Source organism: Helianthus annuus, chromosome 17, assembly GCF_002127325.2.
Source record: "Helianthus annuus cultivar XRQ/B chromosome 17, HanXRQr2.0-SUNRISE, whole genome shotgun sequence".
Lineage (NCBI taxonomy): Eukaryota > Viridiplantae > Streptophyta > Magnoliopsida > Asterales > Asteraceae > Helianthus > Helianthus annuus.
In genome coordinates this window covers 99,692,637-99,764,725 of record NC_035449.2, presented here as the reverse complement: position 1 = coordinate 99,764,725, position 72,089 = coordinate 99,692,637, and the positions used below count along the sequence as shown (strand labels likewise).

The window sequence follows — 72,089 nt, the reverse complement described above, 5'->3', positions numbered from 1 at the left end:
TATGTAACTACAACCAACAAGTTCGTTCACTTTTTGAAATCATCGTTTAAACTTTGAAAACATTTCATACATATGAATCACCCCAAAACATTTAAAAACAGTAAAATAGGGGAACTATGTACTCACATGAAGTGCAAAGTATCTTTAATCAATAGAACATCCAACAATCTCAAGCAAATCAAAGGAATCAAGTAGCACCTAGTAATCGAACCACTAGTCAAACAATAGACGCCTAAATCGGACGATCGGACAGGATGAGGTCTTGTAAACCAAATGAGTGTTGGAACTCATGTGATGTGGTTTAACAAAGCCTACATCCTAAATTGAAACCTAACCTAAGTGCTTTCGACCCATCGCGACCCATTAAGGTAGCTTACGCTACTTTAACGCGTCGTGCGCGCAAATGCGCGTTCGAGACGTCTAACTAGTCCTATGACAAGTATTATATGCCAAAACATGTTTTAAATATGTTACAAAATTAGTTATCTGACAAAAGTTTAGGTTACATATGTTTAATTACCAATTACGCATGAAAAGGGTATTTTGGTAATTTACTTAAGGCATATAAACTACTTATCATACAACTATTTAAGCTAGGCGACCATAAGGTATAACCTCGGAAGGTTATTCCCTATGCTATTATGGTCACAAAACATGTTTGGTCGTATCCTAATGATCGACCAAACGGGTCGTGTTCGGAAGTCTAAGCGGGTGTTTAGTCCGCTTGACTGACGACTCTACACAAGCACGAAACTAAAAAGTGACGAGCTAAACATGTCGAAACATGTTTAGTTAAGTTAGAAATCAGGTTTGGTATCAAAACAAACGGTTTTGATACCTAAAAGTAGCTTGGTTACAAAATACGCGAGAAAACGCATTCTGGCCGAAGCTACGACTCGTCACTAAGCCTAGATAACGTGGTAATCAGTAGGTATAGTTACTAGGGACTATAACCATCGTGATTACGCTCACGTTATGAAGTTCAAACGAACTTCGCGTTGACCATAAACTGGTCAAAGCAGAAAGTCAAACACAGTTTGACTTTAACGATAGAAATGAACGAAAAGAACGAAAGAATACTTACAGAAGGTCCCCGCAAGCTCTTGATCCGATTTACTCTCAGGTATGAAGCATAAACTTCAACTTAGAGAGCCAAAATCAGATTCAAGTGTGCTTTGGGAGTGAAATGGGTTTGGGTATTTATAGGAATTCAAGAACCGTTAAGATCGTTCGTCGAAAAACGTGCTTTGATCTAGACCTTACATGTGGGCACATGGTTTTCAAAACCATGGAATACATAAAACCATCAAATGGTATTGAAAAACAAGGATCAAAACCATCCATGTGTGGCACATTGTTTTAAAATACCATGGGTGCCTAAAAAATGGACCAAGTTCAATGTATCTGCCAGAAATTTCAAGAATGGTCCCTGCACTTGTAAAACTTGATTTTTTTGGCACTTTTAAACCCCTTTAACCTCATTTCAAGGCTCTAAAATGATGTTAAAGTATAGGGAACTTAAAATATGCTCAAAGACATCATGGATGTCGGTTTGTTTGGCCGTATGGTTGCGTTATTCGGTTAATTACGACGAAAGTCGTAACGAACGCAAAAACGATCCAACTTACGCGTCGAATGGAATTTTATCATGCCAATCACTAAAATAAAATATTTTAATGATTTCATAAATTTTTTTTGGAAGTCCGGATATATTCAGAACGAAAGATATGCGCTAAAATGCAAATTTGTGCACTTTTTGACGCTTTTAGTCCCTATTGATCAATAAAGTTTATTTTAGCATACCGAACCCCTCAAAGCCTATTTCTAAGCCATGTAAAGGTTATTTAGGGTATGTTTAACTTATGATCAAGTTCCGGAACGTTCGTTACTATACAAATCGGTATAGTTTCGCAGTTTGACACAATAGTTCCTGCGATCGAACAAACTTGATTTCAACACACCAAACCATCCCGAACTTATTTCTAAGTTATGTGGAGGTTATTTAAGGTATGTTAAGCCTATGTCACTATTCCGGAGTGTTTGTTGCATTAAACTGGTTATATTTACGCATCAGCGTGCGTATAACCTTCCAGAAAGCGATTTAGAGCTTGAAATCGGAATCGAATTGAATTAAAAAAAATCACCAAACACAAATACACACATAATAACACAAAAATACATATAATAACACCAAAGCACATTGTTTTATTAATAATCATCATTGTTTTACATTGAACCACGACCATAGAACACAGTTGTCTAAGTGGCTAAGGCACCTTATAGACTTGCCCCGTCTGAGATGCAAGAACTGTCGACACAACTTCAAGAGTTGTTAGACAAGGGATTTATCCGACCAAGCTTCTCGCCTTGGGGAGCTCCGGTCTTGTTTGTCAAGAAGAAGGACGGTAGTTTCCGAATGTGTATTGACTACCGGGAGTTGAACAAGCTGACGATCAAGAATAGATACCCTCTGCCAAGGATCGATGATTTATTCGACCAACTGCAAGGTTCAAGCTTTTACTCTAAGATCGATCTTCGATCTGGATACCATCAGTTAAGGATACAAGAGGAGAGTATCCCGAAGACAGCCTTCAGAACTCGTTATGGACACTACGAGTTCCTAGTTATGCCGTTTGGGTTGACAAACGCACCTGCAGTGTTCATGGATTTGATGAATCGAGTTTGCAAGCCATACTTAGATAAGTTCGTGATTGTGTTTATCGACGATATCTTGATTTATTCAAAGACGAAGGCTGAGCACGAACAGCATTTAAGAGCCATTTTGGAATTGCTGAAGAAGGAACAGCTGTATGCCAAGTTCTCTAAGTGCGAGTTTTGGCTACGTGAAGTCCAGTTCCTTGGACACGTGGTGAATGGAGATGGAATCCATGTGGATCCAACCAAGATCGAAGCGATTAAGAATTGGGAAACGCCAAAGACGCCAATCGAGATCCGACAATTCTTGGGTTTGGCTGGCTATTATCGAAGGTTCATTGAGGATTTTTCAAAAATCGCTCAACCACTGACGCTCCTCACGCAGAAAGATAAGAAGTTTGATTGGGGAATCAAACAGGAAGAAGCGTTCCAGATATTGAAGGATAAGCTCTGCAATGCGCCAATCTTCGCACTACCGGAAGGTACAGATGATTTGTGGTATACTGCGACGCTTCGCGTCAAGGATTGGGTTGCGTGTTGATGCAACGCCAAAAGGTTATTGCTTACGCATCGCGTCAATTGAAAGTGCACGAAAAGAACTATACCACACATGATTTGGAACTTGGCGCAGTGGTTTTTGCATTAAAGATCTGGAGACACTACCTTTATGGTACGAAATGTACGATCTTCACAAATCATAAGAGCCTACAACACATATTCAATCAGAAGGAGTTGAATATGAGGCAAAGACGATGGGTTGAGTTGCTGAATGATTACGACTGCGAAATAAAGCATCATCCAGGGAAGGCGAATGTGGTCGCCGATGCCCTAAGTCGAAAAGAAAGGATCAAGCCATAAGGGTTAGGGCTTTAGAAATGATTATTCAAACCGATCTTTCCTTGCGCATTCGTGCCGCGCAGAGAGAAACTCTCAAGGAAGGGAACCTTGAAGAAGAATATCTCCGTGGAATAGAGAAGCTATTGGTACCAAACGAGGAAGGAACGTTATGTTTTGAGAAAAGGATTTGGGTTCCTCTGTTTGGAGGTTTAAGGAAAGTTATTTTTGATGAAGCTCACAAATCGCGGTACTCTATCCATCCAGGAGCGGATAAGATGTACCAAGATCTCAAGGATTACTATTGGTGGCCTAGGATGAAAGACGATGTCGCTGTTTATGTGAGCAAATATTTAACGTGCGCTAAAGTGAAAGCGGAATACCAGAAGCCTTCAGGACTTCTGCAACAACCAGAGATTCCCAAGTGGAAATGGGAACAAATCTCCATGGACTTTATTACAAAGTTGCCAAGAACACCAAGAGGCCATGACACTATTTGGGTAATAGTGGACCGATTAACGAAATCTGCACATTTCTTACCTATCAGGGAGAAGGATAATACGAGCAAATTGGCTGAAATTTACATGAGAGAAATTGTTACACGCCATGGAGTACCTTCCAAGAAGCTTTTGGCTCACAACTGAATTTGAGCACCGCATTTCACCCGCAGACCGACGGGCAAAGCGAACGGACTATTCAGACTTTGGAAGATATGCTGAGAGCATGTGTTATGGATTTGGGCGGTAGCTGGGATAAGCATTTGCCATTGGTCGAATTTTCATACAACAACAGTTACCACACCAGTATTGGTGCCGCGCCATTCGAAGCTCTATATGGCCGCAAGTGCAGATCACCGCTTTGTTGGTCTGACGCAGGTGGTAGACAATTGGTTGGTCCTGATATGGTCCAGGAAACCACAGATAAGATCGCACAAATCCGAGATCGCATCAAGGCGGCTCGTGATCGTCAAAAGTGTTATGCGGATCGAAGAGAAAACCTCTAGAGTTTGAGGTAGGTGATATGGTTTTGCTGAAGGTATCACCCTGGAAGGGTGTGGCACGCTTCGGGAAGCGTGGAAAGTTGAATCCGCGGTATATAGGTCCGTTCAGAATTTTGGAAAGAATTGGGCTAGTAGCATACAAACTGGACTTACCTGCTGAACTAAATAGAGTTCACGATACATTTCATGTATCCAATTTGAAGAAAAGTCCAACCCAAGATACCGTTGTCATTCCTACCGACGAAATTCATGTTGACGACACGCTCCACTTCGTTGAAGAACCTGTTGAGGTTACGGATTGGAAAGTGAACAAAACCCGCCGGAGCAGTGTCAAACTCGTCAAAGTCAGATGGAATGCCAGACATGGTCCTGAATACACCTGGGAGCGTGAGGACAGGATGAAAGAAAAGTACCCCCACTTATTTCCCAAGAACCCTGCTTCTAGAAGCAGAACTTAAAATTTCGGCACAAAATTTTTCTAACGGGGGGAGAATGTGACAACCCTCACTAAACCAGGTATCCGTACGACTTAATTAATAATTAGTTACTACTTAATTACTGTGCGTACTTGAACTTATGGATAAACTGCTACTTGTATGTTGATACATGTACATACTTGCATCATACTCTATTTATTGTCACTACATTATTTACATGCTGAACCTTAGTGACAAACATGATGCACAAAAGCACAGTAGCACAATGAACGGATAACCTATTGAACGTGCTGTCATAACTAGCACCAGGCAAATACTGCCTCTAAGGCCTGTATGAGCCCGAGATAGTTTACTACACTAATAGTGAGTGTGGAGATACAAGGGTTGTAGAACTGCGTCTCTAGGAATAACTTACAGTGACAGGATGTGCCAAAAACGTACTCTAAGTACAAAACTCAGCACTTTAACTAAAAAATCAGCTTCTAGCTAACTAATAAAGTGCCAAAACATGAGAAAAATATTACTAGACACTTTCCAAAGTGTCGGGAATAAGTTGTGTCACTAAAATTGATAATAACGACACTTTAAAGCCTTGTTAAACGCTTTAACGGATTACTATCCAACCGAACAACCGGACTATACCCGGAACATGAAAATATTGCCATTTACATTGTTTATCTTTTTTCTAAGCCAGTTAGGGTCCCTGAATACCCTAACACCCACTGTAAAGCATAACACACTAGTAACCGGGTTAATCCCTAAGCTAACTTAACTTAACTAACTATATCTTAATGTTTAGTTGGGAATGAACTAGGTAACCCCCCCCCCTCCAACGATTTCGGTCACAATGTGACCCCCAAGGTACATAACTTGATTATTTTAATCCTTCTTGTCCCATATCAAGAAAGCATTGCATCCATTGGATAATTGTCATTCTAGTTGCCTATAAGTTCTAACCTAAGCACACTAATCACTTCACTTAACATTTTACCACACACACACACCCTCTCCTCTCTCTTTGGCTCTCGGCCGAACCACCACACAACCATCCATCCATCTTTCGGCTTTGATCACCTCATTTCAAGACCATACAAGTGTTAAGGATCACCTACAAGGAAGCTTGGTGCATTCGGAACTCGAAGGACCTCATCTCATTGCTTTTATCCACTCATTTTGCGTCTAGAATCTTCCCTAGCCTCGAGCTAGTAGTAAGTTACTATAATCACACTCTCGAATTATTTTAAGGTGGTTAAAATGAAATGTAACGGTTAAAACTCGTAAACATGCAAGATGATACATAAAAGTCTACTAAAAATACTAAAAGTGATGGTTAAAAGCTAGATTGTTGTGTAAATCTTGTAGTATTTGATTTGTGTAGTTATTTAGGCCCGATCTATGTTGTGGTAGCTCGGATCATCGTTTAACCCGGATTGGTCATGATCACGGATCATGACATAGAGCTTGTTTAAGTGTAACAAGGGTTAAGTGATGAAACTCTACCACACACGAAACTTGAACTTGTGTAAAAACGACTTTACTTATGAAATAGTGTTTAAAACTAGTAGATCTACGGATCTACAAGCGGTATTTTCAAAGGACCAAGTGTCCAAGAAATCATATTTTTCTAAAGCCGGATCTTACATGATCAAGAATGATTTTTAAACACACAAGTGTGTAAACACTTGTGTAACACTAAGTTTCGACAAAGAACTAGTTTTGTCAATTTTTACAAGAAGTTGTAAAGATGAAATTTCTTTAAAAGCGAGGCTTTTACGAAACCGGAATGATTTATATAAAGATCCACTCAAAGTGATGAGATTTACTTCATATTTTTGGATAAACTACAAGTTCATGTGATTTATGCGATTTACATATTTAGTGACTAGTTTGTTGCTTTGAACATTGTTTTGGTTGAATAACAATATTGTTGAATTGATTTTTAAAAGAAAATGATACGCTTGAAAGCGTGGCCACCTCCAGTTACAGGGGAAACTCTGGCGAAATTTTTCCGAAAACCTAACACTTAGAAATATTTTCACTACAAGTGTTAGAAATACATTTTGACTTGTTTTCATACTATAGATTTCGCCACGACTTTATTTACAAAATATCGGAGGTGGGATTTCACAAAATAAAACTTGGTAAATATATATTTAGTATATATTTTCATAACGACACTTGTGTGAATTTTTATGATTATTTTGTGAAATATACAAATATTATTTTTAGGGTAAAAATAATATTATCATTTTTACGACTCAAAAATAATACGAACGCCTTCGCAATAATTATTTAAGTTACACCGGTAATTATTATTACCACTCGATCTTTAAAACGTAACTTACGCATTTTCGGAAAAATATTTATGAACGCGTATTTTTGCCAAGGTATTATTTTAGGAAGGGCTTTTTACATGAAAATCACATGTATTAAAATATAATATTTTTGGGAAGAATATTTATATTTTGGAGTAAGAAGTAAGATATATATTAAGTGAGACTTAATAATATATTCCGAAGTATACGAACGCACATGTATTAAATCCCCCATCCTTGGGAAGGAAAAATAATTACCAAGTATATACAGAATGTAAACACGAAATAGTTGTCTAACTATTTCCTAAAAACTTAAACCATAAAGCTAAGGCACGGCCGTCCGTCTAATAGAGTTAGTACGTGTAGGTCGTCGCAAAGCTACTTGATCAGGAGGTATACTTGGTAGAGACGCACCACTGTGAGTTCATGTCCCCCTTTTCTTTTAACTGTTTTCAGTTTTCTAAACTGCGGGGGTGAAATACATGTTACTATATTTATGAGAACTTTATACATGGTATGGTTAGCGTAAGGAGGTTTACTACTTAGATCATGTGAGTGGGTAGGCGGAAACTTGAGGCCATTAATCCTCAGGGTAGGACCGAGGGACAGGAGCGGTAGATCTACTTGGGTGTAGCGAGCCCAGCCCCAGGCCCAACAGTACGGACCTCGGGGTGACATTGTGCCCAACGCATAAATCCGCTAGGTTTGAGTCTCCCTACTTGCACTTCACACATATCAATGGCCTTGCAAACCATTGGTGATCTCTTTTTCCTTATTTGCTACATACCAGGATTTTATACTTACAAAGGTTTTACTACTCACTTACACATGAACTCGCTCAACATTATTGTTGATTTTTCAACTTACATGTATTTCAGGGAATTAAAGATCTGGCGCGGTATGTCATGTTTTCCCGCTGCAAGGTGTTACGAGGTCATCCGAGTTTAAGGGATGTGACTTTTTCCTGGACGAGTCACAGTTCTTAAACTGTGTATATTTCTTGTTGGTGTTGTGTCTTTTGAACACTGTTTATGTTGTTAGGATGTAATTTCCGTTAAGACAATGTTGTGGTTCTTTACTTTTCAAACTTAATTAAATGGATGATCTTGCATGGTTTTTATTTCATATAGCTTTGTTATGATTAAGCTATGGTATTAAGAAGTCACACCAAAATTAACCACGCTTCTGCAAAGCCAGGGTGTGACAGTATGGACGAAAGTGCCGATCACCTCTCTGTTGGGCAGAAGTTGGTGACAGCCAAATCACTGGCCCAGAACTTGTAGAAGATATGACCGAGAGAATTGCTCAGATACGACAACGAATGGCGGGAGCTCGTGACCGCCAGAAGAGCTATGCTGATAAGCGAAGAAAGCCACTCGAGTTCCAGGTTGGGGATCGGGTGCTACTCAAAGTCTCACCTTGGAAAGGTGTAGTTCGTTTTGGCAAACGAGGCAAGCTCAATCCGCGTTATGTCGGACCATTCGAAATCATTGAGAAAATTGGCAAGGTCGCTTACATGCTGAATCTACCTGAGGAACTCAGCGGAGTTCGAAATTTTTTCCATGTGTCGAATCTGAAGAAGTGTCTGTCAGATGAGACCCTCATAGTTCCCTTAAAGGAGCTCACTATCGACGACCAGATGCGATTCGTCGAGGAACCAGTAGAGATTACTGATCGAGATGTTAAGATTCTCAAGCGCACCAGAATACCTCTCGTCCGAGTTCGTTGGAATTCCCGTCGTGGCCCAGAGTACACCTGGGAACGAGAAGACCAAATGAAACTCAAGTACCCCCAGCTGTTTAAGAAAAACACAACCACTACTAAGGCTGAAGCTACTGCAGAATTTCGGGACGAAATTCCAAATCAACGGGGGGATGATGTGACACCAGGAAAACCAGGAAACCACGCAACTTAACTAGCTTCCTCAGTAACCACGTGCTAAATTTCAGGACGAAATTTTCTTAACAGGGGGAGAATGTGACAACTCTCAAAATTCCATGTATCCGTACGATTTATTAATGATAATTAAAGTGCTTGATGATTGTGCTGAATCACTTAACTGCTTTCTAATTACTGTGTATATTTACATGTGCTTGTTAACATACTAGTAGTGTACAAAAAAAGTTATTAAATAGTCCGGTATGTTTTCCTAAGTGTTAGGAATTAAAAGTGTTATAAAAATATATATAAAAGACACCTTACGAAATAATTAAACACTTTAACGGAACGGTATCCAACCGGACAACCAGACATTACCCGGAAGACTAAATTTTTGCCAAGCACATTGTTTCATTATTTCTTGGCTTGTCGTGATCCCTGAACACCCTAACACCCACTAAAAAACCAATTAACTAATATATGTAAGTGTATACTTGGATTTTTACTTACCATTACAAACTTAGTTCAAAAATTTACATCCAACCCCCCCCCCCTAAACCGAAATCGGCCCTAAAGGACCCCACTAAAGATCCACACCATACTCCCTATCTTCTCTTGGATTTAATTCAATATTATATTTGATTATTTACTTGCATATCTAAACAAAATATGATGGAGATCATTATAAGTATGGAGTGTGTCTTGTAATATCATTCCATAGATTTACCCTCTCTCCTCACTCCCTTCTCTCCCTCTTCTCGGTTCACCATAACCGCCCCCATCACCACCACTTAACCACCATCATCCAACATTAATCAAGTTCCATTCAAGCATCTAAGGTGATTCAAGAAGGTTGCAAACTTGTGGAGCTTCAAAGGAGCCTTGTTCTTGCTTGTTCATCATCTTTTTCTCATCATCTTCTTCACTAGATTCTACCTTAGCCTTGTGCTAGTAGTAAGTCTTGTTACACCTTGTTTCATCTTGTTTCTTAGTTAAAATATCTAGTATGATGATTATGTTTAAATCACAAGAACAAGAACACTAAGAAGATGAACATGAAACTTTACATGAAGCTTGAACATAAAAGATTAACTTGAAAGTGAAATGCTACTAGTTTGATGTAGTCATGAGTATGTTGTTAGTTTTATGATGATTTTTGGTTTTGTGATGTAAATCACCATATGATCTTGTTAAATAATATTTAGTAGTATGATTTAACAAGATTAGAAAGTGGTTATGTGCTACATAAAATAACCACCTTCTAGTTAAAGATGAACTTGATAAAAATGATGTTTCCATGAAATATAACTAAACTAGTGAGTTGATGATTTTGTAAATCCAAGAGTTACAAAAGGTTTTTGTGAAGGAACCAAGTTAGAGAAGCGGTTTTTGGAAAATCATGACTATTACAAACACTTACACTATTTTTAGAAATAAGACAAGTATAAGAATGTTTTATTTACAAGAAGAGTTCAAAAGGGTTAATTTTTGTAAAAATTATTTACAAGTTGTAAACACTAAATACTTTCAAGAAAAATGATTTTTAAATAAATAAACACACTTCGGAAGGTAATTAAGTCCAATAAAAGCATTACCAAGTTACTACGCGTTTTCGAAATGTATCAAGTTTATGATTAGTGTGTAACACATATATTTTTGCTCTTGGTAATGTAAAGATTGATTGTTGATGATTGTTGATTGAATTTTTGAAAAAGAAAATGATATGCTAGTAAGCATGGACACCTCCATTTACAAAGGAAACTCTGGCTAAATTTTCTAAAAGTTCCAACACTTGGAAAATATTTTTCTAGACAAGCGTTACAAGTATATTTTATAACTAGTGTTTCGAATATGGACTTCGCCATAATTTTTGTAACAAAATACAAGGGTCGGAGGTTGATTTTCTTAAAATAAAAATGGAAAAAAATATATATATTTAGAATATATATTTTAATACTAAAACGCTTGTGTGATTATTTGCTTATGTTGTGAACTAGTTATATTATTTAGGGAAAAATAATGTAACTTAACGATATAACTTGGCATTTGAATTGTGTGTATGTGATAGAAGTAATGAGTAGATAAACCGTACGAGGGATACGTGTTATGCATGAGAAATTGATTGTTATCTGTACTTTATTAGGACGTGCTTGATTTCTGATTACTAGAGTAATTAATCTAACCGAGCAAACCAAGGTGAGTTCACACACTTTCTAAGGCATGGGATTCCCGGTGGTTGGGGATGGGTTAAAGAATTAAAACGGAACCTACATATCCTCCTTGGGTAGGATATGTACGGCCATCCTCCATGGGTAGGATGCCAATATTAATCCTGCGTATTCTCCTTGGGTAGAATACGTACGTTCGTCCTCCTTGGGTAGGACAACAACCTTAAAACTTACTAGACAAAACTCTATCATGAAGTCCCTCAATTTATATCGACTTAATCGCCGAGGCCAATGGCGAGCGGGTCATTAGTTAATAGCGCTATTAGGTTTAACAAACCTCACACCGTGCCAGTCGGACGGGCGTGTACTAATGGACTATGGAAAACTTTCAGTGATGATAGACACTGATGTAGGGCACAACTTATTTGCGTTAGTAGTCGATATGGTACAGTCTAGTGGTTCACATGGGGAAGCCCTCACTGATCATGGAAATGGTTTGGGTAATAAAGAAGGAACTGGTTAAACATACTTTCAACCATGGGGTAACCCCCACGACAATTATGCCAACGAAAGACAAACCACGTTTTTGGAAACAACTTAAAACAAAACAACCAAACGTGAACTCACTCAACTTTGTTGTTGACTCGTTGTTACATGCCTTATAGGTCGTTAGACGCATATGGAGCTTATACGAGGAGGAGCTTTTTGTGGAATACGGATTGTTATGTTCCGTGATAAACATTTAATCCTTATGAACTTATTAAACCTACGTTTTGAACTTTAAACTTATGAACTATGAACTTATGTTTCAGACTTACGTTTTATGCTTCTGCTGTTAACTTAAAAATGGTCATTTTAGTTTGGTCACCAGTTGTATTGTGGTTGGTTTTCATTTACTTAATTACGTTGTTCAATATGATTGGTGGCTCGATCCTGGTCAAGTCACGCCTCCAAGCGGTGGTACTCCGCATGGTGGATTTTGGGGGTATGACAACGTAAAACCACAGAAAATCAGTGTCGGGACAAGTGCACGGACGGAATATAATTTCTGTTTTATTATACTTTCGTATCATACTAAGTATTTTAAATTCCGTAACTTAATTCCACAACTCTAACTCACGCCTTCGTTTGCCCTGTAGGGTAACCTTGGTGTTCCTGTACTATTACCACCATTCATTTGCTCGCCGGGTAGAATAACCTCGGCGTTCCTGTACTACGTTAACCAACTCTACGCTCGCGGGATTTCTAAAGAAGATTTAGCCAAACTGTGAGTATACTCGAACACCCTTTTTCCGCTTTACACTTTGGGTGCAATATGTCAACTATTAAACCTACACAGTTACACTTAGACTTTTATACAAACTACACAAACGATCCCATACATGCATGCTAAATTCGTTATACTTGATTCGTTATTCTGGATGATCCTTTTGTGTGATAACTTGTCATTAACTTCGTACAAACTTCCCGTTAACATGTATAGTGCTATAGGAGTAACGCACCACCCGTAAACTTGTGGTCATGTTAAATGCTTATTCTGCGGTAATCAGAGGATTGACTTGAACATTCACATGCCAGTTTTAATGTTAATCTTAATAACTAGTTTGCCATGTGGATTTGTTAAACTTTTATGCTATGATATGTATTAAACTTGTATACTCGCTAGTACGTTTGTATTGAACCATGTATTTTTAATATATTGCAGGATGATGATGATATTAAAATGGGCGTAGCGATGATGCTTTAGATACACATCTAGAAATACTTAGATTATGTTTTTGTATCAAATTTTGTACTATGTTGTATTTTGTTTCATTGTATTTGAACTCTTGTTGTATTTGAATTTCCAAGTTTTGTAATGTGACAAGTTGTTATGAAATGAAATCAGTTTATTTAAATTATTGTCGCTTTTAGTGTTATGTTTCAATGAGTAATCTCGCTCGTCTCACTTCGATGTTTCTGCCATCGGTTGGGGTGTGACAGATTGGTATCAGAGCCAAACTATAGGGAATTAGGTAGAATTGCCATGATTCGACCTAGTTTATAGTAGGTACCATACTTGACCATTCTTGCTTCATGTTTAAAATGCTAATTCTTCCTATTTGCTTCTATCTCTTCTTTTGTCTAAATACTTACAACATGTCTTTCCTAAGACATTTACACAACTTACACGTTTGAAGACTTGAAGACACTCGTATTACAAACGAGACGAATTCACCAAAATAGATGTGAAACTCACAATTTGGTGAACGACTCTCATTCCGCTTATTCTATTTCGCACGAAATTACGTAATCAAGTTAGGAGTGAAATACACATCTTCATGGTAAATATCCAATTCAAACTCTAGTGGACCCACATCAAAGTTTCGGAATTAACTTTCTTGACTCGACGAGTACCAACCACACTTGGGGTACGATGTTGTCAAGTTAGGAGTGAAACCCGCATCTTGTCAACTAGTCCCATTCCTCGATTTTCAATCCTGCCAAAGTTTCGATTTTTCAATCGACTAGGGACGTGTAGTAACTGAAAGGGTAAAATACCGTTAATCGCTTCTCGACAAGAGTATTTTACCTATAGGCCAAAGCACATAACCCTAATTCAAATAGACTTTCGATTCAATTTGGAATAGTCGAAGTTTCTAAACCCGAAACACTACAATGTTATATCGAGCCTCTCTTTTATGTTATCTCAATTTCTATGTGTTTTAATACTTGTTACCTCGTTCATTTCAAAACCGATACACGATTCGCACGTATCTCGCAATCAAAAACATTAATAATTCTCGTGAACAAACTAAAGTTATACTCTTTTACGTAATCATACATGTTTATACTTGTGAATACTTGTTAAATTCATGCAAATTATGTTAACCATACGTGATACATGATACCTAAATGCTTATACATGTAAAGCGTTATTTTTATATTATGATCAAGTCTCATCCTCTATTCCTCTTTCGAATCTCTAGATGCCTCCCTACAGTCTATCCAAGATGTCCAAGAAGTCCAAATCTGGTTCGAAAAAGGTTTCAAACAGCAACAACGAGGACACGATATCAAAGAAGGATCTAGTGGGATTGATCGCTGAGCAAATGGCCAAAGTTATTCCCGACATTGTTAGCAAGATCCAGACCCCACCCGTTACTGAAACCCCCAACGACTCCGTCGATTCCAAGGTGGAAACACCTAAGACGACGTTTCTGTTCAAGCAGTTCATGGCTTGCAAACCCCTCACCTTCACTGGCGAAGAAGGTGCAACTACTTTACTTCAATGGTTCGATGTCATTGAGCTGACCTTCCTTCAAATCGATTGCCCTAACAACCTTCGAACCCTGAACGCAACGGGTGTGTTCCGCTCGAGAGCCCTCGAGTGGTGGACATCTGAGCAAAACACTAAAGGGAACGAAGTCGCCCATGCCCTACCTTGGGTTGAATTGAAGCAATTGATGAAGGGCGAGTTTTGTCCTCCCCATGAACTTCAAAAACTAAAGAATGAATTCTGGAATTTGAAGCAAATCGGGAACGACAACGCTGGTCTAACAACACGATTCTTTTATGTTCTTATTGTTTCTTATTTGTTCATTGTAAATGAAACTGTATGATTATTTTATGGTCTTATTGTTTCTTGTCTTATATTACTGTCGCTAGCAACAAATTACTCCGGAAAAGAAAATTATGACTTCTTTGTGTAACGTTTTTTTGTGGTATAATTGTCACACCCCAACCGATGGCGGAATCATCGGGGGCGGCACTGAGCGAAACAGATTGTCCAGAAGTTTCCATAACAATTAACATTACTATTCAATTTAAATAATACGTCCCATACCGTATCTCAAACAGTAAACAAATTATTACAGACAAAATCCAGGCAAATGTTCCTGTTACGACAACTCAGATTTTAAATACAGCAATTGTTTATCTGCTTCTAGAGACCCTTAATTTGACTACTACAGACAACTATTTGTTGGGCTCTAGAGCTTTATTCTAGCCTCGCTTTCCTAGCAGATAAGCATCTTAAACACCTATCACATACGTTAAAATAAAGTCAATACATAGAATGTAAAGGTGAGCATACAAGTTTGATAATAGCATAATAGAGTTCGAAATAGTTTACGCATAACCAGCACGTACACAGAGGAAAACGATGCATGTTAATTATCGACATGGATCTATCGATACCAATGACTGCGGGTTGACTGCCCGAGGCAGTTCGCAATACATGATTACCACCGTAATCCATGCAAGTAATTATCCTTAACAACCCCCGTGTGAACGGGTGCTGAGTCCAAACTATAGTACTATCGTCGTTAAGGCAGGTAGACAGCATTCCACGTGTAAACATAACAACAAGCATTCATTTAGTCACGTAATACATGCGGTAACGGTTAGCGTTTAAAGTATTACGTAGTGTGTTCGATTGTGATTTAGAATAAGTAACGTATGTAACACCCAAAAGTGCGAAAGCAAAAAGGGTTCGGGTATACTCACAGCGGTTGATGGATTGAAGGGAGCGCTTGAGAGTAGGGTTAGCCTGAATAGTTTGATAGCATGATGATAAGCAAAGCGTAAAACGGAAACAAGTGTTGGAGAGTCGGACAGCTGGTCGATCGGACGGTAGTCCGATCGGACGGCTGACCGTTCGGTTGACAGTCCGTTCAGATAGCTGTCCGGTCGGTCGGTAGGCCGATCGGATGGCTGTTCGAGTGGATTGTTTCTTCCTTAGAGTAAGATGTGTTTGTGTATGATGGTTGACTTTTGAAGTTTTTGTTGTAGCATTTGAAAACCTTGAAGTATCTTTACCTTTCAGGTCGGTCGATCGAACGATCGTTCGATTGGTCGGCAACCCGATTGGCTAGGTACCTCAGCAAAACAAGTTCTCAGCAGGGTGTCACCTGATCGGACGGCTGTTTGATCGGGTGGCACTCCTAGTGCGTCGAACATGTTGAAAAATCGATTAAGTGTTGAAGTATACTATCTCATGATCCGAAGAGTAATCCAATTGGACGGTAGTCCGATCGAACAACAGTTCGTTCAATACTCAACTTCAAGAGAATAAATTGATTGAGTGTGGGACCATGTGCTAGCCGATCGGCTGGCCAGTCGATCGGATGACTGTCCGATCGGCTGGCTGTCCGTTCGGACAGCAGTCCGATCGGTCAGCACCCTGACCTGGTCGGCTTGTTCGTCTAGCACTTGGTTGTTTTGATTGTTTGTCATTTTATCGAGGTATTTTGACAACGGGTCAAACCACGGAACCTCGTCTTTACTTGGTTCTCCTGATCGGACAGGAATCACCCAAATCCGGTTGACGAACGGTTCGAGACGGTGTTTAATGTTTAACCGAAATTGGTGAACCTCGTGGATAGATTCCGGATCTTGAGTCACACAACCACCGAAATGGTTAGTAAGTCGGCACAAGCTCCGTTTCTATCGGTTTTGGAGGTATTGAGTGTAAAAGAGTTGAAAGAAAGTTAGAAAACCATCTTTCAATCCCTTTTTACCGTGAATATGTTTAGATCTGTGAAGGATCTTTGTTTGTTTATGTGGAAATCGGTTAGATCCAAGTTATTCTTGGTGGATCGAGGCCAAAACATGAAGTTCTTCAAGAACCCATGATGACATCATCCTAGAACACTTGAATCTTGATGATTTCACGGTTAAAAGTTAAGATTTGAAAGATAGAAAGGTGTAGGAGTGCGTGTAGATCAAGAAAGTACAAGATTTAGGACGAAATCTTACCGGAATCGAGAGAAATCTGAGAAAAAGTGAGCTGAGCGTGCTGGTCGGATAGAGGTTTCCAAAAGTAGAAAGTTTGACAATGACAGGGGTATTTATAGGATGCCAAAAGGGGTAAAGGCTGGCCGATCGGCCAGGCAGCTCGATCGGACAGCCTGTCAGATCGGACTGCAGTCCGATCGGCTGGTAGCCTGATCGTTCAGCTGCCTGATTCGAGTGTTCGGCGCGATGATTTCTGATATTTCGATTTCGATTGCGACCGATGAGGATACGATGGAGTTTTCTATTTAAATTACTTTTAATCCCAACTAGTATATCTAACATACAAGCATCTATATTTCGCGCTGTCTTTTCGCCACCAATTATCATAATTCGATTTCGATTGAGTTCGATTGGGTTTTGATTGCGATTCGATTGATTACCACACAGAACATAAAGTAAACATGCACAAGTAACACATAAGGCACACACACACGTATAACAATAACCAACCCTTGCGTTATTCGAGTTTCGAGTTCGATGATGATTAGATTAGTTCGATTATTGATCAATTGACTTTATCGCGTTGTTACTTTCTATTATTCATAGTCGTAAAGCGGTTCGCATCGAGAAATATACTTCGATTACTTCTATTGTAATTAAATACACCACATAATACAACTAACGTAAAAACATAAAATAGACTAACTACAGTCAAAGAAGTCAAAACAGTAATTGAGCAAGGAGTGACAGATCGCAATTAGCGATCTTTTCTTCCTTTGACTTCAATCTTGACTTTGACTTTGACTTTCGAAAACAATGGGGTGTTACAATAATGTTTTGGCAAAAGATCAAATACAAATAGCTTTATTGTATAAAACGTACGAAAGGCATGAAAAGGTAAAAACGAGGTGACATTTTCGTAGTTATTTACTCGTAGAGTAATTATCAAAATTACCTTACAAATGGTCTTACAGGGTAATTTTGATCTTGTAAGGTATCATAATTACTCTAGAAATGATCTTGTAGGGTAATTTATCTTACAGGGGTAGTCTAATTTCGTATAGTATCATAATTATTCTACAAATGATCTTGTAGGGTAATTTTGATCATCTAGGGTAATTTTGATCCTGTACGGTAATTACAGGTAAAATAATTACGAAAATGCAATCGTGACTTTTTTACATTTTCATACCTTTTGTACGTTTTGTACGATAAGGCTATTTGTACAAGAATTGTACCCTATAAATATAAGGTACAAATGTGGCTTTAACTAAAAAAGTTAATCCTTATCCCGACAAATATTGATAATGTATTAAAACTAGTTTTTTCCCCGCCCGCGTTGCGGGGCACTAAGACGAATATTTATATCTCATAATATGCAAGTCTGTGTTTTATTTACTTGTACATACTACTCATAGCACGATCTAAAAAAAATTAAATCAAGTCAACCCAATTAAAACAAAATACTAACACACTTTTGCTAAAAAAAAACTAAAACGATGGAAAAACTATAATTATAAACTGGGAGCAAAACTTTAATTTTTTAGAAGAAATGAGTGTGTGGCACGAATAAAAATTACACCGAGTAAACCAATTAAAACAAACCACTACCATAGTTTTGTAAAAAAAAACTAAAACAATGGCATGACTGTAATTTTACACCGGGGGCAAAATCGTAATTTGACAGGGGAAAAGACAAAAAACAAAGGAAAAACTATAAATTTAAACTGAGGGCAAAATCATAATTTCCCTTAGAGGAAAAAAACAAAACCAATGACAAAACTATAAATTTAAATGGGATAAAATCGTAATTTGGCTAGACGAATAGAGAAGTGCCAGACAATTTTTTTATATACATACAGTTGACTCTTCATGTCAAGTGTATGTATATAAAACTGTCTGGTACTTTTCCCCTTCATCTCAATTGTATGGAGTGAATTACAAGTTTTGTCCTTTATTTTTATATCAAATTTCAACTGGTGTTCTTTGTCTTTAAGGTTGATAAGTTTTGTACTTAATGTTTGAGAATCTTACACGTAATGTCCTTTGGACCTAACCCGATTAAATGTTTTTGTTAAATTTAGTCATGTGTTTTGCACATGATGGCCTTTTTGCCAATTTACCTTTCCAAGGACTATATGTTTAAATAACATAAATATCCAACCTTTTATAAAAAAATACTTAAAAATGGTTTTAAAAAATAAAAAATAAATAAAAAACTACCCTCTCTCTCCCACTTACCACCACCATCCACCCCGCCCGCACCAACACCACCACCACCATCCACCCTCCCCACCTTCTAAGCGTCATATTATGTTAAGATCTGAAACCCCCGTTGCCAGCCTAAAAAACAACCCGACTGAAGAGATAGGTCTGATTTGTTGGTAGATCTGAAACCCGTTCAACCAATCGCCGCCCCTGAACAAAACCGCCGACCACCCTCGCTTAATAATCTTGGGAACTGGTTTCCACCGCCCAACCACCAAACTTTATCGACTTCCATTTTAGAATGCGGGAACGCTCTCTTTCAAAGATTTCAATTAAAATAAATTAAGTGCCAACTTCGACGAGTTCAAGAATTTGAGATGGTATTGCTTCATGGACAATCTATTATCTATCTGTTTATTTTACTGGGGACCTAAATCATCTACCTATTAATATCACAGACCATACTACCAAAGTATGAGAGACAGTGCCACTTAAATCATCAAATTTTCAAGTTTATTTAATTGAATCGGTGGTATATCTTGAGACAGTGTCACTGAAATCATACCAAAGGAGGAATATGTGGTGGTTAGTTTTTATGGTCCCTCACTTTCTTCCTCAAACTCAACATATTATCTCTTAGTTCTTCACAATTGCAATTTAAATAGCTTCAAACATGAACATTGGCTTCTTCAATTTCAAAAGCTTCATTGAGCATTCCTTAATCCTGGACTGCAACCACTCTGGTGGTAGGTTATGGTGGCGGCTAGGAGAGTGAAATAGTATTTACGCTGTGTTCCCAAGTTTACTAAAAGAAAGAAAGTTTAAGAGAGAAAAGAAAATAAGAGAAAGAAAAATATACAAATTTATTTCACGTTCCAGGGTTTGAAGGAAATGAAAAGAAAGGAAAAGAAAATAAACATTTTGTGTGTTCCCGAGTGCAAAGAAAAAGAAAAGAAAGTGACAATTTTACTATTATACCCTTTTAAGTAAAATTAAAATAAAATAACCATGACAACTGATGATGCCATAACTGAGTTTTCTTTAAACATTTCATTCTTCTTCAAATCCATCTACATGTCTCAGCGTAAACAACTAAAAAGAATCAAATCACGAATTGAAATGATCACTCAATACTGTTTGTGCTACGGGACTAAACATGCACAGTCAATTACATTGTATCATTGTAATCATCAGCATTTGGATACTTTTCGTCTCTTGATCTTCTTGAAAGCTTTTGAATATTAGCTTCTTTTAGGATGCAGATATCACCACAAACAAATAACCAAGGTTGCCAGCATATCAATGAGATTTGATTTTAAAGTTACAAAAAGAACAAGCAACTAAAATGTATTACAATAGTAGATGTTATCTTGCAATAACCATATAGCACTAGAAGAATATATATGTTAGCTCAAAAGATCTAGCAGCTAAATATTACCCTGTTGATAAATTACTGAATCAGGCTCTTACGACGCGAATTGTTTCGACGCGTATCGTTTCGACCCGTACCGTTTCAAATCGAGGAGGAGGCGGCCGACCCCCTAAACTTTTTGCTCGTTAGTGGATAGTGTGTAGTTTTAATTATAAAATTTTTTGTGTATATACGTTTTTAACCCCCCGGTTTTATAGAAATTTTTGGTATATACGTTTTCGACCCCCCGGTCGGAAAGCTCAAGCTTCGCCAATGCCAACGATATCAGTCATGTAGAATTATAACTTCAAAAACACTCAGTAACAAGATTTTTAAATAAATAGATATAATAGTACCTCCTTTAGCGTTAGGACGATCTTTAGGCTCAAGTGGGCAACTTTTGACCCGTTTGACATGGTCCTAATAAAATAAATACCTATAAGTGACCCACCTGTTCGCTAATGGGTTCGATTTGGCATGTCTACTATTTTCTTTGTAACGGTCAAAATGGTTACTCATTTGTGCGCACACCAAATGTGGATCTTGAGGATGCTCCAACAGCAAGATCTGCAATTCATACGATGATTTCATGAACATAACATAACATGTACACATTACCTTAAATGTTGCTGCTGCATCTAATGATATGGCAGTATCCAGGTCATCATACCTAGATATACAATGTTTTGACCCGTTAGCGAAAAAACTTAACCTAGATCGAACTATTTATAAGTAAATCGGTTTATATAAAAGGCTTACATGGGTATCAACAAGTCAAGAATATCTGTGTTTTGTTCCAAATATTCAGGAGCGACGTAATGGCCATGCAGGTCTAATTATCTTGAATTATAGCAACATACTTTTATCAAACAGCCTATCATTGTTCATCAGCGGGTAATATATTTATAGCTCAAGAATCACAATCAAAGAAATAATGGTTCAAGAAGATGAGCAGTGAAATATAAGTACTGTAGCATCATACACAATCCCAAACCAGGCTCGGCTTAGTAAAAAAAACAAACCCAAGACTGATGTAATTTATAGTCATAAACAATCCCAAACCTAATGTAATTAAGCATCATAAACAATCACAAGATCCATAAGCAATTAGTAAAATACCCAACAAACAAATAAAAGTTACTAAAAAAGGAAAACTTCAACTAGACAAAAGCATCCTAAACTCGCTTAGTTACCAGAACCCATCATATCTCTTAGTAAACCCAACCGTATTAGAGGAGGACAACTATATAGCATCCTTTCTTTTGCTTGGTTGGTTGCCAAGTAATTTCAAGCTCCACGTATTTCATGGGAATCCAAACCCAATGGCTCCAATGCATTATAAATTTCTTCACTTGTGTACTCGTGATGATAAGCTCTTTCAAGTATTTTATTGCCTTCTAAAATAACATTAGCCACACTGCTAACGCCATTCATAATCACAGAGGTTAAATCTTCATCTTGTTGTTCAACCTTTTTCTACTCTTACATTTCTTTGCACGAGAAGATGTAGGAGGTAGCACTTGAAGATCATCATCAGTATTGCATTGGCTCTCCAGAACTACATCATTGGCAGCACATAAGTCATCAACTTCTGGAATTGTTTCTATGTTAATGTTGTCATTTTCTTTCAGTCGGGCATTTCTTTCTTTAGCTGTTTCAGCTTGTGCTCCGGATGCCCTATCTTTTGCAAATAGTTGTAGCATTTCATTGAAGTTTGAGACTTTCTTCGTCTTCAATACTGCAGCATCAGGCGTTGACTATTTAACAAAATTAAGCTAATTAGTATTATAAGCGATATTCTAAATATTCAAGTAAATAATTAAAAAAACTTACATCTATTAATTTATCCCAGACTTCATCCTCCGCTTCAATTAATTGAGTTTCTGAATTCCAAGAGAATCCACTCAATGACGTTCCACGAAACATGTCGTACCATTGAGAAAAATGCTCTTTCAACATTTTTAAACGATGCTTCAAATGTTTTTTTGGTCAATTCAATTTGAAGCTTTGTGTTCAGCTCCTCAATCATATTGTTGTATGCTTGTGAAGTAAAACTGCCATTATCCTGTTGCGCTATCATGGATTGTATGAATATATTATCCATACTTTCTGTCCACTTTATTTGTTCCTTCTTTCTGGTGGGTTCGTGTTTGCTCATGATAACTTTCTACATGGTAATAGATACATAAATTCAAATATGTATATATGTAAATGGTTGCTTATGCTAAATAGAATTAGTATATGCACACACGAATAAAAAAGAACAAAGTCACCAATTAATTGAAACCATAACAGTCAATACAAAATCGAAATGAAATACTATAATGTACTATTCTAAATCTACTTTGACATATCTATTTCATTGTTTGGATAATTCAAATAGTTGGTCCACATTTCATTTGCAGTTGAGTTCCTTAGTTTTTCGGATCTCGTACTACCCTCACGTATGTCTCTTGTAATTTGACTTTCTTCCTTTTGTGGTCCATCTAACACCTCTTGTATGACCTCATCTTTAAGATCTTTGTCACGATCTTCCTCTAGTAAAAAGTTGTGTAAAATACAACATGCTAAAAAGATGCTAGACTGTGTTTCGCACGAGTACAATGGTTCCGCTGTACTTCTAATAATAGGAAACCTCTTTTTTAGGACACCAAATGCTCGTTCAATTACGTTGCGTAATGATGCATGACGAAGGTTAAACAACTCCTTTGCATTCTCAGGGGCGTGCATGGAGTACTCTTTCAAATGATACCTAACACCTCTATATGGTGCTATTAGGGTACTCGTGTGAGGTAAACCCACGTCTACTAAACAATATCTACCTATAAACAACTTGTAATTAGTATTAGAATACATTATTAAACAATTTAAGTAAATTTGGTAAAAGAAATTACCAGTTGGAATGACTAGTTTATCATCTCTAGTAAGCGCATTCTTTATAATTCTTGAGTCTGATGTTGTACCCTTCCATCCAGTTAGCATATACGTAAACTTTAAATCAAATGTACAAGCAGCCAATACATTTGTTGTCGGGTATCCCTTACGACCACGATATCTAGGGGCATCCTTATTAGGTACTTTGACGCGAACATGTGTTCCATCAATTGCACAGATACAATCCTTAAAAAAAAAGGATAAAATCTCTTTTTTTTTTCCTGGATTTCTTTTGGGACAATATCACCTTTAGGTTGTTGAATATAACGACCTTCTAATGATATAATCGCTCGCAAAACTCTATGGACGCACCGACTAGTTGTTGACCCAGAACGACGGTATAGCCACGAGGTAAACCGATTTCTCAAATCATTGCCTACAATGTGCAAAAATGTTGCAACATGCTCTTCAACAGACATGCGTTGAGTAGCTCGAAGTCCACCATCACGCTTTAAGATACTGCACAATGTCAGAAAAGCTTTCTCACTCATGCGGATAAGCTCACGACATTTACCGCCATTTGAAAGGTCGTGTAACATCTCTTCTCGCACATATCATCGTTGTAAAATTTCATCATTAGTAGGTAAATTAGCACGACTTCTGGTTGACAATCTATGTAGTGCAACGAAAGCCACCAGAAAGCAAATCAGGTTAGCTGCTTGCAATTGTCTAGCTCGCACAAGTTCAGCTGCCTTGCGTATCTGATTATCCATTGTAAACTTACTTGCTATTGAAAATTGTTATTAGATTAGAAAATTGTTAGTTAAAACTTTACGTTCTTGTTCTATGAAATTATTGTAGGATGCATTGACATGTTTTTTAATTAATGCTTGTCTCTATTAGAGTTAATAAATCAAATAAGAGTAAACTAGAAACTAGGGTTGAGGAGAATTCAATTTTGTGGTATTCTGGTGAACAAAATACGACCTAAAACAACTATTAGCCTATTAGGTTAGATCTGACTCAACTTAAAGTGAAAATATGTAACACTTGACTAATAACTAATTAGATAATGTGACAAGAAAGATGATCAGATTAGATAACTTCAATTATTAACAGGAGAATTGCTATACAAAACTGAAAGAGAACTAATCAGATACAACATACACGATCTCATTTTTTGTCGAAACTAATTAGATAACATGACAGTAAAGGTGATCAGATCAGTTAAGTATATTGAAGTGAGTGCAAACTTTCACTAAACAAGCTCCTATCTACTACTTAACACGCTAAGCAACTCATATTCATCCAGAGTCAAAAGTTCACCAACGAAATATCGAAATAACCTCCAATCATACAACCTACTTACGAATTTAAATGACATCTGACATAACATCAGTCACAATAAACCTATAGATAAATTTTAATCATGAACCAGTGGCAAATCAGCTCAAACTTACACTAAACAAGCTCCTATTTGAATACCTAACATGCTAAGCAACTCATATTCATCTAGAATCAAAAGTTCTCCACCAGAATATCAAAACAATCTCCAATCACATAACCTACTAATGAATTTAGATGACATCTGACATAACATCAGTCACAATAAACCTATAGACTAATTTTGATCACGAACCAATGACAAATCAGTTTAAACTTACACTCCTATCCGAATACCTAACATGCTAAGCAACTCATATTCATCAAGAATGAAAAGTTCTCCAACAGAATATCAAAATACCTCCAATCAGATAACCTACCCATAAATTAAAACAATATTTGACCTAAATAAACCTATAGATTAAGATTAATCATTAACCAGTATTCATACATACATTTCTCAAAGGGGAAATTCAGGCGCTTCAAAATTTTCTGCTATAAACAATCAAAGCAATCTAACTTAATCAAAATTAAAAAATTTAAGAAGCCAAAACCCAAATTGGACCCATGACTTTAATCCAAATTTTCAACAGAAAGACCCACACAAAGGAGAAGGACGCTCAAAATTGGATGTGAAATAGGAATGTGATGTTACCTGGGAGATGAACAGTAGATCGCTGAGGAGAGCAGGTTACAGAAACAATGATGGAACAGTTTTGCAATTGTGGGATAGATGATGGAATGTGGGTTGAAGCTTTGGCAGGAGGTTGTGGGAGATATACCCGCCATATGTTTTACAAGGGTAAAATAGGAAGTGAATTAGGAATGTGGTCTTTAATTCTTCATTTCTCTGCCAATTACCCCAATTTGGAATGAAACAGTTCAACCCTAAAAAACCTCCCCTATCTCTTCTCTTCTCTCCCTTTCTTCCCGTAATAAAATCTCTGGAACACCATTACCCTTTTCTTTCCTTACAATTCTTTTCTCTTCTCCAGTTAAGTGGATCTCTGGAACACAGTGTTAGAGAAAGTCTTTGTAGAGAGAGAAAGAGTAGTGAGGCTGATATATTTGTAAAATACAATATTGTTTTATTTGTTAATTGTTTTTTTAACAAATGAGTAGAAAGACTAAAATATCCTTTTCGTTATTTGATTTAACAAAGAAAATTAACTAGGTTAGGCTTAAAGGACATAACATGTAACATTTTCAAACATTAAGTACAAAACCCATCAATTTTAAAAACAAAGGACATCACTTGAAATTTGATATAAAGATAAAGGGCAAAAATTGTAGTTCACTCCAATTGTATGTATATAAAATAAAGACGTTATGGATCATCCATCATAACCCAACCGTTCCACATCTATCTAATTACATTATATTTTATATATTATATAATAAATAAAAATATTTAAGCACACATTTCACTCAATTAATACATCTAAAATTGGATTTTCCAGTCTAAATCACAATACCATCTAAAATACTTTTTATTAACGTTTCAAAATGATTTTATTATGCTATTTAAAACTTTGGTGGAAGTTACCAGCATTTTAACCGCATGATTTTATATGAAAAAATATGTTTTTCAGGATTGATACGTTATAATTAAGCGAAGTTTTTTCATTAAATTCAAAATGGTTATAAACTCAATTCTAACACTTTTTTTTTTTTTAAAATTCAAATTCTAATATATAAATAATTTAACTAAAGATTAATTTTAATTTTTTAATATTATTGCAACAATAAGGTTGACTTTCTTTCTTTCTTTTTTTTCTTTTTTTTTTCTTTTTTTTTTTTTTTTTTTTTTTTTTTGTAGTAGCTACCGGAATTAGAATTTGATTTGGAAATACTATTAAAGTCATGTATATTTTTAAGTTAAAACTTCATATAAACAATATTTGAAAATTATTGTTATACTCAGACTGGAAAAGTCAAATTTCATATTATTTTGAAGATGATTTTGTAGCTAATTTGAATTCTTACAATATTATTAAAATTCAGATCGTAATAAATAAATGAAAAATTGGCATGTAATAATCTCACCTATACCTTATTGGTCATTAATAATTCCACCTCAGAATATTCCCCCCACTAGTCCCACCTTTCACCTATTTTTCCTACAATGGTCCCCCGTTAAAAAAACTTAACGAAGTTAAGTTTTTTTCCAAATTACAAACTTATTTTTTAGGGCTTTTGATCAGAACGATGATACGAGTCCATTGATGTAAAACTTACTTCGAAATAGTGTTCCAAGTGACTTGATTTTGGTTAATTGGAAATTTAAACACTCGAATTGAAGCGCCGTTTTTATCATTTGGAGTACCGTTTCAAGACAAGTTTTACATCAATCGACTCGTATCGTCGTTCTAATCAAAAGCCCTAAAAATCTGTTTGTAGTTTGGAAAAAATCTTAACTCCTTTAAGTTTTTTTAACGGAGGACCATTGTAGGAAAAACAGGTGAAAGATGAGACTGATGGGGGAAATATTCTGAGATGAGATTATTAATGACCAATAAGGTCTAATGAGATTATTAGATGCCAATTACCCTAAATAAATAAGATACCAAATAACAATTATATATGAAATAGAATGTTAACTCAACCGTTACAAATATAACATTTAGGTTTGAAGCCAAACTTTATATTAACTACCTAAAATAACGAACCTATAATAATCGTTTGCTATTATATAATATTTAAAACATCTTTTTTTTTTATTTGACATCACCCCACATATTACACGGGTTATTAACCTAGTATTCGATATAACTAATTACATGTTTCAACCTCGTACGGTGGCCGAATTTGCCATCTATATGTAATTTGACATAATTAATGCTAAAGTATTTACTAATGGCAATTACCATTACCAATTACCATTTACCAATATATTAAAATTAGAACACAATAAACAGTAACATCATCAAAGGGATTAGCAAATGGTATCAGATACCAATGCCGGTATCAAATTTATAAAACCGGATATATTTTCGGTACTGACTTTCGACATTTTCGATATCGGTTCGGCACCGGTATTCACTGGTTTTTACCCTCAAATACCGGTACCGAACCGTACCGTGCCAGGTATATTCGGTACCGGTACCCACTTTTGGGGATTTTCGCTAACGGTATTTTCGGTACCAGTTGGTACCGAGCTCATCAAATCATGTAGCAACGCAAGTAATTGCACCGTTTAGATTACTTTTCATACACAACCAAATAAATAGTAACATCATCAAGAGGATGAGCAAATGGTATCGGGTACCAGTACTCGTATCAAATTTACCAAACGGGGTATATTTTCGGTACCGACTTTTGACATTTTCGGAATCGGTTCGGCACCGGTATTCACCGGTTTTTACCCTCAAATACCGGTACCGTATCAGCACCGACCGATACCGAACCGTACCGTACCAGGTATATTCGGTACCGGTACCCACTTTTGGGGATTTTCGGTAATGGTATTTTCGGTACCGGTTGGTACCGAGCTCATCAAATCCTGTAGCAACGCATGTAATTGCACCGTTTAGATTACTTTTCATACACACTGTAATATTTCGTTTGAATCAGGTTTTATATACAAAACAACCTATTTTGTTTTCTTTCTTGTCTTTTTCTATAATGAGTGAATTGTAGCATGTAAAATTAACTTAGATATTTAGATTATTGATGAACAAATCATATCAAATCCTGTAATCAAACCAGTATCGTATCGGTACCGAATTCACTATGCCAATCATTTTCGGTACCAATTTGGTACCCACCTTTTGCCATTTTCAGAATCGTTACTTTCGGTTCGACACCGGTCTAGCACCATATCTGTATTTGCTGATTTTTACCTTCAAATACCATACCGTATGGTACCGAGCATTTTCAGTGCCGGTACCTAATTTCGATGATTTTCCGGATCGGTACTTTCGGTGCCGTTACCACCAAGCTCATCCATATTTTAACGTGTTAGCACCGTAATAACTAAACTGAAAACAACCGAATTTCCAACGTTAGGACGTGTGGGTCCTATTATTATATATTAGACTATTTAAAATCGCATTTTTTAGGACGAAGTGACTATCGGTACGTCATTTTTATTTATGTTTTGATATTTGGTATCTACTTGCCGTTGCCGACACGCGTTTTGCAGACATTAGGTCCCCGCCGCAACACGCGGGCGGAAAATCAACTAGCTTTCTTAATAACCCTTCAAGACAACACAAAACATTAAAAACAAGATGCTCCATAAGGTACTACCAGGTACAACCAACTGCTGAGATCATAGGCAGCAGCAAACAAACAAACAAAGGCCAAGTACAAAGCATCCATCATCTTTCTTCCACTACCAGTCATCTGCTCCACAGGTAATCCATGCTATAATTTACTTCAGGTTTTTAAGTAAACATGTATGTAGCATGCCATTCCCATATCATTTATTGATCATGGCCGCAATTTCCAAATATTCAGATTACGTTTTATCTCTACCATGTCATGTCAAATGGGTCAAAGCTAGCCACACATTTATTTAGCTTAAATGGGAACTGGTTAAAAATCACAGAAAGTGTATTCTTATTGTAGTAAAACATAAATATATACAGATAAAAATGTGTTTGCAGGTCAACCCGACTCATACTTAAAAGTTAGAGCTAACCAGTTTTCCAAAACTTATTTTGAGCAATTGCTCAACGTGAATCACCCGTCTATTTTGCCACCTTTTGCTTATTAAAAAAATAAAACAATGATCCCAACATGCGGCATTCCTTGTTCATTAACATTTTCAATTTAATGACTAATCTGCATGCTATAGCGTTTCTCAGAACCATAAAATTTGAAATGTGCAAAATTTAAGGAAACTTGTGGACCAAAATCAAGATAACCGGTTTCTTGAGCTCATTGCTAATGAACAAACAGGTAACACAGGGCATATTGGAAAGAATGAAGGTTGCTGTTTCGACCCATTTACATAAAATTTGGGTCCTGTTTGTTTCTAAAGGGTTGAGCTAATACATTTAACTAGACAGAAAACGGGTCAAATAGGTTGTGGTCGAACAGGTAGAAGGCCAGCCAAGATGTACTCATACGCAAAAAACCTCCAAAAAGCACTTCATCAAAGAAGAGTTTATATCATTATTGTTATAAAATAGTTTTGTAATCATATTTAAAACTCTAATTATCTATGAATCTATGAATATTAATAAAATGAAATAAAAAAGTATATGTGCCCCAACCAGTGGCGGAGCTTGAACGGAAACTCGGTGGGGGCAGGACCTCAAAATCCAAATTGGTGGGGCCCGGGCTCTTAAAAATCCAATATTTTACACTACAAAAAAATATATTTTTTTCGGATATTTTCGATAAAATTAACACTACGAACGAATATTCGGTGGGGCCCATAGTTGTTAACGGCGAATAGCGATAAGGTACCTATATGCTACATAGCGAATAGCGATAAATAGCGGATGGCTATTTTATAAATAAAGATACACTAGAAAAAAGAAAATTTAAAAATTTTATATGTATATTATATCAAAATACCCTGTTATATATGCTATTGAGTAAATTGTCAAAATGGTCCCCGTGGTTTGGGCAGTTTTGCCACAATGGTGGGGCCAGGGCACCCCGGGCCACCATTATCCTCCGCCCCTGGTCCCAACCTGCCCTCTTTAGATCATATGAAAAATCCCTTTATTTTGGCTCACTACTCCACTAACTGCTAGAAAACCAATGTTGCAATTTTTAACAGCCCAAATTAGAGCATGTTGCATATTATGTATGAATTATCTATAAGAGAATTTCGCTAACTCACAACTGAACAGACTTTCAACATTGACCTTTAGCGCAGGTCAAAACAGGTCGGGTAAGGTTTGGCTGGCCCCGAAAACTTTTTTGTTTCATTTTTCTAAATATTATAAATATTACCGTACAAAAATAATTAAAGGAATGTATTACTATAAAAGTAAACTAACCTTTCTGATTAAGCAATTCAGGAGGTTTTTTCTAGGGTGGTCGGGGTGGTCTTGTGATAGCCACTCGTGATGAGTGATAGCACACCACCGCAAGTGTGTTATCACTCGTGGATGGGAGGAACTCGTGATGTACATCGCGTGTGGATGGAGGGTGTGATGGTGGAATATAACCATTGGGGCATGCTTTTTTATAAAAAAGAAATCTCCTACACTATAAATACCTCTACAATTTACCCATTCTATACTCATTACGTCTTCGAAATACACACTTAAAACACCCAATTTTCAACCTACAAAACTTATGGAAGGCTCAAGTAAAAAAGTGCCCACTACGAAGAAAAAATATAAGCCACATGTTCGTGCTAATCTAGGCGAACCGGGTAGGTTTCGTTCACAAGACGAACCGAGACCCACCCAACCGCACGAAAATGCCGAAGAACCGTATCGCTCGGTTCTCATAGAACGCAAACGAGAAATTTGTGCGAGGTGGAATTGGCCATGTAACTTGTAGGATGTTTTTTTTTAAATTCGGTAGTTTAACTTCTTTTTTTGCAACGTTTTCGGCAGTTTATTTTTTTATTTTAATTGTAATTTTTTAACTTTAATGCAATTTTTAATTATTTGTCTTAATTTTAATTTAATTAAAAAAAGAGTGAGTGATGATCACCCCTTGTGTGATAGAGTGAATTGTGATAGATTGTGATGGAGTGAGGTGTCAATTGGTGATTGGGTCTTGTGTGTGATGGATTGGGATGACTTTCAATCTGTTTGACCAGTGTAACCCATTTCATATTTGGTTAAGTCTGTATGTCATAACCCATTTGACCCGTTAAAGATAAAACATAACAAAATATCAGATACATTTATATATTGCCTTTTTTAAGATAATTCATGTCAAGAAAGAATGCATATAACGCATGAAGTAACAATCAAGAAAAATGAAAAAAGGTAAACTCACCATGCGATATTGTCCCAGTGAAGGAAACCACCATGGCCTCTAGCATTTGTAAACTTGTAAGTTGGACCCGAGACTACACAAAAAGACAACAATAAGTTGATATAATTAAATAATTCTTTTCTTTTTGCCAAAACATCAAAAAATAGCCGAAATTACCTTCATAACCTTCATATACTGGATCTTCTGCTAACAGAAGCGGTGTATCTAAGTCGATATATCTATTAAAGAATTTAATAAACATGTTCAGGAAATTACAACAAATGAAACGCAGATAGTACGTAAACTCCACACTCATATATGTACAAATATATAAACTCCATATTCATATAGAGAAAACTTTTTATTTCACTATAAGCAGATATGCAAAAGTTTAATATAGCACGTTTGTGAAAATTATATAAACTCCACACTCATAAATGTACAAATATTATAAAGAGGCTCATATTTCTAGTTGTATATAATATATATACAGAAAAGATGAGAAAATGTTCACTTTGAGTAGGAACTTTGACATCTAACTAATTTCTACAGATTAAATTTTGTGGACATTTAGGCAGTTGTTCATATTTTTTAAACATTAAATAAATATATTACTTGATATAGGGAGAGGTTAAACAAAAATATTTTGACTTACTTAAAGCCTCCTAAACCAGCAGCAAGATGGGCGGCAAAGCCCATGGCAAGTCTAGTTTCAACCATACCACCAATCATCAAATCAAGACCTGAAGCTTTTGCAAAATCAATAATTTCAAGAGCCCCTAGAACACCTAGTTTGGCAAGTTTAATATTAATCACATCAGCAAGTTGTCGTTTCACTATTTCTCTAACATCTGCTAAACTTCTACAACTTTCATCAGCAGCAACTGAAACATCGTATTTAGTTTTGGCAATTCGAGTGACGTGGCCAAGGCCTTCCCAATCGTCTCTGTGAACTGGTTGTTCAAAAAGTATAGGGGTCACCTCCATTTCTGCAAATATATTAAGATTGCCAAGAGTCACTCAAAAAATGGAGCAGCTTGGTGCCTAAGGCATTAAGAATGATAAGCTCACCATGTAACTTTTCAAGAACCTGAATAGCTTCGGAGGAAGTGTAGCCTTCATTAGCGTCTAAAATAAACAGACAATGAGGGTGGGCCACACGTATAGCTTTTAGCACTTGAATATCTGCATTCAAATCTTTTCCGACCTTAAGCTTCAAAGTCTTGAACCCTTGTTTATAATACTTTGAAGCCAACTGGGCGGCTTCGGTTGGAGAAACAATAGGTATCTACATCATCAACACAAGGGTTCCTTCATCTTTGTTCTTTATACATACATATACATAAAGAAGGTAGCTAGCTACCAGCAAGAAGAAAGAAAGAAAGTAGAAACTCAACTGTTATATCTGTGGTAATCGTATTTGAAACCCCACCAAAGAATCTCCATAATGGGGTGCCAATGCTGGTTGCAACGGCATCAATGAGAGCCATCTCGACCCCAGCTCTAACCTTGGAGAAGAAATAAACACAACACAACACAAAACAAACATGATGGATGGATCATGGATCATGAAATAACATAATATATAGTTGGGTTGGGACTTGGGAAGTTAACTTACGGAAGCAAAATGATGTCCAGGAAGGAGTTGAGCAATCTCCCTCAAGAGGTGACCCAAAGGCATGGGGGCCTGAGTGTTGTTCAAAAAGTGACAGGCCTCGGCGGCCTTCCTGAGCGCCGTGGTCTGATCCTCGGCCGTAACGAAGGGGAGGATCGGAGCCTCCCCCCAGCCGCAACACCCATTCTTCAGTTCCACCCGAATACCCACGTTCTCCACTCCCTCCACTTTCGATGTGGCGATCGTAAAAGGCGCCAACAGTGGCACGTTCAATTTCCTGCCCTCTGCTCGATGAATGTCCACACTCAAACGCTCCATCAAACCCAAATTTGATTTTGCTGAAGGGCTTTTGTAAACTTTTGGGGAGGAAAACAGAGAAGAAAACCCAATTGAACCCATTAAACAAAAATTATTGGGATTTGTTTGGAGAAAGAAGATGGTGGAGGGAGGAAGGAAGGATTATTTATTCCGGAAAAAAACTAGACTCATGTATTTGTTTGTTTACCAAGTGGAATCCTTTGTCGCATGTGAATTGTTTTTGTTGACTCCTTCCTTCCTTCCTTCTGTGTCTTGAACGAAGAAACAATACAAATACCCATATCAGAATATAATATACATCTTCTTTTATAATAAGTTATTAAAGATTAAAGATATGCATAGGAAACCTCATGAATTGTCTTATGCCAAGTCTACATTCAACGTTAAGAAATTATGTTATGTATATGGTTTGCTTTTTAACCGTTTACTCACTAGTCATGAGTGTGTTCTCGAGTTAAGTTAAGGAGAGAAAAGAAAGGATTCTCCCATTTTCTTTTCTTTCTCTCTGTTTCTTTCTAGATTGAAAAGATTAATCATAGGCAAAAACACCCTCATTTTCTCTTCTTTTCTCTCCTTTAATGAGACTCTAGAATACAACTAAAAATTATTTCCTTTTAAATGTTTTCTTTTCTCTGATTTAATGAAACTCGGGAACTAAGCGGAAGTGAAAGGTCTGCCACATCATCAACTCATCCATCTTAGGCTGGACGGTACTGGGCTCGGCCTGGGCTCGTCGAGGCCCGTCGTCGACCCAAACATCATTTCCACCCTCCCCCCCCCCACTCCCGGCGTCGTCGTATTCGTTGCCCTCTCGACGTTGGAGACGGCCTAAAGGACAAAATTTCGACCGTTTGAAACTAGTTGTTTGCTAAAAAAATTATTTTTCAAATCCCACTTTATTATACCCTTATTCTCACACTTTCAACCCAAAATTCTTTCATTCTCTCTCATTTTTTTATAAACCATCATACTTTTATATAAAAAAAATAAGCATGTCTTCATCTTCTTCTTCAACGTGGTATTCATTATCTTCGGGTCATTATGTACACAACACAGATGATCATGGAGGAGTCATCACAACGGAAAACTAGGAGAGGCGCCTTAAACCGATACCGAGAAGGTATTTTAATTTTTTAGTTTATCTTTATTTAAATTTAATAATGAATTTAATTTATTTTTCGTTTTTTCTTCTTCAACGTGGTATTCATCATCTTCGGGTCATTATGTACGCAGCACAGATGATCATGGAGGAGTCGTCACAACGGCAAACTAGGAGAGCCGCCTTAAACCGATACCGAGAAGGTATTTTAATTTTTTAGTGTATCTTTATTTAAATTTAATAATGAATTTAATTTATTTTTCGTTTTTAATATATAGCCGGCCATGATAATTTAGTGGCCGATTATTTTGCCGACATACCTGTGTACACGGACATGATGTTTTGACGTCGGTTTCGAATGAGTCGTCGTCTGTTCTTACGTATCGCAGGGCCATGGCCCAGTCTGATCCGTTTTTCACACTGCGATACGACGCTAGGGGCCAAAGGGGATTCACTACTTTACAGAAATGTACGTCGGCCATTCGCCAACTGGCATACGGGTACGCACCCGATTCGTTGGACGAGTATTTAAGGATGTCCAAAAGAACCGCATGTGAATGTTTGCACAGGTTTTGCGAATGGATCGTGAATATATATAGCAAGAAATATCTGCGGAAACCAAACACGAACAAGGTCCAAAAATTATAACAAGCACACGAACAAAGACATGGTTTTCCAGGAATGCTCGGAAGCATTGATTGCATGCACTGGCCGTGGCAGAACTGCCCTACTGCCTGGCAAGGTCAATATACTCGGGGCGATCATGGTCATCCAACTATAGTTCTAGAGGCTGTTGCGTCACAGGATCTCTGTAGGATCGTTTCCACAACCAAACGAGTCGATCAGAAGAGATCTCGTCCAATACGAAAGGCGGAAATAGACGTATCGGAGTTATTTCAGCTTTATACACACTAGAATCACTTTAACTATCTCTTGTATTGATTTCGGAATGTTTTACAACCTGGAGATACTTCGGCAGAGCTTCGCTACCGGAATTAGAAGTCTACTAAATGAAATCTCAAACTTACTATATATAGGCAGTCCATTTCGCATGGAATGACCTCATACGAAATGGCATTTCGTGCGAATTGGCCTTACCAGTTCGTGCGAAATGGCTCCATCTTACATGTTTCTTGTTTTTCTCGTTCTACGTGTCTAGATCTTTCAATTCTAATACAAGAACTCATCATCGTTGAGGCAGCTTCTACTTCTAAGTTTGACATGTTCAAACTATCAACCGTTCTGTTCAGCACATCATACGATTCTTTTACGTACTTAACATCAAACAACAATTTTTCTTTCAACTCGTCTAGTTCACTATATACTTCTTGTCTTTCTCTTCACAAAGTTTGCATGGTTCCAAACATTTTAGACAAGGTTTTGTGACCTCAACAATCTTTTCAACTTCGACAATCTTCTCAACTTCGACGATTTTTTCAACTTCAACAATTTTTTCAACTTCAACAATTTTTTCAACTATTTTCTCAATCACCTTTTCAGTCATCGGTTCTTCATCAAATTCTCTCTTTCCTTATTCTCTTCAACTTCAATCTTTTCTGTCAATTTTTCTTCAACTTTTTCTTTTTCAGCTTCCATTTTTTCCTTTTCTTCAGCAACCCTTTTTGCTTCAATTTCCTCTTCTATAATCCTTCTTGATTCCAATTCTTTCTTCAGTCTAGCAGCCTTTTTCTCATTCAACATCTTGATCTTATCTGCAAAAAACAAATTAAAACTCTAAGGATCCAATTCTAATCTAGCGTTATTAATATACTCTTCCTCATCATCAGTGTCGTCATCACTTTCTGATGACTTGAAAATCTTCTTTCTTTTTGGCTTAGATTTGACTGATTCCTCTTCCAAGATTCGAGCAACAAAGGCTTTATTCTTTAAGTAATTTTTATCCGGAATGTATTTATCCTAGCAAAATCCCTCTGGTAACCTTTCATCTTCTTGGTCTATCAAACCACCATTCGGAGGCCTTTCATTCTTTTGATCTATCAGACCATAACAAGCTCTCTCCTTTGATCTTTCAGCAACCTGATGGTAAATTGCTTTTCTATGATAATCGTTATTTCCAAACGGATCTTGTCTTCCGGTGGCTTCTCTGTTTGTACACTCTCATTTAAAATGCCCTTTTTCTCGGCAACGAAAACAAGTAACCTTTGATTTGTCAAAACCTAGCTGAGATGTAGCATCATCACGAAGATCATCTCTTCCGGTGATTTGTTTGAATTTTTCTGCTCTTCTCAAAACACTAGCTAAACACCACTTGATACTCAAGTTCTTCAGAATCAATCTGATCATAATCCTCTTTGGTGAGCATCGGATTTCCGATTCTTCCAGCAACTAAACTTTCATACGATTCTAACATAGTGACAAGCGATGCCATGTGTTGCTTTGCAGTTTCTGGAGAAAAATTTTGACCATTTTGAATATTCAATGTAACATTGCATTACAGATTTGTTGAACTCTGTCGTTGAGATCTTGGTGTTGAGAAATTTGGATCAAAACTTGAATAAGACGAAGAGTATCCACCACTCTGAGTTGTAGTGCTAACATTTGTTCCGGAAGTACCATTAGCACTGAAAGGAGTCTGAATCTTCGGACTCGGAGTAGTCTCAAATTTGCTTCCTCTATAGTATAAACTAACATCTTGTTGAGCACTTGGATTATTCATGATAGCAGTTTTCTGAACATCTAATTCATGTTCTTCAAGCTTCTGAATGAACTTACACAAATTCATACCTTCAGATTTTCTCATATGTTTTAAAATCAACAGATATGTTCCCCATTTATCTTGTGGTAATGCATCAGATAGCTTATCAACCCATTCATCATCTTCCTTTTTGATATCCAATCTTTTCATTTCCTGGACAAGATGACAATGTCTATCGATAGTCTTCTTAGTCGTTTCACCTTTACAAGCTGTAAATATATCAAAAGATTTCTTTAGTAATGCACATTTATTTTTTATCATATCAGCACTTCCCTTAAACTTTTGAATTAACGCTAACCAAATTGATCTAGCAGTTTCCTCATGTTGAAGCAAAACAAAAATATCTTCTTTTACCGCTTGTTGGAGAATGCTAATCATCATTTTTTCACTGGTGTATTTTAATTTCTCAATCGCTGAAAAATCACTTAAAGGTTTTTCATTTCCACGTCCATCTGTCGGTTTAACGTAATCTTTGTCTAACGAAACTCATGCATCAAACTTATAAGCTTGCACCCAGTTTTTAAACCGATTCTGCCATCCTTTAAAATCCTCAATGTACATAAGCTTCGGAGGCTTTTGGAAGGAGCCTGTTTCATTCTCGATTTCAACAGTTTCGGCAACTGTAACTGGGGCAGTTGGAGCGGTAGCAAACGCGTTGTAAAACTCTTCTTCCATGTTTCGGTAAAATGTTTCACAAAATCACAAGATTCAACCAAACTGGAGATTCAAAGTGACTGAGTTCAAACGACCTGATGACACTGTTCAAACGATCTGCTCACCTTTAAACAACCTCAACTAGATTTACTGCGACCTGGGGTTTAAATTCAAACGAATTGGAGGCTTCTTATGTGAACTGAGTCCAAGCCGTGCGAAATGGAGATCCCAAGGTTCAACTCGTGTGAATTGGAGGTCTCAAGGTTCAACTCGTGCGAATTGGGGGTCTCGAGGTTCAACTCGTGCGAATTGGAGGTCTCAAGGTTCAACTCGTGTTAATTGGATCAATCAATCACGCGAATTGAGTTCATTTCGTACGAAGTGGATGAATTTCATACGAATTGGAAGTCAGATCATACGAACTGGGGTCATTTCGTGTGAATTGATGTGCTTTCAAGCGAACTGGAGCATTTTCAAGCGAATTGATGAGCAATTCGTACGAATTGAGTGTAATTTCACACAAACTGCTGCTGATGTCACACGATCGGTATGTTTTTGATAAAATTGATCAAGATTTAGGTCGATTGTAGGTCTGATTCTTTCAAGGATTGATTAAAACTATGTTTCGCACGTTATATGTGAAAATCAGTCCATTTTAACCGTAACAACTCCGTTAATTTTGAAAAATGTAAAGAAGAATCAGTAGAAGTGAGAAATTTTGGTGAAAACAAGCTAAAATGGTAAGAACTCTTCCTCCTGAGATCTGATACCACTTGTAGGATCGTTTGCACGACCAAACGAGTCGATCAGAAGAGATCTCGTCTAATACGAAAGGCAGAAACAGACGTATCGGAGTTATTTCAGCTTTATACACACTAGAATCACTTTAACTATCTCTTGTACTGATTTCGGAACGTTTTACAACCTGGAGATACTTCGGCAGAGCTTCACTACCGGAATTAGAAGTCTACTAAATGAAATCTCAAACTCACTATATATAGGCAGTCCATTTCGCATGGAATGGCCTTACACGAAATGGCATTTCGTGTGAATTGGCCTTACCAGTTCGTGCGAAATGGCTCCATCCTACATGTTTCTTGTTTTTCTCATTCTACGTGTCTAGATCTTTCAATTCTAATACAAGACTCGATACAAGATTAAGTCGACAGACATATGCACCAACAATCTCTGGATTTTGCATGATTTTTTGGTCTGCCTGGTTCACTTAATGACCTTAACATCATCTACCAGTCACAGATATTTGACGATGTAGCAGCAGGAAGAGGTCCAAACACCAGTTTTATGGTTTCGGAGGTGGAATACAGACGGGGTTACTACCTTGCGGATGGAATATACCCAACGTACTCTACAATCGTTAAAACTATTCTGTACCCGACAGACGATAAAAGAAAGAAATTTGCGAAGTTTCAAGAGGGGGGCGAGAAAAGATATTGAATGGTGTTTTGGGGTTCTACAAACAATGGCATATCATTGAACATCCAGCCCGTTCTTCTACACCACAGAGGTTGCGATACATTATGTATGCTTGTATCTTGCTGCATAACATGATCATCGAAGACGTAGGTAGAGGGATTTGTGACTAAGACGAAAACGCGTCTAACGGGAATTCTGTTCCAGTGAGTTTGGAACAACAAGATTTAAACGGATTCTTTGTACGTAATGCGTACACACATCAAAACCTACAAGCGGACTTGGTGGAGTACATTTGGAACAACGCACAAAACGAACCTCACGACTACACGTCAGATGAAGACTAGTAGTTTTTAATATTTTTTTTAAGAATATGTTGGTTTTTTTAATGTAATGCTGGAATTAATATTTATTTAGAGTTTATATTAATTTTAGTTTTATGTAATATTTGGTTTATAATATTATGTAATGTTTGGTTTTTAATATTTATGATTTTATTTTTACATCTTATTTAATAAATGTTAAAAAGGTAGATAAAATTAAAAAAAATAAGTTAGTGGGGTAGGCTCATCCTCCATTTCCATTGTTTCATCCTTGGAGGGGCATCCTCCAAGGACTATGACGTGGCGCTTATGTAGAGGGTCATCCTCCAAGGATGAGCCTCTCCCACACCGCATAGCCTTATGTCACCTCCCACGTCACGTCGGTCTAATCATTGGGTTTTACGGGGTATCCTTGATTAAAGGCACAAGCTTAAGATTTTAGCTTGTACTACAACTATCTCACATTTTTAGTTTTGCTTGTGCATCAACTCGTTCTTGTGTGTTAGTTCCTTCTTCACCAACTTGTTTTGACACCTTTTTTTTTCCTTATAGCTTGTTTATTTATTTCTAACTTTGTAAGCTTGGATTTATGGATTTTTTTATTTTTTTCTGATGTATATATGTTCAACTGTTTGAGTTTTTGAGTAGTGGTAACCTCTCTAAATTTTGCAACATGCTCTTTAATGAGATGAAGCTTCTTAGCATCTTCATTACTCATACTCTTAGGCATTTTCTTTATCATTGCATAAGTAGTTAGTCCTTCTTGAGATGTAATAGTTGTTGCTTGTGCAACATCTTTAAAACTTGGTGTCTTCTAACTTGCACTTAAAGTGGCTTGATTAGAACCTGGGTACTTTTCAACAATATTACCTCTAGATAGATTGTTTGGCTTTGCCTTTTTCTTGGCTTCTACCTTTGCTTTTACTTATCCCTCTTCATTGACTCTACCTCTACAAAGAGTAGGAGGTATGCATGCTAAGAATTCTACAACCACTGGATTGGTGTTTGTGTTGGTTGCTGAGCACCCATCTCAACATTCAACACCAATTTCTTGCTTAACCTTACATTTAGTTTCAACAAATTCTTGTCTTTCTCTTTCTTATTCCTTTTCCCTTTTCTTCGTTTCCCTTTGTTATAATAGTACATTCTTCTAAAAAAGATAGATCTCATGAATCCAAGCATAGGGTTTTAGAATACTTTACCTTGATTAGTTGTAGTGTATGACTGAGAACACAACATATTAAATAATCTTCAACCTTTGGATGCTAGTCCTTGTATGTGAATCACCAAAACCTCACACCTTCGTTGTCACACCCTGCTCGTAGCGGAAGCGTGAGGTGTGACTGTAAAAGGTAAACATTACATTCGACTAAGTAAACAATAAAAATAACAGCGGTGCCATTGGAATATAGTTTGAAGCACAAGTACAAAGTTTTAGAACAATTTCACAACAGTTCCCAAATTGTATTTCAAGTTACAAATAGACTTTAACAAAAATATAGTTTGGTTCATAAACATAAAACAAGGTTTTGACTTCTATATGCCCGCACGAAGGTGGGATATATAAGGCAAACCCTCCAAAAATGGCCATCATTACATTCTTTTCCACTTTTCTTGATCTTCAATCATGTTATGCTATCTTTTCTGAAATACATGTAAATTTGAAAAAGTCAACATAAAGTTGGTGAATTCATGTGCTTGTTTGCTTTGTATCAAATGAATCTCGAAAACATTTAAAGTTTTATATTGTAAACCGGTATGTGAAAGCGTCTATGAAATTCGTGGATCCATTAATGTGTAACTAATACATTAATATGTATGCCATAACTAAATAACTAAACCTAGACGATGTTATTCGGACCCTTCCGATATGGGACCACAAAAGCACTCATAAAGGGTTAAGAAACTAGGAGTGGAGCTCGCCAAAACTCAATAGATGTAGACCTTTTGCACCTCGATCGTTCTGTATGATTACTGGTTACTATTGTCGTTTGCTACTTATGCGCACATGATCTAAAGTGATTTCATTCCATAGCTAAACATACCATTTATTGTAACATGTATTCCCTCTCGAGTGTTTTATAGTAAAACATTGAAAAGTTTGAAAGGAGTGACATGAACTCACAGTTTTGCGTTTAAGTAAATAGCATGCTAGCAGACTCGGGTGTCCGTATATGTATCGCAACCTACAAGTGTTTTAATTTTATTAGACACCTAGGTCTCACTTAACCTTGTACAAGTTGCTCATCTTGAATGCTCGTTAAGACTTGTATTTGTCTTGTTTGGATACCCTTCTTTCTGTTAATACGTTGGTAGCTTATTTATTCATTTGTTGTTAATATATATATCATAAATATATATATATATATATATATATATATATATATATATATATATATAGGTAGAGTGTAACACCCCCAAAATACCACCTGCGGAAACCCCGCGAGGCGTGTTACACATCAGAGTCTGAGCCACTAATCACATTGAACCAATAGTAAATATTTAAATAAAACATGTCATTAGTAGCCAAGATTAAATGTCAAACACGATATTAATTTCCAAGAGTTATGTAGCGGAAGCATATGATAAGTCGTTTAGTAATCGTTTCAAAATAAACTTAAAACCAATGTATCAGTTATAAATAATCCAGCAGCTTAGATCCATGACCACTCCAGCACGCCCAGATAGCAAGTCCATGTTCCAAAGTTAACGACCTACAAGCATGCAAACAAGTGTGTCAGACTACGCTGGTGAGTTCAAGGTTTTGTTAACGTGCTGAGTTACCAGATGTATGTTAATGCAATTCCATGTTGCGTTACAATGTTGCTCATGTTAGATACCCTAGGGAGTGTGCCCATGTGTATCCGGGGAGTGGTTACCCCTTGTTTGCTATGTTGCCATCGTTAGATACCCTAGGGAGTGTGCCCATATGTATCCGAGGAGTGTGCCTCTAACAACCATAGCCCTATCCAGACAATTAGTTCACGCCCGTCCTTACGGCCCGGTGTGAGGTTTCCCACCTAATAGCGCTATCAACTAATTACCCCCATTGCCCTCCAGGCAATAACCAAAACCGATTAAGTTGTTTACCCAATGTTTCCCTTCCAAATGTTTACCAGTTGTCCCAAACCACCGGGACGCATGCTTGAGAAAATGCAATGAACTCACCTGGGATTGCTCGGTATGATACAAAAAGTTCAGTTAAGCTACAATGTGTTCAACCACGTCCTAGCACATTTATTATACAAGTCAGGTTTGGTTCACATAATGCACACAGGTTTACACATAACTAACAGGTTTCAGGCACGTATAGAACATGGCATCACAATCAAGCTATACAAGTTACAGTCACAACATATCAACTTGCACGATTTAACTAAGTCCAATAGTGTCCGGCCCAACATGTTGTGCGATCCACAACATGTTGTGCGGTCCAACCAAACCCGGCCCATCAATAATATACAATCCAATAACATATCGGCCCAATACACCAAACACATAACAGTCTTGTGCGGTCAGAGATGTAAGCCCAATGTGCTCGGCCCAAATTCACTAACATAACTTGTGCGGTCCAACTCAGGTTGTGCGGCTGACTTTGGGCTTGTCCGGCCCAAACAGCGTAACAACATAACATGTGCGATTCATCTGGGTTGTGCGACTGGCCAGCCCAGCCCAACATGTCCTCCGGCCCAACAGTTAAGCTGATCCGCTAACTTTGTGCGATTCAGGGGATCTTGTGCGATCAATACCCCCTTGTGCGACCGGATCAGACTTGTGTGATTGGACCTCTTGTGCGACAGGAGGTCTTGTGCGACCAGGAGCCTTGTACGAGTGGGCTCCCTGGTGCGATTGGCTAGTCTTGTGTGATTAGAACAATCATTCCACAAATCAAGCTATTCGGTTACAATCAATTAACAGTTTCCTTATCTAGTTTATCAATTAACAACTTCCAACATGTGATTAATCTAATATAGATCAAACAAGGGTTTCATCTACAAATCTCTATGAACCCTAATCAATCAAAACATGAACACTAATCCATACCATACCATTTAATTGAATTAACCCTAGAACTTTACACATAACATTTGGATTCAATTCATATCACAGCCGATTGCTTGTTTGTTCGGTAGTATCACAAGATCAACAATCCTTATATAAATCATACATGACATTTAAGCAAATCAAATAACAAGAACATCAATAGAAATCAAACATCACCACTCGCATGCAAGGCATAGCAACATCACCTCGGTTTTTAATAAAATCATGCAATCACAACATCATTTAACAAGATCTCAATATTAAACACTAACCGTTATCAAAGAGGGTGACCAAGAATTGATCCAACTTGTGATCTTGGTGCCATCGGCTTCCAAGCAAAACGATAGAGAGAGAGAAAGTCGTCTAGGGTTTGTGTGTGTGTTGTGAGAATTGTAATAATGAGAGAGTGACCTCCTAAGGTGTGTGTGTTGTACGTATAAGATAAGTGGGCCGAAACCCCCCCCCCCCCTAATGGGCTGCCCATTGGTTCCGGTCACCAGGAATACGGCCCAAGGCCTTGTGCGTTCAAGTAGAGGTTGTGCGGTCGGGTCACTTGTATAAATATACATTCATATAACATTCACATAAAATAACCATAACATTCACCCAACATAGTTCACGTGAGCACGTAACGTTACACAAAATGGGTTTAAATTACGAGTTGTCACAGTATCCCCAACTAAAAAGAAATTTCGTCCCGAAATTTGGTACGCACTCACTAACGTAAGCTATATTGTTCACTAGTTTTCCTGGGGTGTCACATCATCCCCCACTTGAATGGGAATTTCGTCCCGAAATTTACTAGTTGCATCAACAGTAGGTTTGCTAGGTTCTGCCTGATCTGTGGGGAACAAATGTGGATACTTGAGTTTCATCTGGTCCTCGCGTTCCCACGTGAACTCTGGACCACGTCTTGAGTTCCAACGAACTCTCACAATCGGTATGCGGCTGTGTTTACGAACTTTAACCTCCCGATCCATAATTTCAATTGGTTCTTCGACAAACTGCAATTTGTCGTCTATCTTCAGCTCTTGGAATGGTACTACTAGTGTTTCATCGACCAAACACTTCTTTAGCTGCGATACGTGAAATACATCATGGACATTACCCAACTCAGCAGGTAGTTCCAACCTGTAGGCCACTTTTCCAATTCGTTCCAGAATTTTGAACGGTCCCACATAACGAGGGTTTAGTTTGCCGCGTTTCCCAAAACGCACCACACCCTTCCAGGGTGAAACCTTTAACATCACGCGGTCATTGACTTCAAATTCTAGCGGTTTACTACGTTTGTCAGCGTAGCTTTTCTGGCGATCGCGAGCTGCGGCCATACGGTTTCGAATCTGCACAATGCTTTCTGATGCCTCAAGAACAAACTCAGGTCCTGTGATCTGACTATCCCCCACCTCATGCAAACAGAGAGGTGAACGACATTTCCGTCCGTACAGTGCTTCGAACGGAGCTGCCTTAATACTTGAATGGTAGCTGTTGTTGTAGGAGAATTCTATCAACGGTAGGTGCTTCTCCCATCCTTTTCCAAAGTCGAGTACGCATGCCCGAAGCATATCTTCAAGTGTTTGGATGGTGCGCTCGCTTTGACCATCCGTCTGCGGGTGATAAGCGGTACTCATGTCGAGTTGGGAACCAAACGATTTATGCATTGACTGCCATAACTCTGAAGTGAAACGCGGATCACGGTCTGAAATGATAGAAGTTGGCACTCCATGCCTAGAAACCACTTCCTTAAGATACACTGCTGCCAGCTGAGAAAACTTGTCTGTTTCCTTGATTGCTAGGAAGTGTGCTGATTTCGTGAGGTGATCAACAATCACCCAAATAGTGTCGTTCCCAGCCTGAGTTCTTGGTAGTCCTGTCACGAAATCCATAGCGATCTGCTCCCACTTCCATGTGGGTATCTCTGGTTGCTGCAGTAGACCTGAGGGCTTTTGATGTTCTGCTTTGACTTTAGCACAAGTCAGACATTTGCTGACGTAGGTTGCTACATGAGCCTTCATGCTAGGCCACCAGTACGTAGTTTTTAAGTCATGGTACATCTTATCTGATCCAGGATGTACGGAGTAACGTGACTTATGTGCCTCTTCCATTACCAGTTCCCGTAAGTTGCCAAAGAATGGGACCCAAATGCGTCCGGTTACGTAGTAAGCACCGTCTCCCTTTTGTTCTAGTCGTTGCCTCGAGCCACGTAAAGCTTCAGCTCAAACGTTCTCTGGTTTCAATGCTTCTAACTGAGCATCCCGTATCTGGGAAGGGAGATTGGACTGAATCGTGAGTTGCAATGCTCGTACACGCCTGGGTGCATTATCCTTTCTGCTGAGGGCGTCAGCTACAACGTTCGCCTTGCCCGGATGATACTTGATGGCACATTCATAATCGTTCAATAATTCCACCCATCGTCGTTGTCGCATATTCAACTCTTTCTGGTCGAAGATGTGCTGGAGACTCCTATGGTCGGTGTAGATGGTGCATTTGGTACCGTACAGATAGTGCCTCCAAATCTTCAACGCAAACACCACCGCTCCTAACTCCAAGTCGTGTGTCGTGTAGTTCTTCTCGTGCACCTTTAGCGGACGAGAAGCATAAGCTATCACCTTCTCGCGTTGCATCAACACACAACCGAGACCCTGAATCGAAGCATCACAATTAACCACAAAATCTTCGGTACCCTCTGGTAATGACAAGATCGGTGCACTGCAAAGTTTCTGCTTTAACAACTGGAAGGCCTCTTCCTGCTTCGTTCCCCAAGAGTATACCGTGTTCTTCTGTGTTAGTGAGGTGAGAGGTTGTGCGATTTTCGAGAAATCTCTAATAAACCTTCGATAGTATCCAGCGAGACCAAGAAATTGACGCACCTCAGACGGAGTCTTTGGTGCCGCCCAATTCTTAACTGCATCCACCTTCGCAGGGTCCACATGTATCCCTTTCTCGTTAACAACGTGCCCAAGGAAATGCACTTCCCGAATCCAAAAGTCGCACTTAGAAAATTTCGCATACAGCTGTTCCCTTCTCAAGAGTTCCAAGATGAGACGTAGGTGACGCTTGTGATCTTCCTTGTTCTTGGAATAGACTAAGATGTCGTCAATAAACACTATAACAAACTCGTCGAGATATGGCTTGCATACGCGGTTCATGAGATCCATGAAAACCGCTGGTGCATTGGTCAATCCAAACGGCATGACCAAAAACTCATAGTGTCCGTAGCGCGTTCGAAAAGCCGTCTTGGGAACATCCTCTTCCCTAACCCTTACCTGGTGATACCCCGATCTTAAGTCAATTTTGGAATAGAAGCTTGACCCTTGCAGCTGGTCAAACAAGTCGTCGATGCGTGGTAATGGATAGCGGTTCTTAATGGTCACCTTGTTGAGTTCTCGATAGTCGATACACATACGGAATGACCCGTCTTTCTTCTTCACGAACAGAACTGGGGCTCCCCAAGGCGAAGAACTGGGTCGAATGAAACCCCTATCCAACAACTCCTGCAATTGATTGGACAGTTCCTGTAACTCTCCAGGTGCTAAACGGTAAGGAGCTCGAGCAATTAGGGCCGCTCCCGGCGCAAGATCAATCTGAAATTCTACTTGACGATGAGGAGGTAACCCTGGTAGCTCCTCTGGGAACACATCAGCGAATTCTCGCACCACTGGTAGATCCTCGATCTTACTCTCTTCAGACTGAGCCTTGGTAACTAACGCTAACAGTGCAGGATACCCCTTTTGTAGATACTGCTGTGCACGCATGGCCGTGATAATCCCAACCATCGTCCCACTACGATGCCCTTGAACCAACAGTGACTCTCCATCAGGGAGAGGAATACGCACAATCTTCTCCTTACACAGAATTTCTGCTTGGTGCTTGGACAACCAATCCATGCCTACCACTATGTCAAAACTACCGAGCGTAACGGGAAGGAGGTCAATGTCAAACACCTGACCCACGAGATCTAGTTTGCATCCAAAAAGGACATTCGAGGCTTCTATCGTCTTACCATCTGCTAATTCTACTACTTGTTTAACTTCTAAAGGTGTTGGGGTTATCCCTAATCGTTGACTAAACTCTAGGGACACGTAACTCCAATCGGCACCCGAATCAAATAATACAGAAGCAATACGATTGTTAACAGGAAACGTACCAGTTACAACGTTGCCGTCATTCCTGGCATCCCCTGCTCCAAGCTGGAACACTCTGCCTCGAGCACCGTTTCCCCCATTATTGCCGTTGTTGTTGTTGTTGTTTCCAGCGTTGTTATTATTCAGGCGGTTGTTATCGTTAGCGTTCTGGTTTAACTGAGGGCAATCCCGCTTAAAGTGGCCCTCGTCACCACACTGGTAGCACCCCTTCCTGAAACCCTGGTTCTGCTGGGGTGGTTGTCCCTGTTGTCTCTGATTCTGCTGGTTTTGTTGCTGCTGGTGTTTAGGCTGTGGGGCCCTACAATCCCTGGCCTCATGGCCCGCCTTACCACACCTGTCACACTTCCGAGTACACGACCCGAAATGATGATAGCCACACTTGTTACATCGTGGCTTCTTCCCTGCGTACGAATCCTGGCTGTGGCCACTTCCCTGGCCTTGATTGACGGATGACGACTGGCTGATGTTGCGGTTGCTGTTGTCTGGCCTTTTCTGAGTCTGGCCAGCACTGGATGCCTTGTCATAATCACTCCACTTCCGCTTGTTATCATTAGCGGACGCAGTGGCAGTGGGTGTAGCAGCTTTAGTGGCCGAAATACGCGGGGGTAACGAATCGCTCTCCACCTCTTGATCCACAATCTTGTGAGTCAGACGAACGATCTGTGTCAAATCATTGAGATGCGCTGCTGTGACCAAGCTCTTCACACGTGGAGGCAACCCTTTGATGAATAACTCAATCCTCCTAGACATAGGCCGGGACAAGTTCGGGCACATGTCGGCCAATTCATACGATCGCTTCACATACGCTTCGACTTCAGATCCAACCATCTTCAAGTCGTAGTATTCGTTTTCCAGCTTCTGAACTTCATCCCGAGGACAGTACTCTTCCCTGATCAGTTCTTTAAAGTCTTCCCAAGTTGTGGCATTCGCTGCCTCAATGCCCAACAACTGCACTTGGGCGTTCCACCATGTTAGGGCACCATCAGCCAAGGTGCCCGCGGCATATTTCACCCTGTCCCCAGCGGGACAGTTACAGATAGCAAACACGGACTCTGCTTTCTCGAACCATCTCAGAAGTCCCACAGCCCCTTCAGTTCCGGTGAAGGTCTGTGGCTTACAGTCCATAAACATTTTGAATGTACACGCAGGCTGGTTAGGTTGAGGTTGCGCTTGTTGACCTAAATAACGGGAGGAAACACATTATAGGAATGAAAAGACGTGTACGTGGTATAAGAGTAAAGAGTACTTGGTACATTCCGTACCAGCTTGATAGGCTGCTAGAGCCTCAGCCACGCGGGTATTGATTAGGTCAGTCAACTCAGCCTGAGTCATGTTGATGTTGCCACGTCCGTGTCCTCGTCCACTCATGTTTCTATAGTGGGGAATAAACCGATTTAGATATCGAAATAAGTTAGGAGTCAAGGACCATACTGATATCTACGTACTACCAGGTTCACACATAGTAAGGCAGAACCCTTCTCACGCTCGATAAGCCTCACTGGGATTTGCATGCACCCCGCGTTATTATTAAGTGTGCACCCATAATAATAAGGCAATTTGCATGCTTATCTCAGTGCCTCTTAGCTTGCGCTCGAAGTTTCCCCCGTTCAAACAACACAACAGATGATATCACAGTTCTATGGTTTACATGAGTCGAAGAGTAGTGTCACACTATCAAGTCACTATGGTGTTAAACGTTTCAGTTCATATACGAGGTGGGTGTGTGACTGCTAAGCAAGTAATGTATAAAGTGAGAGAGAGACGAACCTTGCAATCTGGTGCTGAGTATCATGATCGATGGTCGAAGTTGTTCGGTTATAGTCTGGTTTTACAAAACGTTTTAAAACCTAGTTCACTATAACCAGTGGCTCTGATACCAAACTGTAACACCCCCAAAATACCACCTGCGGAAACCCCGCGAGGCGTGTTACACATCAGAGTCTGAGCCACTAATCACATTGAACCAATAGTAAATATTTAAATAAAACATGTCATTAGTAGCCAAGATTAAATGTCAAACATGATATTAATTTCCAAGAGTTATGTAGCGGAAGCATATGATAAGTCGTTTAGTAATCGTTTCAAAATAAACTTAAAACCAATGTATCAATTATAAATAATCCAGCAGCTTCGATCCATGACCACTCCAGCACGCCCAGATAGCAAGTCCATGTTCCAAAGTTAACGACCTACAAGCATGCAAACAAGTGTGTCAGACTACGCTGGTGAGTTCAAGGTTTTGTTAACGTGCTGAGTTACCAGATGTATGTTAATGCAATTCCATGTTGCGTTACAATGTTGCTCATGTTAGATACGCTAGGGAGTGTGCCCATGTGTATCCGGGGAGTGGTTACCCCTTGTTTGCTATGTTGCCATCGTTAGATACCCTAGGGAGTGTGCCCATATGTATCCGAGGAGTGTGCCTCTAACAACCATAGCCCTATCCAGACAATTAGTTCACGCCCGTCCTTACGGCCCGGTGTGAGGTTTCCCACCTAATAGCGCTATCAACTAATTACCCCCATTGCCCTCCAGGCAATAACCAAAACCGATTAAGTTGTTTACCCAATGTTTCCCTTCCAAATGTTTACCAGTTGTCCCAAACCACCGGGACGCATGCTTGAGAAAATGCAATGAACTCACCTGGGATTGCTCGGTATGATACAAAAAGTTCAGTTAAGCTACAATGTGTTCAACCACGTCCTAGCACATTTATTATACAAGTCAGGTTTGGTTCACGTAATGCACACAGGTTTACACATAACTAACAGGTTTCAGGCACGTATAGAACATGGCATCACAATCAAGCTATACAAGTTACAGTCACAACATATCAACTTGCACGATTTAACTAAGTCCAATAGTGTCCGGCCCAACATGTTGTGCGATCCACAACATGTTGTGCGGTCCAACCAAACCCGGCCCATCAATAATATACAACCCAATAACATATCGGCCCAATACACCAAACACATAACAGTCTTGTGCGGTCAGAGATGTAAGCCCAATGTGCTCGGCCCAAATTCACTAACATAACTTGTGCGGTCCAACTCAGGTTGTGCGGCTGACTTTGGGCTTGTCCGGCCCAAACAGCGTAACAGCATAACATGTGCGATTCATCTGGGTTGTGCGACTGGCCAGCCCAGCCCAACATGTCCTCCGGCCCAACAGTTAAGCTGATCCGCTAACTTTGTGCGATTCAGGGGATCTTGTGCGATCAATACCCCCTTGTGCGACCGGATCAGACTTGTGTGATTGGACCTCTTGTGCGACAGGAGGTCTTGTGCGACCAGGAGCCTTGTACGAGTGGGCTCCCTGGTGCGATTGGCTAGTCTTGTGTGATTAGAACAATCATTCCACAAATCAAGCTATTCGGTTACAATCAATTAACAGTTTCCTTATCTAGTTTATCAATTAACAACTTCCAACATGTGATTAATCTAATATAGATCAAACAAGGGTTTCATCTACAAATCTCTATGAACCCTAATCAATCAAAACATGAACACTAATCCATACCATACCATTTAATTGAATTAACCCTAGAACTTTACACATAACATTCGGATTCAATTCATATCACAGCCGATTGCTTGTTTGTTCGGTAGTATCACAAGATCAACAATCCTTATATAAATCATACATGACATTTAAGCAAATCAAATAACAAGAACATTAATAGAAATCAAACATCACCACTCGCATGCAAGGCATAGCAACATCACCTCGGTTTTTAATAAAATCATGCAATCACAACATCATTTAACAAGATCTCAATATTAAACACTAACCGTTATCAAAGAGGGTGACCAAGAATTGATCCAACTTGTGATCTTGGTGCCGTCGGCTTCCAAGCAAAACGAGAGAGAGAGAGAAAGTCGTCTAGGGTTTGTGTGTGTGTTGTGAGAATTGTAATAATGAGAGAGTGACCTCCTAAGGTGTGTGTGTTGTACGTATAAGATAAGTGGGCCGAAACCCCCCCCCTAATGGGCTGCCCATTGGTTCCGGTCACCAGGAATACGGCCCAAGGCCTTGTGCGTTCAAGTAGAGGTTGTGCGGTCGGGTCACTTGTATAAATATACATTCATATAACATTCACATAAAATAACCATAACATTCACCCAACATAGTTCACGTGAGCACGTAACGTTACACAAAATGGGTTTAAATTACGAGTTGCCACATAGAGGATCCTGTAAAAGTGCTCAAAGTGTGAGAAATGTGAGAAGTGTATTATAACACTATATATAATAATATATAACACTATATAAACACCGTATAACAATATGTAACACCATATAATACCATATAACACTATGTAACACTATATATCATTATATAACAAATATAACACTATAGGTTGTCTGATAGCATGTCTATGATAGATGTATAGTGTTATATTTGTTATATAATGTTATATAGTGTTACATAGTGTTATATGGTATTATATGGTGTTACGTATTGTTATACGGTGTTTATATACTGTTATATAGTATTATATATAGTGTTATAATACACTTCTCACGCTTCTCACACTTTAGGCCCTTTTTACACTATCCTTACCCTATATATATATATATATATATATATATATATATATATATATATTGTCATGTATATGCGTTATGTATGAATGGGCCTTTCCCTTCATATGTCTTCGTGCCTTGCATGAGTGTGAACGAGCTTTGCCCTTGATAGTCTCATGTTAAGTTGTTTGCATTGGATTCATCCAATTAACCGTATGTCTTTGTCACGTCTGACTAGGCCTAGCCCCTAGTTTGTGCTTGTGTCTCACACACGTGACGTCGATATATATATATATATATATATATATATATAGGGGATGGTTTAAATGAAAACCACTTTTAATGCGAAAACTAACTAAAAAAGCCTAAAAAACACACCAATTTTTTTACAATTTTTTTATTAAAATCGCTAGTTTTTGTATAGAAAAAAACTTTTTTACAAAAACAAAATTGTAGTGCACATGTGTAATAATTGTAGTGCACATGTGCACTACAATTTTTTTTTTTTTTTTGTAAAAAGGTTTTTTATATACATAAAATAGCCAAAATTGGTAAAAGAAATTTGGTATCTTTTTTTAGGCTTTCTTTAGTTAGCTTTCGAGTTTTCGCGTTAACTAGTGGTTTTCATTTGAACATATATATATAGGGTCAGGATTTAGAGAAAGCGGGGAAAGTGTGAGAACAGTGAGAACGATTATGGATCGTCAGATCAAAACAATCTATGGACTAGATTGGCGCGGTGGCGTTATCATAAATAACACCAATTCTATTATGTGGACGCGTTTCATTAAGGGTAAAAGGGTCTTTTTACCGCTCAAATTCAAAACGCCAACAAAAATGATAACACGCCATTCAGAATAAATAAAACGCCATTAAATACAAAACGCTAAAAATTAGTGATAAAACGCGTTAGAGATTACAGGAAGAGGAAACAACAGAATAACTGAAATTAATTATTAACATTTATTAAAAGAAATTCTCTCCTAAATTACGCGCCAAAAACATCATTATATAAATGACGTTAAACATCGCTTCCATAATCACTTCAATCTATCTTTCTGCAAAAACATCTTTTACCAAAAGCGCCAAGTTTAACCAAAACTCCAAAAATGGCAACTATCGTTGTCACACCCCAAACCGATGGCGGAAACATCGGGGCGCGACACTAGGCGAACCAGATTGCTCAAGAGAATCCATAACAACTATTATATGGCAATATTTAAACGGTTAATTGTCCCATACCAATCAACAATATCCCACAAACAATTATTACAGACATAGTGTCTCAAGAACAAAACAAGTCCGACAACCTAGATTTCTATTTGGGTAGTTTCTAGACTGCCTATCTTGATTTCTAGCAAACATAGCAAGCAAGCATCCTAATCAACCTGCCACATACGTTAAAATAAAGTCAATACACATAGTGTAAAGGTGAGTACACAAGTTTGCATAGTATGTAGTATAGCGAAAGCGTTTATGCATAACCAGCATGTATCACGTAACGGGAAAAGTAAGTAACTATCATGACTATGTTCACACTTAATCACGAGATTGCGATGTAGAGTATGTGCGACACATGTCCAGCGGACACGTGAAGTAATGTGATCCCTGGCAACCCCCGTCCACGACAGGTGCTGAGTCCAAACTATAGTACTATCATTGCTAGAGGCGATACCGTGTAACACTGTCTAAGCATAGTAATAAGCATTCATAGATCACGTATAACATGCGGGAGCGGTTAGCGTTAAAAGTGTTTGCATTGTGTGTTGGTGTATGTTGATAGCGAACGTATGTAACACCCAAAGTGCGTTAAAAGAAAATGGGTTCGAGTATACTCACAGTATGTGTTTAATAAATAAACACAACCTTGGATTGAAGGGAGCGCTTTGGAGTTAGCTTGATCATAGAACGATAGCGTAAGCATTGAGCAACGTATAAACAGTGTGAGTGTCGAATAATGAGTCGGTCGGATGATCAACCAGACGGATGTTCATCCGGATGGAAGACCATTCGGGCGGTTGGTCATTCGATTGAGTTGAGGTGTTTGTGAAGTGTTTGGAAACTTTTGAAGTTTTCGTTGTAGTATAAATCAAGTCATTCAATCGGATGGTCATCCAGACGGATGGCCATTCGATCGGATGGCTATTCGGTTGAAAGTGATATTCTTTGAAGTTTTGTCAAATTGTTTAAGTGTTGTACTTATAAAGCACAGTCGCCTAGTCGAATAGTCATTCGATCGAATGGTCATCTGATCGGATGGCTATTCGATCGGCGAGCTGATGTTTTGAAAATTTTGTGAAATTTTCTAAGTTAAAAGTTTTAAGTTTTGACGGAGACGGTATGACGACGTGTCAAATAACGGAAACCGTACCAAGTCCGGCTCAGTTGATCGGATGGGAATCACCCCATTCGATCAGACTTAACTATCTTTGATGGAGTTTCATGTTCAACCCGTGAATCGGTCGTCTCTTTGGTGGAAATTCGTTATCATACCGGTTCTCAACTAGAGTATGGGTAGAGAGCCTGAATGAGTCTAGATTCCAACGGTTTTGTGTTGAAAAGTAAAGAAATGTTGAAGAAAAGTATGAAATCGTTCAAAGATGTTGATAACTTGTTGAGATTTGTGTAAAATAATGTAGAAACCCTTTAGATCTGGACAAATCTTGATGAGATGATGTCACACTTCAGTGTTCATAAGAAACCGACATGACGTCACCTTAAAACAGTCCAAATCAGGTGATTTCATGGTGGAAATGTGTGATTTCAGTGGAGAAGATGGTGGAGATGTGTGTAATGAAGATGGAAGTACAAGATTTGGGAAGAAAACTTACGGGAATCGCTTGGAATCGAACGAAAAGTGCTTGAGAACGAGCAGAGAGCGTGTTGGTCGGATAAGACTGTCACATGAATGAACAGTTGATGTGACAGGTGAGTATTTATAGGTGAGAGGGAGATAAGGTGGTGGAGAGTGTGGGTCGGATGCCCATTCGATCGAGTGGTCATCCGATCCGACGGCCGGTGCGAGTTGGTTTTCCGACTTTCGTTTCGAGCGTTAAGCGTTGCGTTGGTTTTAAGCGAGTTGCGAGCGAGCGTTGCGATAGCATTAAACAAGTAGTTACACAAATAACATGACACATAAAATGCATAAAAGTAAATCTGCGTTTCGAGTTTGTGATGAGATTGTGATGTGATGGCGTTGCGATTGTGTCACCCCCCAAAAATACCACTTGCGGAAACACCGCGGGCGAGTGACGTACCAGGATCTTAGCCACCAATCACATTGAACTCATACATACAAATAAATAAAGCTTTCATTCATTAACATAAGGTATTACAAAACGTTATATATCATTCATTGTATACAGCGGAAGCACAAATCATTTGTTAAGTGTTTCTAAACCACATGTACGAAAAACCATTAGACTTGCACTGCGATTCCATGTATCTCGACCCATGACCACTCCAGCCTTCCAGACAGCAAGTTCCCAATGCTATAACCCTATAGACCTGCAAGCATGCAGACAAGTGTGTCAGACGATGCTGGTGAGTTCAAAGTTTTGTTAACGCGTTTAGTTACCAGATATGTGTATAAAACAGTTCAACGATTTGATTTGATTTGATTTGATGTTGTTATTAACTCGATTACCGCAGATGGCAGCTAGATTTATTTGCCCAACCCCAATGTCTCTATCAAAACATTGGTCAAATGGTTAAGGTAATTAGTTCACGCCCGTCCTCCCCGGTACGGTGTGAGGGTGCCAAACCTAATAGCGCTATCAACTAATAACCTCGTTGCCTCCCCGACAACTAATCTGTAGATGTAAGGGGTCTTAATGATAGAAATGAGTGTAATAACCAACATCCCAATAACCTGACATTCCTCCCCGGAACGTTACCCGATATCCCTCCCTGGGATGCATGCTTGGAAAAAGAGTAGTGAACTCACCTTAGATTGCTCGGTACGTTACGTTACATTACCCGTTCCCAGTTGGTCTACCAAACCCTACCGTGGTTACCAAGAGTAGTCAATTTCACAAACACATATCCAATTCACGTATCACATAGTAAACTTGCAGATTTCATGCACGATTATAATCACAAGTTCATGTTTCCATCGATGGTTACTAACAACGTCAGTCACAGTTTGCATCTATCCCATGATTATATGTTTGTACTAACCGAAAGGTTGTAGTGGGTGTGCTAGAACAAGGATTATGATGCTCGCACAGGAGAAGAGAGCTTTGACCAAGGACTGCCGTCGCACTTGAAGGATGAGAGGAGAGGTGATAAAGAGATTAGGGTTTGCCGTTATAAGTTTTAGTAGACAATGGATGGTTACATAAATAATAATACTAAGATCTTACTGGGCCACACTTGGGCCAAAAGCCCATACAGTGAACATCTTCGTCGACGAAAGTATCCAATGACGAAACTCCACAATTTCGTCGAGTAAAGGGTGTTAACGAAACTCCACTATTTTGTCATATGTGAGGGTGCGTGGCTTAAGACTATCCATTCTTAGTTAATAAGTAGTTCAATACCTTAACCATGTTCATTAACCATAAGACCAAACAATAATATAATAATCATATTCATTAAGTTAATCACGTAACAACCGTTTACCCGTTACAACGCAACAAATTATGAAAACACGGTTTGTGAAACAAACAACGTGTCGAGGAGAGACCTTGAAAGCTCGGGTTGTCACATTATCCCCAACTTGAAAGAAATTTCGTCCCGAAATTTGATAAATAATCCAAGACAAGTAATCCCAAGCAGTAAGGTGTTAGATCAGGATGACTGTGGATTTTCCGCGGGTACCACAGATTGTGTTCACGAATAACATCCCAAAACATATTGATGTGCACAAAATGCAACATATAAATTACATCAATTGTGGCATAAAACTAACCCTTTTTTAGTACTAATGTTGGAAAAAGTGTGTTTTTGTCTTCCTTTTGTATTTTCAGGAATAAATGAGCTCAAATGAACAAAAGAAGCAAAAAGGCAGCTAAATCTAACATAAATACAAGAAAAGGAACAAACGTGGCATGCCCGACCCCCCGAAATCATCTTCCCAAGCAAAAATAAGAGAACAAAAGGCTGAACACGCCCCGTGCTCAATGAGCACGGGGGCGTGCCCAAGTGTCAGCAGAAAAGACAAAGTTGTAGAAGCTTCTATCGCCCACCACGGGGGCGTGCCCACTGGACACGGGGCCGTGGTCAACTCTAAGATTCGCAGAATCTAGGGAAATCTTGATAGTATAGATACGCTTCTGCACACGGGGTCGTGCTCAGTGGACACGGGGGCGTGGTCAACTAATGCAGACAAACTGCAATTAATGAAGAAAGAGAAGGAGGATGGACACGGGGCCGTGCCCGAGCTGCTGTTCAGGCTATAAATAGGGGTGCTTGGCTCATTTGCAAACCATCCCTTGGCACACCACCTCTCTCACACTTCACCCACCACCCACCACCATCACAACACCATCATCCACCACCATCATCCATTGTCCATCATAGAGTGTGTGAGTCGTCTTGGGATCCAAGATTGATCGTAAGAGTTCTTGACAATCAAAGGCCATGTTTGCCTAAGTCTCTTACATCACTTGGTGAAGACAAGCATTTAGTGTAATACTTTTTATTTTTAATCTTTTCGCACTTTTTATTGGTTATGTATTAATGACTTTAATAACTAAGTTTTATATGTTGAAGGTGATTCTTCCTTATCATTTTTCCGTGATGTCTTGGCATTATTTTACTGTTTATATAAAATAAAAGATTTTCACCATTCACATCTCCACGGTCTATATGGAGATATGTTGGCTACCTGGTCGGGGGTTAAGGGAATGGTTTGGTAAGGGTCTTGCCATTGTTCAGTGTATAGATCCTGCAAAGGACCTGGGTCAAATTTAGTAGGACCTCCTTCAATACCCAATGGTATTGGATGGCGGGTGTCCAAACTCTTTGATCCCCTCATATATAAACTACTATTAAAACTTTAACCCGGCTACTTAGGACTGTATCCCTGCTGACTCAGACTACTTAGCCGAGGGTAACGTCACCTTCAAAAGAGGAGCCTACCACATTATGCATTAATAACTTAATTAATTATTTTTCAATAATCCGACCCTTTAGGATTGTATCCTTGCTGACTCAAACTACTGGGTTGAGGGTAAGGTCACCTTCAAAAGAGGGGCCTACTACAATAACTAAGATAATCTCTTAAAAAGTGCAAAAGTGCGGAAATAATCAAAGGTTACACTAAAGGCGAGTCGGATCCAAGTGATTCATCTTGTCTACCTGTTTTTACTTTTATTTTATTTTTCAGCATTTTAGTTAGTTTTATTTTTCTAGTTTAAGAACATTTTTCTAACTTTTTGATTTGATTAGACGTTGAGGATAAACCGGTACTAAAAGCTCTTGTGTCCTTGGACGACCTCGGTATCTTACCAACACTATACTCCGCCCACGATGGGTGCACTTGCCCATATGTGTGTTTAGTGTTAGTAAATATCGTGTTTTATAAATTTAAAACTTGGCTAAAAAGTGTAAAAGGGCTTAAAATATACATCAAAAATATATTACACTACACGCACATCAAGTTTTTGCCGCCGTTGCCGAGGACACAAGGATTTTAAGAAATTTAGGAATCAACGGCCTAATCGTTTTTTCTAATTTTTCTATTTTTTTTAGGATTTTCTTAATTTTTTTCAGTTTCTGCAGAGCTCAGCACGGGCCGTGCCTGGTCGGACACGGGCCGTGCCCAACATTGTTACTGGCAGTTTTTATTTTCTGAGTTACAGAAAGTTGAGCACGGGGCCGTGTCGGTGCAACACGGGGCCGTGTCGAACTCCCCAGTAACAGGGATCTGGAAAACAATCACTATATCTCCGACCACGGGCCGTGTTCACCTGAACACGGGGCCGTGGTGAAGTTTCTGACCAACGTTCTTTTTGTTTTTATTGCAGGACTTGGAACCCAGGCACCACATCTGAACTCTCCACGTAGTGTATGAGCTCCAGTTCTAGTAGAGACATAAAAGAACCCCTCGACGAACCCGAACGATTTCTACGAAAGAGACTTAAAGCTAAAAACCAAGAGAAAGTTTCAGGGGACCCACTTCCGATGGCGGACCAACGTACCCTCATGGATTACCTACGACCCACCGTAGGTAATCTCGGTGCCGCTATCAATGCACCGAATGTCGAAGCCAGCAACTTCGAACTTCGGCCACATTTGATACAAATGCTTCAAAACTCCGCAACCTTCCATGGGCTTGCGGACGAGGATCCTCATCTACATATTACTAATTTCTTAGAAATATGTGATACCTTTCGGATCAATGGAGCATCAAACGACGCCATCCGCCTTCGAATGTTTCCATTTTCACTAAAAGACCGAGCTAAGGCTTTGCTTAATTCCCTCCCAGTTGGCTCGGTAAACCCCTAGGATGAACTAGCCCAAAAGTTTCTATATAAGTATTTCCCTCCTGCTAAAACGACTAAATTAATGACTGAAATTAATACATATTCACAAGAGGATGGGGAGTCCTTATATGAAACTTGGGAAAGGTTCAAGGAGCTATGTAGGATCGATATTGACGATCTAATGAGTCAATCAGAGTCAAAATACCACTGTTTATGTGGCGGAATCACACAAACAGTTTGAATCAAAGAGAATGGAGTAGAAATAGACAGAATATCACTTTAAACACTGTTTCTCATTAATTGATCACTGAAAAATTTGGTAGCACTTCGGTATACAACTTGACGATCGGTGCCAAAATGAGAAACAACACAACTATATATAGGGGACATTTCAAGCGGAATCACTACATAAACACATAAAACTTACAATTCAACCCCTGTACATTACATACTTGACATATTTGACCCCTAGACCCTATACAAGCATGACTAATACTGAGACGTAGGCTTTAGACATCGTGCACTAACAAACTCCCCATTGGATACAGCCGGAGTCTTCAGTCTTGTCTTCGGGTCTTCAGAGCGACTTGAAACTTTCTTCTCTTTGTTTAGGCTTCTTTCTCAGCAAATTCCTCAGCCTATCATTTTCTTTCTTCTTTTTCTTTTCTTCTTCAGCCTGTATCTTCATCCATTTCCCTTTCTTTTCCTCTAGTTTCTTTCGTTCTTTTATCAGCTTTTTACCTTTCTTTCTCTTCAAGCGACCACCATTTAGAATTCCATTTACTTTCAGAATTTATGCCTTTCTAAAAGCAAATAGTAGCAACCTTTTGAAACTGCATCGCTTGCTCTTTATCTTCAGATTGGAAATGGATCTTGTTGATGAATAAACATTCAATATCCTTTGCTGAGCAATTAACTAACCACATCGGGTCGTAAACAAAAATCTCTCTGATCTCTTTCCCAGCTCGATAAGTAATCACAACCTCAGTAGAGATACAATTGTACATCCAGCCCATGAAACCTTTGTAAAACTCTTGTTCCATCTTGGGCACTGGAATGTTTTTCATCGTTTTCGGCTTTTTCACGTTCAAAATCGTCTCTTCAATCCCTGTCACTGGATCTACCCTTTGAACTCTCTTCGGGTAATGAGGCTTCCAGTGTTTGAAGTCTTTCAGAGCCTCAAACTTTATCAGGCCCCACATTGCAATATCATTCTTCCAGACAGGATACCCCAACGTTCTTACCTTCGATAACTCCTCTACATCCCACCATGGAAGGGACATAATATCATGCAAGCGCTCAAAGTATTGAACTCCACACTCTCTTCTAATTGCATAAGCATTAACCTGCGGTAGAAATCCCCAGCTTATGATATCTCCCAAAGAAATACTTCTGTCTCTCTGATAATACTTCAACGGACGCTTGAATTTACGTTCACTGCTTTCCTTGAACCATTTCTTACGTTCTTCTTTCAGAGGATCTTTAGTAGTACCGTCAAAGTTCTTGTCTTTAAGAATCTCATCAACTTTCCTTCTAAGTTCATCCCGATTCTCTTCACTAAAGAACTCCATCAGGGTTGGAAGTTCAGAAGTGTCTTCATTCAAAATCTCTTCATCTGTACAGTCTTCAACCTCAACCCTGTCATACACATCAGCGTCTTCCACATACTTGTATCCATATTCAGGTTGATGGTTGATGTCGAAAGCATTCAGTTCTTCCTCAAAATCAAACTTAAACTCATTTTCATTCACATTGAACATTTTCAGTACTTCGTCCAATGTGTAAGTGTGCCTTATCTCACCTTCTTCAACATGAGGTTCTATACGAAGAATAAGCTTTTCAACTTGATCAACGTTTTGATCATCAACATGCTCCCCCTCTCCATCAGCTCCCTCTGTTTCTTCATTAGCATCATCTTTCATTAAATCATCAACATTTTGATCTTTGGAAGCTTCAGACACAGTAATACCAGTACCTCCCTAATTATCATCGTCATTGTCATCACCAGAACCATGACTACTCGCAGAAAACACTTTTTCATCATCATCATCCTCTTCTTCATCACCCTCTTCATCGCCATCTTCTTCATCGTCATTACCAGCAAGATCTTCAAGAGATACATCTTCCTCAAAAATAGCTGATACAGAAGATATCGGAACATGATTTTCAACAACTAATGATGGAACAATTGATCTTTCAGCTACTATAACATTGCCTGCAGCATTCTTGCCTTTGTCTTTCATTAAAGCTTCAATCTCAGCTTGGCGTTTAGCCCTGACTTCTTCAACTTGAATTTCCTCAAACCTTTGCTCTATCGACTTCCCAAGCATACTTTCTATCACTTTGTTCATCATATAGAATTCGTGCTCTTTCAACGCTTTCGCAGCTTCAAGCTCTTTGTTCTTTAATTTAAAATATTTGTTCTGTTCATCTCGGCGAGTCTTTTCTTCTTCTAACTCTGCCACCCTTACCTTCAAGAAATCAATCTCTGTCTGATCGTTATCTATCTTCTTCAATAAAGACTTGTTCTCAGATTCTAACTTCTTTACACGCATTTCAAGAATCTTTTCACGATCAGCTACTCTTTTGCTTTCAGTTGCTAATCTTTTGTTTTCATCCATCACAACATCAACTTTACTTTCCACATTCTTCAATTGAACATTACTTGCAAAATCAAAGTCTCCAATATCTTCAAGACCCATACTCAAGTTCGGAGGAACGGGTGGAAAACCTTTATACCCCGAAGAACCAGATGTGGTTTGAATAATTGGTTGTGAGGGTGGTGGTGTTTGGAAGATTGGTTGAGATGTAAGTAAGGTTGTCTCTTGTGGTGGTGTAATGGTATGAATTTGTTGTGGTGAATGAGGTGGTGTGAGATGGAATGGTGAAGGTTGTCTTGGTGGTGTTGGTTGTTTAGGAGGTGATTGGTGAGGTGCTGAGTGTATAGGAGATTGATGTGGTATAGGTTCAGGTGGTGGTGATGGTGGTTTACTTGATTCTTGGGAAGGTTTGTTCTTTAGAACAATCTTTGTAGGCTTCTTGATCTTGGGAGTAACCATTTTGATTTTAGGAGAAACAATCCTCTTTCTCGCACCCGCTTTCTTCCTTCCACCTGAAGGCGATTGAGATTCAGATACATACTCAGGAGATGGAATATATCCAGCATCATCCTTCTCTTGTCTCTTCCTCTTTCTCAACTGTTTCTCTTTCTCTGTCTCCTCTTGAATTCTTTTCAAACGTTCAGTTTCATCGATCTCATCATCAGAAGAACTAGAAAAGCTCGTAGTACTTTTGTCAACATCATCACCTTCTATATCATCAGCTACTTTTTCTTTCTGAGCATCAACAACAGCTTTATCTTTCTTTGCATTAAATGCCTTCAAATTCTTCAGCAAACTCTGAGAATTAGGTGATAAACGAACATCAATTTCAATATTAGCTTCAGCTTCAGTCTCAACTTCAGCTTCAAAATCATGTTCTACTTCAACCTCAGCTTCTGGTACTGGCTCTTCCACATCAGGCTCATCAATAAGCATAGTCTTTGCAACTTTCTTTTGGCGTTTCTTGGGCTGTGACGATGAACCCTCTTCCTTTTGCACTTTGGGAATAACTTTCTTGCTTCTCTTCCTTAGTTCTTTCACAAACCAATCATTACATTTACTTTTGAATTTTTCAAGAGCTTCTAACTCATCAGCATATGCAGCTTCTTTCATCTCCTCTTCATTCCTCCAGTTTTGGTGATTTACTGGATCTGGATCAACATAGTTTGCATCCTTGATAAATCCAAAAAATTCAGCTACTTTCGTTGGCTCAGGATGATTCGGATGATATCTTGCTAGCTGCTTCAGAGAATCGTTGCTCATGTGTGAAAGGAATAACAAGTCGTTGTTTACATCTCTTTCAATATCAGAATGTGCATGATCAATCAACATTTGCACAAATCTTGGATAAATCCAAGTCCTACTCTTTGTTGTAATATTTTCAGCCATGTAATGAAAAATGATGTGAGAAAAATTGTATTTCTTGTTCAGAACCAACGCTGTAACCATATTCATCTGGTAATCACACATTGCATCATATCCTCCCTTGCAATGGCTTAAAGCCTACAGTACTGAATGAACGATAAACTTGTAAGGCTTTTGAAACTTTGACTTCAAGTAGTTCGCGTTGTTCAATGCTCCATCATAGCCCATCCTCAGCATACATCCCTTGACCATTCTTTTAGGAAACTTTGTTGGCGAGTTTGCATCATCCGGAAAATTCAAAATTTCACGAACAAGCGCCTCTGTAACAACAATTGTCTTCTTCTCATTATGCTGCTTCACAACTGAATGAATCACTTTGTTCGCTTCGTCATAAGTTGCATGCTTCCAGAAACGTTTAACATGCGACTTGTACACCAAATGTTGATCCATAAGAGCTTTCTGGATTGGTAACCTTCTCATAAACTCCAGAATGCTGCTAAATTTCGACAGCTCTGTATTCTTATCCACATCAAAGTTACAACAGCTGTTGTGCAATGGATCAAAGATTACATTTGAACCCTGCAACACAACACAACACAAAATAATCAAACACTTTTGAAAAATTTCAGCATCAAACACCTTCAAGCGAAATCACATGAAATGATAAGGCATTTCAAGCGAAATCACCCAAGGTAGTTTGGAGCGAAATCATCAAGTCAACTGAAGCGGAATCATATGTTGGTTTGAAGCGGAATCAAATGTCAAGGTTTGAAGCGAAATCATATTTTAAACAACAACACATTGAAGCGGAAACAAATGATTGAACTTTGGAGCGGAATCAGATATTACACTCAGAAACGGAATCAACTAACACACTCAATTTCAAGCGGAATCATAAGTAAACATTAAAAACTTATCAGATGATGAAATTGAACATGAGGTTTGTTAATCTGTAAATTCCGATCATGGGGTTGTGTTTTAATTTCATTTTAACCCACATAAACTCACTAGATCTATGTTTATAAACTCTGTTTCATCGTCAATTATACAAAACTCTAGATCTGGTTCAATCAACACACAATCACATGATCTACACTACAATCCGACAACACATGTATGATTTATTGTTCATTTTTATCTGTTTAAAACCCTAAATCTATGTTATCAGTTATGAACATCGCCGACACATAAGAATACACAAGATCTGGATGAACTTGGTATGTAATCCTACCTTTCCCATGTTCCTAGATGTGTAAACCAACTAGAAACAATAAATTTAACCACAAACGGACATCAATTCGACTTGAAAAACGATGATATGAGGTTTCGCTTGAAAATCGCCCGGAGCAAAGACTTTGAAGCGAAATAGAAGAAATGAACTTCAAGCGGAATCAACTGGTCTATTTATAGCCAGTCTGATTTCGCTTGAAATGACCCTCGAAGCAATTCAAGCGGAATCACATAGGAGCAGCTCAAGCGGAATTAGCTCAAAACCTTTTCAAGCGGAATTAAAAACTAATTTTCAAAATTTTAATCTTTTGACATTTTCTGATTTTTTACCGACACACCCAGTTAACCAAGTCCAAGTTAATGACCTTGGTCAACTGTTCAGCCTACCAAGTCCAAATTAATGACCTTGGTTGACCAGATTATGAAGTATGCTGACTTTCCGATACTGAAATCAGTTCAAATTAATGAACTTTCGAACTTTTCAAACTTTCAAACATGTAACAGTCACTTTCAGAAACTCCTGCTTACCCAAACCTCATGAATCAGACATGTTCTGCACAAGACTTTGATCATCTGATCCCCAACGTCCGTTGTCGAAAATAAGATGAAAATAAAATCTTTTTGGATTTTAGAATGAGATAAACAGAAATCTGTACACACAATATTTTTGTGAGCGTGTTAGGGGATCATATCAGCTTCCGACAAGACACAAGTACCAATAAGCTTAATTTCATACTCAGCTTTAAACAGTTCGCCTAGATTGTCGATATACTGATCCTCTTAAATTTTCACAGAACTTTCAATCTGTTCGGGATACAGATTTAATGTTTTAAGACTTAAACTTTTACATGTGTCCCACCTCAGTATATACTCCCGTATCCAGATCCCAATATTCAGTCTTACAGGTGAGTATACCTAGATGATATCTGTAATGGGGTGAATTGCGAGGCCGTGAGAGCTCAGGCAGAACTTCCGTTCAGCAAAAAGATGACGGCTCGACTTTGGTGGGTTCCCTTTAGAGAATCTTTTTTACAACAGCACATGGTTAACATTTTGCAATGTGTTATCATTTTTTATGCTGAGGGGAGGCTTTACAAGTAAAGCATATGTGTAAAGTATTATACGGGGACTAGGTCAGAATTTCCATTCAACAGAAGTCCCGGGATAATACCCCAGATATCACTAAGCATAAAGACCTAGTATCTCAGAAAGAGGGACCTTTCAAACGAGATTTCGGGGGTTACCCATATATCCTGGAGATGTTCCCCACATAAAAGCAAGTGATTTTTATGTTTATATCCCAAACAAATCTACTAATTTTGTAAAAACCTATCGGTACATCATCAACGAGACTGCTTAACGCATATTAAACATTACATTTCTTTAGCGTACTGTGTCTGTCTAGCTGATGTACTATCATTTCCCCTATTATACACAAGCTCTTTTTCAGGTTTTCTATTGTTTTTTGGATTTTTCAATTTTATCATGTTTTTGTATTTTTCTGTGACTTTCTCCCCCTAAAAAGAAAAACATATTTTTGTGTTTTTGATTTTATCGAAAAGCAGGAAAATAAACTGTACAAATAAAGTTGACAACACGACTTAGTTCACATCTGATCGCCGCCCTCCTCGGCTTCACATTCTTCAACCCTCCCAGAACGCAGATTTTTCATCCCATTTAATTTTAAAAGATAATAAAATCTCTTTTTATCAAACGGTTTTGTATAGAAATCAGCCTTCTGATCATCGGTGTGTATATGTTCGATGCGTATCAACTTCTTCTCGTGACAATCACGGATGAAGTGATGACGGATCTCTATATGTTTTGTTTTAGAATGTTGCACCGGGTTTTTAGTTATATCGATAGCTGCTTCTTTGTCACGAATATTGGTGTATCCAAGAATTGCAAACCAAAGTCGCGCATTTGCTGTTGGATCCAAAGGATCTGAGAACAGCAGCTGGAGGCTGAAACGTATTCAGCCTCACAAGTAGAAAGCGCCACAGAGGTTTGTTTCTTGCACTACTAGGTAACAAGTCGAGTTCCGGAGAACTGACACCCAGCAGTGGTGTACTTAGCGTTCTGCTTGCAGCTTCCAAAGTCAGAATCAGTGAAACCTGTTAGAGAGAAGTCACCCGAGCGAGCATACCACAAGCCGATGCTTGGGCAGCCTTTCAAATACCGTAATATCCTTTTGACAATCGTCAGGTCTGACTGTTTCGGGCTCGACTGATATCTGACGCAAAGACATGTTGGGTACATGACGTCCGGTCGGGACGCAGTGAGATACATTAAGGATCCGATGATAGACCGGTACAATGTCTCTTCCACCTTTACACCACTCTCTTCAGGACAAATGCCATGATTCTGTGCTAGGGGGGTTGCTGCTGGACTGCATTGAGCCATATCAAACTTTTCAAGCACGTCCTTCACATATTTTGTTTGGTGAATGAAGATTCCATCGGGCATCTGCTCCACCTGCAGCCCGAGGAAGAACTTCATCTCCCCCATCGAACTCATTTCGAACTTCTTCTTCATATCCTTCTTGAACTCTTTGCACAACTCGTCGTTGGTCGAACCAAAGATGATATCGTCAACGTAGATCTGCGCAATTAGGAGATGTCCTGCAACTTCCTTTGTGAACAATGTGCTATCGACTGTCCCTCTGGTGAACCCGTTGGCTAGCAGATGTTGGGATAGCGTCTCGTACCAGGCTCTCGGGGCCTGGTGTAGTCCGTAGAGCGCCTTGTCCAGCAGATAGACCTTGTTCTTGTGCAGTGGATCAGTGAACCCCGGTGGTTGTCCCACATACACCTCTTCTTTAATCTTTCCGTAAAGGAAGGCAGATTTAACATCCAGCTAGTACACTTTGAAGTCTTTCCATGGCGCAAACGCCAGGAAGATCCGAATAGCCTCAAGTCTCGCAACAGGCGCGTAAACTTCATCATAGTCGATGCCTTCTTGCTGACTAAAGCCTTGTACCACTAATCGTGCTTTGTTCCGAACCACGACTCCTCTATCATCTCTCTTGCACTTGAAAACCCACTTCGTTTTGATCAACTTTTGATTTTCAGAAAGATCAACTAGTCTCCACACTCCCAGCTTCTCAAATTGTTGCAGCTCCTCCTACATCGCATTCACCCAGCTATCTTCAGTCAACGCTTCTTTATATGTTCTGGGTTCGATCTGCGAAATAAAACATTTCAGTGAGAATTCTTCCTGTAAATGTGCAACCGATGAATAAAAACATGTAAGAGATCTATTAATCTGGTCTCTCATTTTAACACCACTTTGTAGATCACCGATAATCTGCTCTAAAGGATGATAAGACAAAGTTCGAGGCATAATGGTGTCAGGCATGTCAACTTCCGATTGCAAGCTCGTTATGTCAAGATCACCGGTGTGACCCTCAGCTTCCGTCGTAGTAACGTTCGGTTCCTCGTCAAAAGTAGGAGCGGGTTCCTCTTCTGAGTCGTCAGAGTTGTCAAACGTTGGAGCTGGTTCCTCTGGTGGTTCGTGAGCTGTTCCACTTGGACCAGCTTCGTGATCGTTCGTGCCACTTGTAGGAATGCTTGTATCCACCTCAGGTTGTGAAACTAACAAAGGCCTTGGCACTTGATCTTGTGAACTAGATTGTTGCTGTTGGTATAGCAGAATAAGTTCTTTAATAGTTGGCTCGGTCGGAAGACGAAACGACTCCCAGAGTTTATCATAATCGAACAGGAATCTTTTTCCGGGAAGTTGTGGTGAAGCAGTGTGCTTCTGACTATCCACATGCTGAACCTGTATTACTTTTCCTAGGGAAGGTACGGACACCCTCTTCAATGGGCTCGCGTAACCTACAAAGAAACCATCATTGAACTTAGCACCAAATTTACCATTTTCATCAATAAAAGTACATGGAGACCCAAATGGCTCTAGAAACTCTAGATTTGGCTTGTAACAGTGTAGCAACTCAAAACTTGTTTTCTTGTACTTCTTGACGGTGAGCACATGGTTCAAAGTGTAACAAGCTGCAGCCACTGCTTCGCTCCAGAAGAATATTGGTAACTTGGAATCGGCTAACATCGTTCGAGCAGTTTCTATTAAGGTCCGATTCTTTCTTTCAGCAACGCCGTTCTGTTGTGGTGTGTATGGCGCACTGAATTCATGAAGAATCCCCTTTTCATTGCAGAACTCGAGCATCTTGTTATTCTTGAATTTCGTTCCATTGTCATTACGTATTCTTCGGATAGGCAGCTTATACATTGTCTCCATCTTTTTGAACAGAACCATCAGCGACTCAAACGTCTGATCCTTTCTTTCCAAGCACACTACCCACGAAAACCTTGTATAATCATCAGTGACTACCAAGCAGTACAAATCACCACTGATGCTCTTTACATTGACCGGCCCAAAGAGATCCATGTGGAGTCTCTCAAGCGGTACTCTGATTGAATTCAGCAATTTCTGTGGGTGTGACTTCCGAGTCTGCTTTCCCTTCTTACAAGCTACACAATCATCAGACAAATGAAAATTCTTTAAATTTACACCTTCGACTAAATCGTTATGCACCAGAAAATTCATTTTTCTAACATGGATGTGGCCCATCTTTCGATGCCACATAATAGACTCTTTTTCTGTTGCTTTCGTTTTTGACACAAAACACTGTTTTTGATGATTTATTGGTGTTGTGACACTCATATCAAGAATATACAAGTCGTTCTCTCGTGGAGCACGCAACAGCACCATATCATCAGGGATTTTAAACCCTGGTTTTAAAACCAAACATTCGTTTTTCGTGAAATATACAGTAAACGATTTATCACAGATTTGAGAAATACTAAGCAAATTGTTTTCCAATTCTATGATGTAATTCACTTTCTCAAACGAAATGACCCCATTTGTCAGGGTTTCTTGGCCTACAATCCTGCCACCCTGATTTCCTGCAAAACCCACGTAGCCTCCGTTGATTGATTTTACGTCGTAAAGTAGTGCAAGCATCCCCGTCATATGTCTAGAGGCCCCACTGTCCATGATCCATTTTGAAATGATTGACCTAGGCAGCCCCTACAAACATTACATCAACTCATCCAAACAATGATATCCAAGACTTCTTGATTGGTGACACACTTCCAAACACTAAATCACATGGTACATCAATCTTTGGAAAGTTAAACGTGACATTCGGAACATCAACTTTTACTTTTGGTTTTAATTCATTTTTGATTGGTGGAAACTCTGCAAGAAACTTATCAAGTTCAGATTCAAACTCAACTACATCATCTTTCAAAACCTTTGTTTCATTTTTCAAAATGTTTTCCATCTTTTTCTCCTCGACCGATGGTTTTGATTTTGCAACCCATGATTGATTTTAAAAAATTTTTGTTTTCGGATAAATCTTTGAAGTCGTTTGAGACTTTGAAGATTCGCCAATCTCAAATATCGATTTCAGCTTATCTTCCGACTTCAAAGATTCACCCCTCTTCAAGATACGAATTGGTGACTTAGGTCGAGGTTTTTGAACAACAGGTTTTACAGCGACAGGTTTTTCGAAAACTTTCTTGCATTGTTTTGCCATGTGCCCGATTTCATTGCAACGATAGCAAACTCTTTTGTCATACTCGACAAAAGTTGATTTAAATGATTCCTCTTTCAGTTTCTTTGCCGCATTGAAATCGTCAACGACTTTCTGACTAAAGATGTATTCTTTCTCATCATCCACACTTGGTCCAACAACAAAGATATCATTCATTTTATCTTTTGGCTTAACAACCTTCTTAGCCATCTTTTTCTCAAAACCAATTCCTTTGTTTTTAAAGTTGTTACCATTTTTCTTGTTGTTACCATTCCCTTCCCACTCCTTTTTGCCCGAGTTGTTAGCACGTGACGTAACAAATGACTTTTTCGGTTTCGAAAAGAAATCTTTGTTGTTAACTTCAGCAATGTCAATTTCAACCTGTTTGAAGACTTTCTCAACATTTTCAATCTTTGCGTTCTGAAGCGGATACTCGAAATCAGAGTAAAGCTTGTCATTTCCAATCATAGTGTAAACGACCATGATCGGATCATCATTCGCACTCTTGTTTGATTTCGGTATGAACCGGTCTAAAAAGTTAGCCTCGTCTTCAGAATCACATGCAGACTTCTCAGAATGAGATTTCATGACTTCAACCTCAGAGTTATCACTCTCTTCATCTAACACCTGGTCGACAACAGTCTTGATGACCTGTGACTCGTTGTCTGTGTCGGATGCAGAGAATGTAAGGTCAATGCTCTCTGGCAACTCTTCCTCAATTGTCCTCAGCTTGAGGTTCAATGCAGCTTCCACCCGTTCTGGATACTTTTGAGTATAATGATTCCACATTGGGGGTGGAACGCTGTTAAAGACCGGTGTTGCACTGGGCTGTTGTGGAACAATCTGCTCAAGGACATAGGATGATGCAACATAGCTCATTAATTTCTTATCAATTCGCTCATTTTCAATTTTAGTTAATTCTAACTCTTTCTTTAGTGATGCGATAGTGTCAAGATGAAAATTAACTTCCACTTGTTTATCAAAAAGTGTTGCTTTTGCTAGTTTTGTAGCTTTATCATTTTCGACATTTTCTTTTTGAATCATTTTAACTGATCTGGCTAGTGTATCATATGCCTCTTTGACTTGTCCTAGATCAAATTTTAACATGTCAGCATGTTGTTTCAATTCCTGAAACTTTGCATCTTTTTCAAGACACTCCATGCACGGTTTTAAACACTTTTGGCATGGGGTTTCAGACATTGAATCCTTTTTCTCAACAACCTCTGCTTCATGAGTAGTTTTCACTTTCTGTTTACCGACATCT

At 38.7% G+C, this 72,089-nt stretch overlaps 4 protein-coding genes across 5 annotated transcripts; all 4 read right to left on the bottom strand.

Moving 5' to 3' along the window:
- Window positions 1–21,710: 21,710 nt before the first annotated feature.
- Window positions 21,711–26,533, bottom strand: LOC118489193 (uncharacterized protein At2g29880-like). Its single transcript, XM_035986871.1, has 3 exons — window positions 25,537–26,533; window positions 22,458–22,791; window positions 21,711–22,381 (listed from the first exon to the last, which is right to left on the bottom strand). Exons 2-3 carry the CDS (start codon window positions 22,581–22,583, stop codon window positions 22,070–22,072), a joined length of 438 nt encoding a protein of 145 aa, XP_035842764.1. The 5' UTR covers window positions 22,584–22,791; window positions 25,537–26,533; the 3' UTR covers window positions 21,711–22,069.
- On the bottom strand, window positions 22,965–23,606 carry LOC110924824. Its single transcript, XM_022168811.1, has 2 exons — window positions 23,519–23,606; window positions 22,965–23,446 (listed from the first exon to the last, which is right to left on the bottom strand). The coding sequence occupies exons 1-2, from the start codon at window positions 23,604–23,606 to the stop codon at window positions 22,965–22,967; spliced, it is 570 nt and encodes a 189-aa protein (XP_022024503.1).
- Window positions 26,534–28,953: 2,420 nt separating the features above from the next.
- Window positions 28,954–33,957, bottom strand: LOC110920863 (L-Ala-D/L-amino acid epimerase). Of its 2 annotated transcripts, none has more exons than XM_022165071.2 (7): window positions 33,397–33,957; window positions 33,176–33,286; window positions 32,850–33,066; window positions 32,434–32,767; window positions 31,956–32,017; window positions 31,800–31,872; window positions 28,954–29,228 (listed from the first exon to the last, which is right to left on the bottom strand). In XM_022165071.2, coding segments are annotated over exons 1-7 (1,194 nt in total). In that variant the 5' UTR covers window positions 33,793–33,957; the 3' UTR covers window positions 28,954–29,227. The 2 variants fall into 2 exon arrangements, with proteins under 2 accessions (XP_022020763.1, XP_022020762.1); XM_022165070.2 differs by having other exon boundaries at window positions 28,954–29,249; window positions 33,397–33,953.
- A 28,098-nt stretch (window positions 33,958–62,055) lies between these two features.
- Window positions 62,056–64,125, bottom strand: LOC110924823 (stress response protein nst1-like). The gene has a single exon (XM_022168810.1). It carries the CDS (start codon window positions 64,123–64,125, stop codon window positions 62,056–62,058), a length of 2,070 nt encoding a protein of 689 aa, XP_022024502.1.
- Between the last annotated feature and the right edge of the window lie 7,964 nt (window positions 64,126–72,089).

Excerpts from the sequence above, each read along its gene's own strand:
- LOC118489193 (XM_035986871.1), bottom strand. The coding sequence starts at position 22,583 with ATGTTGAAAGAGCATTTTTCTCAATGGTACGACATGTTTCGTGGAACG. Across the intron at positions 22,382-22,457 it reads TCTGGGATAAATTAATAGAT|TCAACGCCTGATGCTGCAGT; the intron begins GTAAGTTTTTTT and ends TTTGTTAAATAG.
- LOC110924824 (XM_022168811.1), bottom strand. The coding sequence starts at position 23,606 with ATGCTAACTGGATGGAAGGGTACAACATCAGACTCAAGAATTATAAAG. Across the intron at positions 23,447-23,518 it reads TAAACTAGTCATTCCAACTG|GTAGATATTGTTTAGTAGAC; the intron begins GTAATTTCTTTT and ends AGTTGTTTATAG.
- LOC110920863 (XM_022165070.2), bottom strand. The coding sequence starts at position 33,792 with ATGGGTTCAATTGGGTTTTCTTCTCTGTTTTCCTCCCCAAAAGTTTAC. Across the intron at positions 33,287-33,396 it reads CTGGACATCATTTTGCTTCC|GTTAGAGCTGGGGTCGAGAT; the intron begins GTAAGTTAACTT and ends TTCTTCTCCAAG. Across the intron at positions 29,250-31,799 it reads CACTGGGACAATATCGCATG|CATGGATTACCTGTGGAGCA; the intron begins GTGAGTTTACCT and ends AGTAAATTATAG.
- LOC110924823 (XM_022168810.1), bottom strand. The coding sequence starts at position 64,125 with ATGGTTACAGCGTTGGTTCTGAACAAGAAATACAATTTTTCTCACATC.